Source organism: Telopea speciosissima, chromosome 10 (genome assembly GCF_018873765.1).
Source record: "Telopea speciosissima isolate NSW1024214 ecotype Mountain lineage chromosome 10, Tspe_v1, whole genome shotgun sequence".
Lineage (NCBI taxonomy): Eukaryota > Viridiplantae > Streptophyta > Magnoliopsida > Proteales > Proteaceae > Telopea > Telopea speciosissima.
In genome coordinates this window covers 27,807,096-27,879,184 of record NC_057925.1, presented here as the reverse complement: position 1 = coordinate 27,879,184, position 72,089 = coordinate 27,807,096, and the positions used below count along the sequence as shown (strand labels likewise).

The window sequence follows — 72,089 nt, the reverse complement described above, 5'->3', positions numbered from 1 at the left end:
ATCGATGTCTTAATAGACTTGTTTCGTATTGCGGTATTATAACCCCGAAACTGAACTGAACCACATCGATAACCGATTGAAACCGGCTCAGAACCCAGACCGAAGCCAAACCAATCTACCCCGATACCAAACTGATAACAACCCAAAGCCCATTTATAAAAATCAAAACAAATTTATCCTTAGGTTTTTTATAACTACGTATGTTAAATCTAGGGGTATCAATCGAGCGGTTCAGGCCGGTTGAGTCGTTTCGGCATGGGAATGGTGAATCCTAAACCAATATGGAAATTTCGATTTCGGGTTGTTGTAACGGTTTGTTATCGGGGTCGACTTCGGTTTAACATACGTATTTATACAAAAACTATAAAAAACAATTTGATTTTTCAATGGGTTACGGGTTTTTATCGGTTCCTTAACTGGGTAGATCGATTAGGTCTCGGTTTCGGTCCAGGTTTTTTAGCCGATTTTGGGGTTTTTCTGCTTCTGGTATGGATCAGTTTGGTTTCAAGGTTGTAATACCGCATTTCGAAAACCTAGCCAATAAGACAACGGTTCGGACCGGTTTACCCGGTTCGGTTGACACCCCTGGGTAAACCGATCCAAAACGGGCCAAAACCGACCCCGATTACAAATCGATACGAGAAAGCAATACAACCCGAACCCAAATAGAAACAAGCCGAAATCGAACATTCCTTATTGTGTTGGTTTCAAATTCACCATTCCCACACCTAAACCGGCTCGACCCGTACCGACCAATCAACACACGTAGGTTGGCCAATACACATCGTACCGGATCGAGTTGATTCGATATAGTTTTACCGGTTCAACAAGCACAAAACCAAAGGCCTAACCCTAGACCCTGTCTAGATCTAACTAATACGATTTGGTTTGATTTAATTACACACCTACTCCAGCGAATAGGATTAAAATTGAATAAAACAATTCTCTTTTTTTTAAAAAAAAAAAAAGATAAAAGAAAATATTTATATTTCTGACTAGGATTTTAGAGAAAATAAACCATATTTTAATATTTGGGGTTTATTATTTATTTCTTTGCTTATTTCGTGCAAAAATTGCTAAATAGATGAGTTTATTTAAAAAACAAAGAAAAAAAGAGAAAAATAATGCACCTGGTGGGAATCGAACACACAGTACCAAGGCCTAATTGATAATCATGATCAATTGAGCTAAAGGAGCTTTCATATTAATTTTTTCGATATTTATCATCTTAAATAAAAGATTATTTTTTGGGAAAAAAAAATAAACATAAATATTTGCACCTGGTGGGAGTTGAACCCACAATACCAAGGCCTAATTCATCTCGCTGATAAATTTAGAGCTATAGGCACTTCGATAACTATACTATGTGCAAAAAATATAAAATAAACCTTAATAAAATGCTTAGCTGATTAAAAATTACAGTATATAAACACGTTTGGGGGTCAAAATTAACGACGACACCAAAGCACCAAACCCCTGAACCAAACCGGTTCGAACTAATAATATTTTGTTCTACTTATTTATACCGATTTGGCCAATACATTTTCATACCGGTTTGGTCTGATTTGACTCGGTTTTACCATTTTGGGCTAATCACAAAATCTCAACTCCCGAACGAACCGGCATGGACTAATAAGCTTTGGTTTGCCCCGTTTACACTGGGTTGGCTTAGGGGTGTCAAAAATTGAGACCAAACCATATAAACCGGCTCGACTAGAAATTGCCCGGACCGAGCCACATCGATGTCTTATTAGACATGTTTCAGATTGCGGTATTATAACCTTGAAACTAAACCGAAGCACACCGAAAATTGACTGAAACCGGCTCAAAACCCGGACCGAAGCCAAACTGATCTACCCCGATACCAAACCGATAACAACCCGAAACCCATTTATAAAAATCAAAATAAATTTGTCCTTAGTTTTTTTATAACTATGTATGTTAAATCTAGGGGTATCAATCGAGCGGTTCGGGCCGGTTGAGTCGGTTTTGGCGTGGGAATGGTGAATCCTAAACCAATATGGAAATTTCGATTTCGGGTTCTTGTAACGGTTTGTTATCGGGGTCGAATTCGGTTTAACATACTTAATTATACTAAAACTATAAAAAACAATTTGATTTTTCAATGGGTTACGGGTTTTTATCGGTTCCTTAACTGGGTAGATCAATTAGGTTTCGGTTACGGTCCGGGTTTTTTAGCCGGTTTTGGATTTTTTCGCCGGTATGGATCAGTTTGGTTTCGAGGTTGTAATACCGCATTTCAAAAACCTAGCCAATAAGACAACGGTTCGGACCGGTTTACCCGGTTCGGTTGACACCCCTTGGTAAATCGATCCCAAACGGGCCAAAATTGACCCCGATTACAAATTGATAGGAGAAAGCGATACAACCCGAACCCAAATAGAAACGAGCCGAAACCGAACTTTCCTTATTGTGTTGGTTTCGGATTCACCATTCCCACACCTAAACCGGCTCGACCCGTACCGACCAATCAACACACCTAGGTTGGCCAATACACATCGTACCGGATCAAGTTGATTCGATATAGTTTTACCGGTTCAATAAGCACAAAACCAAAGGCCTAACCACGCAGCAGTTTCATCATATGCTTCAATTTCAAAATCAATTTTGGAAGATGTGCACTATATCTGAGTTAAAGGTCACATCATAAGAAATGTATACCTTTGAGCCAGTTTTACGTTAAAAAAAAAAAAAAAAAAAATCAAATCAATTGGAGATCAGTTGAAGGAGATATGGAGGTTTGTATGGATCGGACAGACGTCGGTCAATGTTAAAGGTTGTGTTGCTATTGGGTTCTGTCAAAGACCAAGGAAAATCTGGGTTTGTTTTTCAACATTGTGGCGCATTTTTTATGCCTATTTTCATATGCTTCAAGAATCAACTCAATCTGAGTCTGATCGAAATTAGGAGTATGTATTATTCTTGATTGTTAATGGTGCGCAATGTGACCAGAATACTTTATTTACACATAAAACAACCTGCATTGCGATTTTCGAGGTGTTCCTCATGACCTAGGTTGAAGCTAAAAACTTGAAAGTTGTATAGATTCAAGTCTTCTTTCCAATGGTGTCGGAATCAAGTCATTCTGACTCTATATGAGTGAGATATTGTCGTTTTGCCGACATCGTACAGAGGATGGACAAACTGCAGCCGGTTCAACTGGGTCCATTTTGAGTTGTGATTTTGGGCACTATATAATCAACCCTTGAGTCTTAAAATCGTGGAAGAACACCCAAAAACGAAAGTGACAAAGCCCTAAAAGAGAAGAGAAGAAGATAAAGGGAAGAGAGAAGATAGGGTTCTTGCTTAAATCCATTCTACCTACCATTCTTGTGTGAGTTATTACTCCATTTTAGGCTAGAAGACTGATGGTTAGGAATGTGTGTAAACCTAGAGGGGTTTTGCAAAGGAAGAGAAGACAAAAGAAAGAAAAAGAAGTCCCACAAATAAAAGCTTACTTGAAGATTCAAGTTACTCACATCAATGAGTTAGTCAAAGATTCCAGTAGTCATTGAAGTTGTGGTTGGTGATTTAGAGTTTTCTAGGTACCAGGAATGGAAACAGAGCAAGGGTTTCTACTCTAAGACTTGTTTCACTTTTATTCTCTCTATATGTGCTAAACCTAGGTTGATGTATTGTTGAATACATGGACTAGTTTGTGCCTGCATTGTAAGGCAAATATTTATAAGCCCAAATTTATCTGTTGTACTAAAGTTTTAGTGGGTGTTGAACACAGGGATTGTAGCTACCTAAAGTGAGGTGTTGTAGCGCCCTCCTAGTTTTATCCTGGACAAATTAGGGGTAGGTGCTCCTGGATCGTTGTAGCAGTCAAGAGAGTAGTGTATTCAGCATATATGAAGCACATTTGAGGCATTGTTCTATGGATGTAGTAGGCAAGTGCCAAACCATGCAAATATCTTATGTAATGGGTTGGCTCTATGGATTATATGTGTGGATATATGGAGTCCATTTGCTGCAGCATGGGTGTGCACACCGAGTAGACATTGCCATAGGATTGTGTGTACCTGTGGTTGAGAAGCAATGTGTGTACCTGAATTTGTGAGGTCTAAGGAAACGAGTTTTTGAAAATCACTGATTCACCCCCTCTCAGTGATCGCTTTTGTTTAATACCTCTCTACTTCAATTAGCAATAAACCTCACCCAAAACCCCCTCTCAGTGATCGCTTTTGTTTAATACCTCTCTACTTCAATTAGTAATAAACCTCACCCAAAACCATTGGATTTTGATTGAGTTATAGATTATAGACAATATGATATCAATGGTTGAAAATAGTAGAAAACATCTTCCACAACTCAAATTGAGTGTGAATCGATCTTTGGCAAGGTCTTCTTGTTCTATACAATGTGATAAGGTATCCAGGGGTAGTGTGCACACTCCCTTAATGATTAGAGGTAATTGAAACGAGGTTAGGACTTAAGAGTCCACACCTGGCAATCTTACTTGTAGCATGAAACTCAGGAGTTGACATCCAATGGCCTCAGATTAGCACTAGATAGGCTCCAGTCGATGTTGACTGAGTGTTTGCCGATGGCTAGTCGACGTTGATGGGACCCTATTGAGTGTCAACTAGCTTTTATTGCATGCAAACATGGTTCTAAGTATCGGTATCGTATTGTTCCTATACATACCGGTTTTGCTAGTCATCGATATCGATACTGTATCGGTAGTATGGTACGGACAAGGGGTAAAATGGTCAAAAAACTCATTTTTTTAGAAAATTCAGAGGTAATTTTGTCCAATATAACCAATTCAGGCCAATACCATATTGGTATTGTATCGGTTTTGCGGGTTGCCGATATCCGTTCCGATACCGTGCACTAAAACCATGCATGCAAACCCCAATCTATAGAACACCTCTATGTGTGTTTTGTCGCTCTCAACCTAGGTCCACCAGGTTGGTCAATCTAATTTACATAAAAATGATTATTTTAACAACATAAAATAAGGGTTATTGACTAACCAACTCGGCTCAAACCCAGTAAAACCTTGACAAGGGCATCTTTGACCGTTGATGTTAAATGTTAAAAAAAAAAACAAAAAGGATGTTGATCTCTATGCCGCAACGTAGGTTGCGTCCAGGCACATGGTGCACGCAATGACCATCTTGCCCCCTGCACAAGCTGTCCATGTGCCTGGGCGTAGTCTGTGCTACAGCACAAAGAACATTCTCCCAAAAAAAAAAGGTTCCTAAGTGAAGTCTGAGGAGTGGGAGATCCTAAAACTACTTCACAAACCACGTCCATGGGGATGGATTGGTCATCACTATCCATATCTTCTAAGGTGAGAAAATGAGATGTCTACAGGTGGTGACATGTGTCCATCATGCCACTGCATGTTGACCACGTGTCCATCATGGTTACCGTCTTTTTATCAACTGGATTGATCGATCCATATCAGATCATTCCACGCCTGATCTGGAACGAAGGAATTGGGTCGATCTGTTTTTTTAATCCTTGAATTATATCCCTTGCTTTTTATTGTCTCTTTAAAACTGGAACCATTGGTTCTGCACTGTAGTATTGTTTCTCGAATGTACTGAGCCAGTTCATTGAGCCATGAACCATTGGTTTTCACTATCAACATTTCCCCAAAAATCCCATCCCATAACCCCAAGGTTATGGGATTCAAAGATCGAATCATTATGATCCCAATCAGCCTGAATCAATCTAAAGAATCATAGAATCGGCCCCTCAGATTTGAAAACCCAATGATCCGATGAGAAAAGCCCTAGACTCAGTCGGATCAGAACGTCCATAATCGGGATTGGTCATGGCCAATTCTGATCCAAATCGACAGATGCGATTTATCCTATTTTTAAAAAGTGTCATACTCCCATAAATTCTAATAAAGGGCTGATGTTCTCCGTGCCACAGTGGAGCCTGTGTCTAGACACATGGGCTGGGTATTCCTGCCATTTAGGGGGCAAGATGGTCATTTTGCCCACCCCCATGTGTCTGGGTGCAGCCTACGCCCCCGTGAATATTTGGCCTTTCATAAAATAAAAAAAAAATGGAAAAAGATTTGCGTGTGGGAGTGTGGTCGTTAGGGATGTAAGCGGATCGGATTCGGATCGGATACGGATCGGATGTGATCGGGCGGATATTCCCTGGCGAATACGGATACCTCTAAGCGGATTCGGATGCGGATCGGATTGGATTTTCGACCATCCGTTTACATATCGCCTTGTGTAACCGGACCTTCCTCCCCTAGCGGATACAATTCTCTCTCAATCCATATCTCTTAGATCATGATTCTCTTTTCATCATATTCTAGAACTTGTTTAATCTTCAAAAACCCTAAAAATCATTATTTACTTAATTTTTATTATTAAGTATTCGGATTTTTTGACGATTTTAATCGGAGTATTCGGATTATTTTCGGATATCTCTAAGCGAATACGGATGCCCTAGCGAATACGGATGCGAATTCGGATTCGGATTTCGGTTATCCATTTACATCCCTAGATGACGTACCCACACTCTCATGCAGAAAACTGCTTCCCAAAAAAAATATAATAATAAAATAAAAAATTCCTGAAATTGAATTTTCAGTTGAGTTTTTATGTTCTCTGGTTTCGATCACTATTAAATGAATTGCTCGAATGGAAGTCTCCACTGAAGAGAGAGAGAGAAATAGAGAGGGAATCATGTTCTTGTTATGAGGTGGGGGGAGAGCAGCCATGGCCAGGCAAAGCCTCCTTCTTGTCGATAATTTCTACAACAATATTCTGAATCAACTCAATACAAACACATCCTCTCTATCACAAGCCCAACGAGCTCATGCCAACATCCTCAAAACAGGGCTTTCCAACAATACCCATCTCAACACCAAGCTTCTCTCTTTCTACGCTCACCACCTCTGCTTTTCCGACGCAGCTCTCGTCCTTGATTCAATCCCTGAACCGGATGTCTTTTCCTTCTCCACTCTCATATCTGTTTGTGCCAAATTCGATCGCTTCAATTACGCTATTCGTGTCCTCCGCCGAATGCTCTCCCATGGCCTCCTGCCCGATAATTTCGTCCTCCCTAGTATGCTAAAGGCCTGCGCGGGCCTATTGTCTCTTCGGATAGGGCAGCAAGTCCACAGCCTTGCATCTGTTACTGGGTTTGCTTCAGACTACTTCGTACAATCTTCCTTGGTTCACATGTATATTAAATGTGGTGAGGTGAAAGATGCTTATAAAGTGTTTGATAGAATGACACATAGAAACGTGGTTAGTTGGAGTGCTATCATTGCTGGTTATGCTCGACTAGGATACATAAATGAGGCAAAGGAACTATTCAATGAGATGAGGTGTTCAGGTGTGGAACCCAGTCCTGTATCATGGAATGGTTTGATCTCGGGTCTTCACCATAGTGGTTTATCCTCTGAATCGGTTGTGGTTCTGCAGGAGATGCATTTGCAAGGGTTTAAGCCCGACGGGACTAGCATTTCTAGTGTTCTTTCTGCAGTGGGGGACTTGAAAGAACAGGATGTTGGGGTTCAGATCCATGGCTACGTGATCAAGCAGGGTCTTGGGTCGGACAAGTGTGTGGTTAGTGCACTTCTCGATATGTATGGCAAGTGTGGGTGCACCTTAGAGATGATGCTGGCATTCGACGAGGTGGCTCAAATGGACTTGGGTTCATGCAATGCCCTGGTTGCTGGGCTTGCTCGGAATGGTCATGTTGAAGATGCATTGAGAGTGTTTAGGCAATTTGAAGACCAAGGGATAGAACTGAATGTTGTATCTTGGACATCGGTAATTTCATGTTGCACTCAAAATGGGAAGGATATTGAAGCTTTGAAGCTCTTCAGAGAGATGCAGGTTGCAGGAGTGGAGCCCAATTCTGTCACAATCCCATGCTTGCTTCCAGCCTGTGCCAATATTGCAGCCTTAATGCATGGGAAGGCAGCTCACTGCTTCTCCCTCAGGCAGGGAATTTCCGATGATGTGTATGTGGGCAGCGCGTTGATTGATATGTATGCAAAGTGTGGGAAAATTGGAGATGCTCAGCATTGGTTCGATATGATGCGTACTACAAATTTGGTCTGTTGGAATGCAATTGTGGGTGGATATTCTATGCATGGAAAGGCTAAAGAGGCTATCAAGTTATTCCATTTAATGCAGAGGAGTGGACAGAAGCCTGATGTTATCAGCTTTACATGTGTCCTATCTGCTTGCAGCCAGAATGGCCTTATAGAAGAGGGGCGGTACTTCTTCAATAGCATGACTACAGAGCATGGAATTGAAGCTAGAATGGAGCACTATGCTTGCATGGTTAATCTCCTTAGCCGTGTTGGAAGGCTTGCAGATGCTTATGCCATGATTAAAGAAATGCCTTCCGAGCCAGATGCTTGTGTTTGGGGAGCATTGCTCAGTTCTTGCAGAGTATATGGCAATGTCAGCTTAGGGGAAGCTGCAGCTGACAAGCTCTTCAAGTTGGAACCAAGCAATCCTGGGAACTATGTTCTTCTCTCTAATATTTATGCTGCCCAGGGCATGTGGAGTGAGGTAGATAGAGTGAGAGATATGATGAAAAGAATGGGGTTGAGGAAGAACCCTGGTTGCAGTTGGATTGAGGTCAAGAACATGGTGCACACACTTATGGCGGGGGACAAATCACATCCTCAAATGAATCAAATTATTGAGAGACTGGGAAGAGTGAGCATGGAGATGAAGAAATTAGGTTACCTTCCGAATACTGAATTCGTGCTTCAAGATGTTGAGGAACAGGACAAGGAGCAGATATTATGTGGGCATAGCGAAAAGTTGGCTGTAGTGTTGGGGCTTCTGAACACTCATGCAGGCTCCCCACTTCGAGTAATCAAGAACCTTCGAATTTGTGGTGATTGCCATGTTGTGATAAAATTTATATCCAGCTTCGAGGGGAGAGAAATATTTGTCCGAGACACCAACCGTTTTCATCATTTCAAAGATGGTGTGTGTTCTTGTGGGGACTACTGGTAGGCAGTCTTTATATACTAGTAGGGTGGCCATATCCTTCATGAAAAAATTAGCAGTGTTTGTTGAGGAGATCGACATGGAAAATGACTACTGCCACAGACCCATTACTCAATGATGGTGTGGCAACTGGTTCAGTGGAATTGTAAACCCTGAACAGAAGTCTTTACAGTAGGGGAATTTATAGCCATAACGCAGGGATCAGGCAGTGGTTGGTGGCTACATCGAGCACCTAGGACTATCATGGAGATCTTCTGTACAGAATGCTGGGCTGAAGCAGGTCGAACAAATTGAACTTAGGGTAAACATTAAGGGCTACAACCAAGGTTATGAAAATTGGAATTGGGAATCGAATCAGTCAGGGCAGTACCGATATCAATCCGAATAGGCTGGAATCTGATCAGAATTGGACAGCATCGATCATGGTCGATTTAACCGATTCGAATCCGATTTTTTAAAAATTTACTACAAGCCTGTCATTTACAGTCACAGCTTTTGGTTGTTTATCCTGGGAGCACCACCAGACCAGTATCTCTTAACATTTCCTGACAAGTTTATCATTATGAAGCCATAAATCTACAGTGGTGCAGGTCTGCATGAATCCCAGATCCATCTATGCCCAGTCGAGTCATGCAACAAATAGTTGAGAACAACATGTCTGGTGGCAAATGGAAGGCAACATATTGAGAAATGGTAATCTGTCGCTTGGTGTAGAAGGAGATTAGAATGACAAAAACCTGGTTCTTCTCCGAGAATGGGTTGAAAAAGATTTGAAACTTTCAATCGATTTAGAGGTGAAGAAACCTGCCAGCATGACCATTCTGGGAGTTCTTAATGGTAACAGTGTCTTGTACTGGACAGTTGAAAGTTACAAAACCCCTGTATCAGATATCTCTAACAACAATAGAGGAAAGGACGCAATTAATTCATTTAAGAAGGGAAGCAATCAGTTAAGGCAATATATTTCAGTTTATTCATTCAACCCATGTATGGTGATAATTTGTTTATAATCTTTTAATACTTCTTGTATGAAAATCAACAATTATGCGTATTGCAAAACCAATAAGAAGAATTACAAAAGAAATGAGTACACTGAGTTTGAATGATCAATAACCTTGCCACCTATTAACACACGTGATCTCCAAGCAGCTCATTTACAGTAGGAAACTAAATATATTGGATCTGTCTTGTATAGAAACCATACACATGTGATATTGGTTCACATGGAACCCATATTACATGTGATATCAGTTCATACTCAATCTCTCCTTTCCTAGTTATTGAGATAGACTAGAATTCTCAATCTTGTATTGCATACACTTACTCTCATTGGAGAGATAATCTTGAGGAAAAACCATTCATTGACATGGTATCAGAGCCTAGAAGCTCCACTGAGCAAAGCCCTTTTCTCTTTTTTTTTCTGTTTTTGTTTATGCTCCCACGAGCAATCGATCATGGGTGAACCCAATTCCTCTCTACTACCTATTACAACCACCTCCATCATCCCCTCTATTTCCACTCCACTGACCATCCCCTTGGTGCAACATTTTTTATCAATCAGGCACTTTGGATCCAACTTCTTAATCTGGAGAAAGCAACTTATCCCCTTTTTAAAGGGTCAAGGTCTATTTGGTTTCCTCGATGGCTCACATCCCCGGCCCACCAATCCTATTGCTGCCGCTGCCTGGCAAAACAGGATGCACAATTAGTTATTCTTCTAGTTTCTTCACTTACTAAAGATTTGGTTCTTCTCTTCTCTTGGACAAGGACACCAGTCATAAATGCTGAACCACTCTCCATGAAGCTTACAGTTCTACCTCCTCCACCCGCCTTATGTCTCATAATCTAGACTTACAGCATCTTCGCCGAAAAATTGATGAGTCGATCACTTCTCTTCTCCGCCATGCAAAAACTATCTCTGATGAACTAGCCGCCTCTGGTAATGCTCTCAAGTCCACCGAGTTTAAACTCCATGTTCTTCGGGCTCTCTATGATGATTTACAGAGCGTTGTCTCCAGCATTCTCAATCATCCCACTCCTCTGTCTTATACTGAACTTCATGGACTCTTGCTTAGTCATGAAAGTATCCACGCCTTCCGAAAATTAACAGTCGCTGATGTTACTGCTCCTTCCTCCACTCCCTCTACCAATACCTTTCAGTATTCCCCTCCTCCTCTAGTAAACCTGGTTCCTCTCCTGGTCGTGGTTCATCTAGGGGTTGTGGGGGGCGTGGCAAAGTTGGGCATGGACGTGGTGGTCGCTTTGGTCAAGCTGGTGGTCGTGGTTATCAATGGTGCTCAATTTGCAACCACAACAACCATTCTACTGCTAACTACTTATTTTGCCCCCAAACCCCCTATTCTAATTACCCTGTACCTCTCCCTAATGCAAAATTTTCCTTTGCCCCTTACCCTACCCCTACCTCACCCTACCCAACTCACAACCCTCCACTTCTACCTACCTCGTATCCCTCTAATGCCCTCACCTAGTACCCTGATGCAGGTGCTTCCCACCATGTCACCCCTAACATTCATTCATTGTCCTCTTATGATGAATACATTAGTCCAGACCAGGTTCATGTAGGCAACATTAGGAATTGTTGATCTCCCACATTGGTAGTGGTTCTATTCTCTCCCCTTCCTCTTCTCTTTCGTTCAAGTTATCTAATATTTTACATGTTCCAACTATCTCCAAAAATTTACTTTCTGTACAAAAATTTGCAAAGGATAATAATGTGTTTTTTAAATTCCATCCTTTTTTCTTGTGAAGGATCAGGTCACCAAGTCCATATTGCTATCCGGTCCGAGCAAGGGAGGGCTCTACACTCTTCGTTCTAGTTCTTCCAGCGCCACTCCATTCATTAACATAGCCGAGCACACCACTCCTGATGGCTGGCACTATCATTTGGGTCACCCACATGAATGCCTGCTTCGTCACATGTTGAAGGTCAATAGTCTATCGTTCCCGTCGGCACGCTTGCATCCAATTTGTCTGTCGTGTTAGTTAGGTAAATCTAGTACGTTGTGTTTATCTAGGTCTCATGTTCACAGTCAGTGTTCGTTGAATCGTGTTTACAGAGTAAAGTTGGGGGTCCTTCTGCTACTCCCTCTGTGTCTGGACACCGATAACATAATTTTCATTGATGATCACAGCAAATTTATTTGGTTTTACCCATTAACACGTAAATCTAATGTGTTTCCTACTTTTCATCAATTTCAAGTGATGGTTGAACACTTTTTTTTTGCAAAAAATAAAATGTCTTCAAACTGATTGGGGAGGAAAGTACCGCACCCTTCATCTTGTGGCCGCTCCTCATACCCATGAGCAACAAGGAGCAGTAGAACGTTGTCATCGCCATATTACTAAAACCGGTCTCACCCTTTTTGTTCATAGGTCTGTCCCAATGTCTTATTGGCATTATGCTTTTGAAATGGACGTTTTTCTTATCAATTGAATGCCCTCCATGGGGTCTGGTGGTTTTTCTCCTTTTCAAATTGTTTACAACAAACCCCCTTATTACACTTTTCTACAGTTTTTTGGGTGTCTTTGTTACCCCTTGCTTCGTCCTTATAATTGTCATAAGATGGATTACCGGTCTCAACCGTGTGTGATTCTTGGCTACAGTCCCTCCCATTCTACCTAACGTTGTCTGAATCTTAAATCTAATCGCCTCTATATTACTAAGCACGTTCACTTTGACAAGTCTTCATTCCCCTTTCTCACTCCATCAATTTTGGGTCCCCCCACCGTCGGCTTCCCCTTCATCCTCCCCTTGGGCCGTTGCCTCCTTATGGCCACCCTACTCACCCCCGCTCGAGTGAGTTCCCCCTCTCCATCTATAGTCTTGCCCTCCTCACGGTTATCCACTTCACTAGTCTCCATGAATCCCTTTGCGGCACCCCTTACCAGCCTCACTAGCATCACCTCTTCTCCTCCAATTTGAACCAAAACATTGCATGACCTCTACAAGGCCGCTTCCACTATCATACCCGACCCTCCCAACCTGTCACCTCAAAACAACCCTACTGCCCCCTCACCACGATCTTCCTTACTTCCCCTCTGGCCAGCCCTACTGACCAACACACGGGCATTGCCCCTGCACACCGACCTCATCCCATGGTTCTCCGCCCGTGCACCAAGCCACCTACGGCTCTTATACTTGCATTGCTACTAAACTTACTTGCTTCTCGTAGGCATCCAAGCATTCAGAATGGCACGCTGCGATGGATGAAGAATTTAATGCCCTAGTTCACAATGGTACATGGTCTCTTGTTCCACGTTCCTCCTCCATGAAGAATTTAGTTGGGTGCAAATGGGTATGCAGGATTAAACGGAAGGCCATAGGTCTCTTGAGTGATACAAAGCTCGCCTTGTTGCAAAAGGCTACCATTAGCAGCATGGCCTTGACTATAACTGAACCTTCAGTCCTGCCACTAAACCTGCTGCAATTAGGTCTGTTCTCACTATTGTTGTTTCTCAAGGCTGGTCGGTCTGCCAACTCGACGTTCATAATGTCTTTCTTCATGGCATCTTGGCTAAAGAGGTCTATATGTCTCAACCACTAGGATTTGAGAATCAGACACACCCTGATTATGTCTGTAGCCTACACAAGTCTTTGTATGGCTTAAAGCAAGCACCCCATGCCTGGTTCTCTTGCCTCTCTTAGTATCTCCTCATCTCGGATTTCATTGCAAGCAAGATGGATCCATCTTTGTTTATTCTCAGGGGTGGCTCTCATATTCTTTATGTCTTAATATACATTGACGACATCTTGGTCACTGATGAACACATTTATGTGTGAAATTATCCTAATTAATTCTGCATTTTATCTGCTTAGAATGGAGCTACCTTGGGTATTTTCTGTCTTTTTCAGGGTACAGGGGTATTTTTGGCATATGGGAATAATTAGAGAAAAAGTGCATTTTCAGAGACTAAATTGAGAAAACCAGGTTGGAGGAGTTCAGTGCTACATAGGCACCAGGCTACCGCTACCCATGGATCGACTCATAGGTTATCAAGGGCGAGATGGGAAGACGTTTCACTGAAGACCCAGGGCATAACTATAATTTTAGAAAATTAGGGCATCTTCAGAAGATATCCGACCTTGGATTCATATCGTCCAAAAAATTAATTGGAGCAACTTTAATTCTCGGACTGGATCCACCCGAGGCCAAGAAAGAGATATATTCTCAAAAGAGAATAATTCATAATCTACATTAAACTCTCTCTCTCCTCTCTAATGTATCTCTCTCATATAGGACGGTTTCATGTATCTCTCCAACTTCAATTTTCTCTCCTTCTCCCTCTCAAATCCTTAATGGGTCCTACCATTCCTAATTATATTTCATTTGTCTCTCCCTCCTCTTATATCTATTCTATCCAAATCCCTCACGGATTCGAGATATCCATCATTCGTTCTATCTCTCGTGCTTTCCTTTCTTTTTCTTTCTTTTTCTCGGATAGATATATAAACCCAAGGATAGATTGCCATGGAGGGGATCCCATTCGATTCTATAGCCATTAGCCGTGCCCTCTTCTCTTCTTCTTCTTCTTATTTCATCTTTCTTCTTTTGTTTCTTTTTTGTTTTATTTTTGGATCTTGGGTTTGGCAAGAAGGAGAAGAGGAAGATCACCGTTCCAGCTTCATGGATCATCATCACCATTGCTGTCCTTTGTCGCCTTCCACCATGATTGGCTAAGTTCTTTCTATCTTTAGGTGTAGATGAACTAATGGTGTTTGTTATTTAAAATTCTGGTTTGTATGCTTGAATGCTTGATGTTGAGACCCCATCTCTGTTTGGATGATTTTAATCGATGTATTTAGTTGAAAAATTCTGTTTCTGTGATTCATTATTTTCATTCAAGTAATGGTATTTTGTTCTTATGTGGTTGTACCGATGATGGATTATAGCTGAACGAACTAAGCGTGCCAAGCCCTATAAGCGAAGGACGATAGTACTCGTCAAGATAGTCCATACCTAGGAGGAACCCTACACTCTGTGGTATTATTAGGCCTGTGATTATAATAAACAGAAGCATGCAACTGAATTGAATAGCAACCCATTGGGGTTTCGAACCCTAAAGATAGTCTTCTCTCGTATTTGCACAGCGTTGTTAGTTTAGATTTGTTTCTTTTATTTTTAGTTTAAAATTCAGATTTATTACAATTTAATTTTCATCACTTTCACCTAATCATCTTAGTAATTTAGCCTTCTAGTTCCCCGTAGATTGACCCCTTACTTGCTACTTGCTAGATTAGTTTAGGGTTTTATTTTTTATCGGTTAATGACACGATCAAATTTTCGCTACGTTGCCGGGGAATTGAAGTACAATTGCTAGGATTGATTGAGTTGTTTTGTGTTACTTTGTTTAATTTTAATTTTATAATTGCAGAATTTTTATTTTTATTTATAATCTCTTTATTAGGTTAATTTTAGTATACCTAACATTCTCTTTGTTTGTGCAGGAAGCCGAGTAGATTGAGTAGGACAAGCTGTCCGTTTGGTTTACTTTTAATTCCTAGACTTTATGTAATTAGGGTTATTTTACGTAATTTTTTTATTTTATTCCAGTGTTAGATTGGGTGTTTAGGTTTAACTTTAATTCCCCCAATCACTTAAGCTCAGATGTGTAACCGTTCATCGGGGGTAGCACGTGGAATTACGCAACATCCAACACCAGGTAAGTATTTTCGTTACTTTTAAATTAGTTATTTTTTTTTTCTTTTTAGTTCTGATTTTTATTTTTATTAATTATTTTTATTAGTTATCACGTTTTAAATTACTAGTTTTAATTTTTGTTTAATTAGCACGTTCAACCTGTGTTGTGCTTTATGCATGGTCGACGTTCTTTGCACCCCAACCTGACTGCCCTTGACTTCGAAATAGAGCGATCTACACCTAAGGATAAGGATAGGATAATAATAAAAACATGGGTGACGAAAACCAGCCAAGAAGGCCACTAAGCGAGTACTTCACTCCAACTGCCTATACCCCTGCATCTTGTATTCAGCTGCCTGCCATTCAGGCCGCTCAATATGAGATCAAGTCTAGCATCATACAGATGTTACCATCCTATTATGGACTTGCTAATGAGGAGCCTTACAAGCATCTTGATGAGTTCTTAGAGGTGTGCTCTACAGTTAAAATCCAAAACCTCTCTGAAGATGCCCTAAAGTTACTCCTATTCCCATTCTCTTTAAAGGACAAAGCCAAACACTGGCTTCATTCCCTAGATTCGGTTCGGATTTCTACATGGGCGGGGATGCAGCAGGAATTCTTAAAAAAAGTTTTCCCCATTGGCCGGACTAATAGCCTTGAAAGAGCCATTACTAGTTTCTCCCAATTAGAGGGCGAACAATTTCATGAAGCGTGGGAGAGACTCGATGAATTACTTAGGAAGTGCCCCCACCACGCTGTCCCGAAATGGCAGTTAGTTCAATGCTTTTATGATGGCCTCCATGACCTATAGGCAGATGATGGACTCCTCTTGTGGTGGAACATTTATGCACAAGAATGAGACGGAAGCATCGGATGTTTTTGAAACCCTTAGTGAGAATTCCCAACATCATGCTTCAGCCTCTCGGACTGAGATTCCACACATAGGGCAACCAAAGAAAGGAGGTCTCTATGAGATCAATCCAACTGTAGAGATGACTGCTAAGGTTGATATGCTGTCCAAGAAATTGGACTATCTGATGTCTGTAGGACAGCATTCTATGTTCCCTTTCCCAATGAGTTTCTCTCCTCCTAATCAGACTGAAGCCTATGCCTTATGTGCTAGCCCTAGTCATTATGTGACAGATTGTCCTTCGGTTGCACAATACCCTGAATTTGTTCAGGAACAGGTACAAGTGGCTCAAGGTTTCCCTAAATCGGGTAATGATCCTTTTTCCAATATCTATAACCCGGGATGGCGAAACCACCCTAACTTTTGATGGAGAAACTCAGTACCTAATAACCCTCCAAACCCACCATATAGGCCACCATTTAATGTTCAATCTAATGCTTATAGGGGTGGACAACCACCATATCCTCAACCCCAACAGAATCAATCCTTTGAGGAAAAGGTGCTAAAAGCATTAAGTGGACTCGAGCAGAACACACAGCTGCTACACTCACATACTCAGTCCATTAATAAGCTAGAGAACCAACTGAGCCAAATAGCTGATGCTATAAGCAGGAGGGATGCTGGCCAATTGCCAAGTCAGTCAATAGGTAACCCAAACAATCAAATGGGTCTAGGGAAAGAACAAGTCCAATCAGTCACAGTCCTAAGGAGCGGAAAAAGGGTGGAAAAACCTGATACACCCTTAGCCACTAATGAGACATTGCCTACTAAGTCTCAAAGCCAGGGAGAGGCTGAGTAAACCCTAGAGAATTCTGGTAGTGGTGTAGACACATATGATTCCATTATTGAAACACCACCTGTGAAACCCACTCATCAGTTCCCAAGGAAGGGGCTACACATTCCTATTGTGGAGGGACCATCACCTGATTCTTACATTCCAAAGGTCCCTTTTCCCCAAGTCCTTCAGCCACCATCTTACCTCCTTCAGGGTAAACAGGGTGAAAAGACGCAAGAGATGATCGACTTGTTCCAACAAGTTCGCATCAATCTCCCCCTCTTGGATGCTATCAAGCAAGTTCCTGCTTACGCTAAGTTTTTAAAAGACCTCTGCACCCAAAAGTGTAAGTTGAGAACTCAAATCCCTAAGACCGTCCATTTGACTGAACATGTTAGTTCAGTAATTTCCAGCCGCCTACCCCCTAAGCTTAAGGACCTAGGTGCGCCTCTTATTTCTTGCATTATTGGAGATCTCTCCATAAGTAGGGCACTACTTGATTTAGGGGCTAGTGTGAATATTTTGCCTAGTTTAGTCTATGAAAGATTTGGTTTGAGAGATTTGAAACCCACTGAGGTCATCCTTTAGTTGGTTGATCGTTCAATCAAAACACCTCGTGGGTTGTTCGAAGATGTTTTAGTGAAGGTGGAAGAATTGTACTTTCCTGTGGACTTCCTTGTCTTAGATATGGATACAGCCACCACAACTAAGCTTCCCCCTATCATTTTAGGGTGCCCCTTCTTAGCTACTGCAAATGCTTACATAAATTGTAGATCAAGTGCCATGGACTTCTCTTTTGGGAATAAGAAGCTTTGGCTCAACATCTTCAATGCATCCTTAGGTTCCATTCGAGAGGAAGAGTGTTTTGCATTGGATTTATTAGATGAAATTGTGGCTGATCACACTTCTCATGTGCTTATTGATGACGCTTGGCAGCACTCTGTGATGCTTGGAGATGAGTCTGAGGCATACACTGAAGAGGTGCATACTTTGCTAGATTCCTCACCCACTTTAGAACAACCACCTTGGACAGTTAGGTTTGAGCCACTCCCCCCATTGGTTCCATCTCCCCAACCTTCTTCTAAACTGACTCCTTGGTATGATTTGATCCTTGAACCTCTGTGAGTCAGTCTGTCGTCTGGCTGAAGACGTTAAACTTAGCGCTTTTGGGAGGCAACCCACTATTTTTTCTTTAGTACTTTTGTTTTGTGTTTGTTTGTTTTTGTTTTTTTTTAGGTAGCTGCTACTGATTGTTGGATGCACTATTCTGCCATGTATTGCAAATTTCTGGTACACTCCTTCCCTTATCCCTATTTTTATTCTTCTGCATGCATTGAGGACACTGCATACTTTCAGTGTGGGGGTATTTGTGGGTGTGAGACCGATTGACAGATTTTTATTTTTTGGCTTTTGGAAAGTTACATGTCTCTCTGTTACTTTGATGCGAAACATAGGAGAAAGAGACTTAGGAACCCTAATCTGAAGTAATGAAAACCCTGTTAAGAGGATAGTAGCTGGTATATATCCTAAGGTGGGTTTTGACTCAGACAATAAGAGCCCCATCTTGTCGAAGGGACAGACCACTTGGCTGTCTTGTGTTTCTTTGAGCTTTTGGTAAGGAACTGAGACCAAGTTTAGTTTTGGCGTGACATAAAATAAAAAATAAAAATAAAAACAATAAAATAAAAAAAATAAAAACAAATCATCATGAGAGTTTAGTTCTGTTGCTTCAACTTAGTAACCGGGGCATCTAAGTCACAAGCCCGGAGTCTCGCGTAAAATGGTTGGAGTGACCAGTTAGGTTAGCATCACTAGTATTCTTGAATCCAGTTCGGGCTTGTAGCCTTTTTGGTTTGTGTGAGTAAGCCCGAGGAATGTTTCACACTCAATCCCCTAAAGCCATCTGGCTTGGGAGTGGTTGGCTTAAAACTCATTACATGAGCCTTCTAGAAAGCTTAAAAACCCAGAACATTGCATGGATCTGAGAATCACATAATTAAAAAATTAAAAAAAAAAAAAAAAAGAAGAATAAATAAAAGTAAGAGTTGAATTCCTTGGAGCTAGATAGGGCACTCTGCCTTAGGAAGCGAGGTGATTTGATCGACACTCCTTGGGGTGAAACCTCTGAAAATGAACTCTAGCATCACTATCCTTGTGGATATATATAAGAAACAAAGCTACCAAGTAGCTCGTGTGTCTTGTGTAGTGACCATGCATGGCATTTGAGGAACAGTAGTGGAGTAACAAATGGAGTTCATTGTTAAAAAAAAAAAAATAAATAAATAAATAAATGTCATTGCCTTGGTACAATTGTATGGTAAAAAATGCTCTGAAGCCTAAAGTCCTTGGTGCCCTTGATGTCATGAATGGCCTTACCTTAAGTAAGGTGGTGTTTGGCAGATATGGAGAGACTCCCTAATTAGGATGTATACCTGTTGCTAAAATCAATATTGGGTAATAAGAGCTCAAGTGTGGGGGTACCTTTGTCTTCTTGATCTTAAATAGAGCATCTTAGTTTTGGGTTCGGTGTGTGCTTCTTACCCATTGTCAAAATTTAAATTTACATTCATGAATTTTGTGTGTATATTCCTTGCAAACACTAACGAGACAAAACTCATCCACTAGGGGTTTAAAGGCTTGTTGCACATGCTAAGTGCAACCGTAATTCCTACGAAAGTGAGTTAGGTTTTTTTTGTTTTTTTTATTTTCTTTTTGCTCGAGGACTAGCAAAATCTAAGTGTGGGGGTATTTGATGAACACATTTATGTGTGAAATTATCCCATTTAATTCTGCATTTTATCTGCTAAGAATGGAGCTACCTTGGGTATTTTCTGTCTTTTTTAGGGTACAGGGGTATTTTCGACATATGGGAATAATTGGAGAAAAAATATATTTTCAAAGACTAAATTGAGAAAACCAGGTTGGAGGAATTCAGTGCTACATAGGCACCAGGCTACCCATGGATCGACTCATAGGTTATCAAGGGCGAGATGGGAAGACGTTTCACTGAAGACCTAGGGGCATAACTGTAATTTCAGAAAATTAGGGCATCTTCAGAAGATATCCGACCTTGGGTTCATATCGTCCAAAAAATTAATTGGAGCAACTTTAATTCTCGTACTGGATCCACCCGAGGCCAGGAAAGAGAGATATTCTCAAAAAGAGAATAATTCATAATCTACATTAAACTCTCTCTCTCCTCTCTAATATATCTCTCTCATTTAGTGCGGTTTAATCTATCTCTCCAGCTTCAATTTTCTCTCCTCCCTCTCAAATCCTTAATGGGTCCTACCATTCCTAATTATATTTCACTTCTCTCTCCCTCCTCTTATATCTATTCTATCCAAATCCCTCACGGATTCGGGATATCCATCATTCTTTCTATCTCTCGTGCTTTCCTTTCTTTTTCTTTCTTTGTCTTTCTTTTTCTCGGATAGATATATAAACCCACGGTTAGATTGCCATGGAGGGTATCCCATTCGATTCTATAGCCAATAGTCGTGCCCTCTTCTCTTCTTCTTCTTCTTATTTCATCTTTCTTCATTTGTTTCTTTTTTTTTTTATTTTTAGATCTTGGGTTTGGCAAGAAGGAGAGGAGGAAGATCACCGTTCCAATTTCATGGATCATCATCACCATTGCTGTCCTTTGTCACCTTCCCCCATGATTAGCTAAGTTCTTTCTATCTTTAGGTGTAGATGAACTAATGATGTTTGTTATTTAAAATTTTGGTTTGTATGCTTGATTGCTTGATGTTGAGACCCCATCCCTGTTTGGATGATTTTAATCAATGTATTTAGTTGAAAATTTCTGTTTCTGTGATTCATTATTTTCATTCAAGCAATGGTATTTTGTTCTTATGTGGTTGTACCGATGATGGATTATAGCTGAACGAACTAAGCGTGCCAAGCCCTATAAACGAAGGACGATAGTACTCGTCAAGATAGTCCATACCTAGGAGGAACCCTACACTCTGTGGTATTATTAGGCCTGTGGTTATAATAAACCGAAGCATGCAACTGAATGGAATAGCAACCCATTGGGGATTCGAACCCTAAAGATAGTCTTCTCCCGTATTTGCACAGCGTTGTTAGTTTAGATTTGTTTATTTTGTTTTTAGTTTAAAATTCAGATTTATTACAATTTAATTTTCATCACTTTCACCTAATCATCTTAGTAATTTAGCCTTCCAGTTCCCCGTAGATCGACCCCTTACTTGCTACTTGCTAGATTAGTTTAGGGTTTTATTTTTTACCGGTTAACGACACGATCAAATTTTGGCGCCGTTGCCGGGGAAGTGAAGCACGGTTGCTAGGATTGATTGAGTTGTTTTGTGTTACTTTGTTTTAATTTTATAATTGCAGAATTTTTATTTTTATTTATAATCTCTTTATTAGGTTAATTTTAGTATACCTAACATTCTCTTTGTTTGTGCAGGAAGCCGAGTAGATTGAGTAGGACAGCTGTCCGTTTGGGGAAGCTGAGTAGATTGAGTAGGACAGCTGTCCGTTTGGTTTACTTTTAATTCCTAGACTTTATGTAATTAGGGTTATTTTATGTAATTTTTTTATTTTATTTCAGCGTTAGATTGGGTGTTTAGGTTTAACTTTAATTCCCCCAACCACTTAAGCTCATATGTGTAACCGTTCATTGGGGGTAGCACGTGGAATTGCGCAACCGCCAACACCACGTAAGTATTTTCGTTAGTTTTAAATTAGTTATTTTTTTTTCTTTTTAGTTATGATTTTTATTTTTATTAATTATTTTTATTAGTTATCACGTTTTAAATTACTAGTTTTAATTTTTGTTTAATTAGCACGTTCAACCTGTGTTATGCTTTATGCATGGTCGACATTCTTTGCACCCCAACCTGACTGCCCTTGACTTCAAAATAGAGCGATCTGTACCTAAGGATAAGGATAAGGATAATAATAATAACATGGGTGACGAAAACCAGCCAAGAAGGCCACTAAGTGAGTACTTCACTCCAACTGCCTATACCCCTGCATCTTGTATTCAGCTGCCTGCCATTCAGGCCGCTCAATATGAGATCAAGTCTAGCATCATACAGATGTTACCATCCTATTAGGGACTTGCTAATGAGGAGCCTTACAAGCATCTTGATGAGTTCTTAGAGGTGTGCTCTACAGTTAAAATCCAAAACCTCTCTGAAGATGCCCTAAAGTTACTCCTATTCCCATTCTCTTTAAAGGACAAAGCCAAACACTGGCTTCATTCCCTAGATTCGGTTAGGATTTCTACATAGGCGGGGATACAACAGGAATTCTTAAAAAAAGTTTTCCCCATTGGCTGGACTAATAGCCTTAGAAGAGCCATTACTAGTTTCTCCCAATTAGAGGGCGAACAATTTCATGAAGCGTGGGAGAGACTCAAGGAATTACTTAGGAAGTGCCCCCACCACGCTGTTCCGAAATGGCAGTTAGTCCAGTGCTTTTATGATGGCCTCCATGACCTATAGGCAGATGGTGGACTCCTCTTGTGGTGGAGCATTTGTGCACAAGAATGAGACAGAAGCATGGGATCTTTTTGAAACCCTTAGTGAGAATTCCCAACATCATGCTTCGGCCTCTCGGACTGAGATTCCACACATAGGGCAACCAAAGAAAGGCGGTCTCTATGAGATCAATCCAACTGTAGAGATGACTGCTAAGGTTGATATGCTATCCAAGAAGTTGGACTATCTGATGTCTGTAGGATAGCATTCTATGTTCCCTTTCCCAATGAGTTTCTCTCCTCCTAATCAGACTAAAGCCTGTGCCTTATGAGCTAGCCCTAGTCATTATGTGACAGACTGTCCTTCGGTTGCACAATAACCTGAATTTGTTCAGGAACAGGTACAAGTGGCTCAAGGTTTTCCTAAACCGGGTAATGATCCTTTTTCCAATACCTATAACCCGGGATGGCAAAACCACCCTAACTTTTCATGGAGAAACTCAGTACCTAATAACCCTCCAAACCCACCATATAGGCCACCATTTAATATTCAATCTAATGCTTATAGGGGTGGACAACCACCATATCCTCAACCCCAACAGAATTAATCCTTTGAGGAAAAGGTGCTAAAAGCATTAAGTGGACTCAAGCAGAACACACAGCTGCTACACTCACATACTCAGTCCATTAATAAGGTAGAGAACCAACTGGGTCAACTAGCTGATGCTATAAGCAGGAGGGAGACTGGCCAATTGCCAAGTCAGTCAATAGGTAACCCAAACAATCAAATGGGTCTAGGGAAAGAACAAGTCCAATCAGTCACAGTCCTAAGGAGCGGAAAAAGGGTGGAAAAACCTGATACACCCTTAGCCACTAATGAGACATTGCCTACTAAGTCTCAAAGTCAGGGAGAGGCTGAGTCAACCCTAGAGAATTCTGGTAGTGGTGTAGACACACATGATTCCATTATTGAAACACCACCTGTGAAACCCACTCATCAGTTCCCAAGGAAGGGGCTGCACATTCCTATTGTGGAGGGACCATCACCTGATTCTTACATTCCAAAGGTCCCATTTCCCCAAGTCCTTCAGGCACCATCTTACCTCCTTCAGGGTAAACAGGGTGAAAAGATGCAAGAGATGATCGACTTGTTCCAACAAGTTCGCATCAATCTCCCCCTCTTGGATGCTATCAAGCAAGTTCCTGCTTACGCTAAGTTTTTAAAAGACCTCTACACCCAAAAGCGTAAGTTGAGAACTCAAATCCCTAAGACCGTCCATTTGACTGAACAAGTTAGTTCGATAATTTTCAGCCGCCTACCCCCTAAGCTTAAGGACCTAGGTGCGCCTCTTATTTCTTGCATTATTGGAGATCTCTCCATAAGTATGGCACTACTTGATTTAGGGGCTAGTGTGAATATTTTGCCTACTTCAGTCTATGAAAGATTTGGTTTGAGAGATTTGAAACCCACTGAGGTCATCCTTTAGTTGGCTGATCGTTCAATCAAAACACCTCGTGGGTTGTTAGAAGATGTTTTTGTGAAGGTGGAAGAATTATACTTTCTTGTGGACTTCCTTGTCTTAGATATGGATACAGCCACCACAGCTAAGCTTCCCCCTATCATTTTAGGGCACCTCTTCTTAGCTACTGCAAATACTTGCATAAATTGTAGATCAGCTGCCATGGACATCTCTTTTGGGAATAAGAAGCTTTGGCTCAACATCTTCAATGCATCCTTAGGTTCCATTCGAGAGGAAGAGTGTTTTGCATTGGATTTATTAGATGAAGTTATGGCTGATCACACTTCTCATGTGCTTATTGATGACCCTTGGCAGCACTCTGTGATGCTTGGAGATGAGTCTGAGGCATACACTGAAGAGGTGCATACTTTGCTAGATTCCTCATCCACTTTAGAACAAACACCTTGGACAGTTAGGTTTGAGCCGCTCCCCCCATTGGTTCCATCTCCCCAACCTTCTTCTAAACTGACTCCTTGGTATGATTTGATCCTTGACCCTCCGTGAGTCAGTCTGTCGTCTGGCTGAAGACGTTAAACTTAGCGCTTTTGGGAGGCAACCCACTATTTTTTCTTTAGTACTTTTGTTTTGTGTTTGTTTGTTTTTGTTTTTTTTTAGGTAGTTGCTACTGATTGTTGGATGCATTATTCTGCCATGTATTGCAAATTTCTGGTACACTCCTTCCCTTATCCCTGTTTTTATTCTTCTACATGCATTGAGGACACTGCATACTTTCAGTGTGGGGGTATTTGGGGGTGTGAGACCAATTGACAGATTTTTATTTTTTGGCTTTTGGTAAGTTACATGTCTCTCTGTTACTTTGATGCGAAACGCGGGAGAAAGAGACGTAGGAACCCTAATCTGAAGTAATGAAAACCCTGTTGAGAGGATAGTAGCTGGTATATATCCTAAGGTGGGTTTTGACTCAGACAATAAGAGCCCCATCTTGTCGAAAGGACAGACCATTTGGCTGTCTTGTGTTTCTTTGAGCTTTTGGTAAGGAACTGAGACCAAGTTTAGTTTTGGCGTGACATAAAATAAAAAATAATAAATAAATAAAAAAAAAGAAAAAAAAAACAAATCATCATGAGAGTTTAGTTCTGTTGCTTCAACTTAGTTACCGGGGCATCTAGGTCACTAGCCCGGTGTCTCGCGTAAAACGGTTGGAGTGACCAGTTAGGTTAGCATTACTAGTATTCTTGAATCCAGCTCGGGCTTGTAGCCTTTTTGGTTCATGTGAGTAAGCCCGAGGAGTGTTTCACACTCAATCCCCTAAAGCCATCAAGCTTGGGAGTGGTTGGCTTAAAGTTCATTACATAAACCTTCTAGAAAGCTTAAAAACCCAGAACATTGCACAGATCTAAGAATCACGTAATTAAAAAATAAAAAAAATAAAAAAAGAAGAATAAATAAAAGTAAGAGTTGAATTTCTTGGAGCTAGATAGGGCACTCCGCCTTAGGAAGCGAGGTGACTTGATTGACACTCATTGGGATGAAACCTCTGAAAAGGAACTCTAGCATCACTATCCTTGTGGATATATGTCAGAAACAAAGCTGCCAAGTAGCTAGGGTGTCTTGTGTAGTGACCCTGCATGGCATTTGAGGAACAGTAGTGGAGTAACAAATGGAGTTCATTGTTAAAAAATAAATAAATAAATAAATGTCATTGCCTTGGTACAATTGTATGGTAAAAAATGCTCTGAAGCCTAAAGTCCTTGGTGCCCTTGACGTCATGAATGGTCTTACCTTAAGTAAGGTGGTGTTTGGCAGATATGGAGAGACTCCCTAATTAGGATGTGTGCCTGTTGCTAGAATCAATATTGGGTAATAAGAGCTCAAGTGTGGGGGTACCTTTATCTTCTTGATCTTAAGTAGAGCATCTTAGTTTCGGATTCGGTGTGTGCTTCTTACCCATTGTCAAAATTTAAATTTGCATTCATGAATTTTGTGTGTATATTCCTTGCAAATACTCACGAGACAAAACTCGTCCACTAGGGGTAACGTAGGGGTTTAAAGGCTTGTTGCATATGCTAAGTGCAACCGTGATTCCTACGAAAGTGAGTTAGATTTTTTTTGTTTTTTTTATTTTTTTTTTTTGCTCGAGGACTAGCAAAATCTAAGTGTGGGGGTATTTGATGAACACATTTATGTGTGAAATTATCCCATTTAATTCTGCATTTTATCTGCTTAGAATGGAGATACCTTGGGTATTTTCTGTCTTTTTCAGGGTACAGGGGTATTTTTGGCATATGGGAATAATTGGAGAAAAATGCATTTTCAGAGACTAAATTGAGAAAACCTGGGTGGAGGAGTTCAGTGCTACATAGGCACCGGGCTACCCATGGATCAACTCATAGGTTATCAAGGGCGAGATGGGAAGACGTTTCACTGAAGACCCATGGGCATAACTGTAATTTTAGAAAATTAGGGCATCTTCAGAAGATATCCGACCTTGGGTTCATATCGTCCGAAAAATTAATTGGAGCAACTTTAATTCTTGGACTGGATCCACCCGAGGCCAGGAAAGAGAGATATTCTCAAAAAGAGAATAATTCATAATCTACATTAAACTCTCTCTCTCCTCTGTAATATATCTCTCTCATTTAGTACGGTTTAATCTATCTCTCCAACTTCAATTTTCTCTCCTCCCTCTCAAATCCTTAATGGGTCCTACCATTCCTTATTATATTTCGCTTCTCTCTCCCTCCTCTTAAATCTATTCTATCCAAATCCCTCACGGATTCGGGATATTCATCATTCTTTCTATCTCTCGTGCTTTCCTTTTTTTTTCTTTCTTTGTCTTTCTTTTTCTCGGATAGATATATAAACCCACGGACAGATTGCCATGGAGGGGATCCCATTCAATTCTGTAGCCATTAGTCGTGCCCTCTTCTCTTCTTCTTCTTCTTATTTCATTTTTCTTCTTTTGTTTCTTTTCTGTTTTATTTTTGGATCTTGGGTTTGGCAAGAAGGAGAGGAGGAAGATCACCGTTCTAGCTTCATGGATCATCATCACCATTGCTGTCCTTTGTCGCCTTCCACCATGATTGGCTAAGTTCTTTCTATCTTTAGGTATAGATGAACTAATGGTGTTTGTTATTTAAAATTCTGGTTTGTATGGTTGATTGCTTGATGTTGAGACCCCATCCCTATTTGGATGATTTTAATCGATGTATTTAGTTGGAAAATTATATTTCTGTGATTCATTATTTTCATTCAAGCAATGGTATTTTGTTCTTTTGTGGTTGTACCGACGATGGATTATAGCTGAACGAAATAAGCGAGCCAAGCCTTATAAGCGAAGGACGATAGTACTCGTCAAGATAGTCCATGCCTAAGAGGAACCCTACACTCTATGGTATTATTAGGCCTGTGGTTATAATAAACCGAAGCATGCAACTGAATTGAATAGCAACCCATTGGGGATTCGAACCCTAAAGATAGTCTTCTCCCGTATTTGCACAGTGTTGTTAGTTTGGATTTGTTTCTTTTGTTTTTAGTTTAAAATTCAGATTTATTGCAATTTAATTTTCTTCACTTTCACCTAATCATCTTAGTAATTTAGCCTTCCAGTTCCCCGTAGATCGACCCATTACTTGCTACTTGCTAGATTAGTTTAGGGTTTTATTTTTGACCGGTTAACGACACGATCAATCACCAGTAGCGACCCTAAATAGGTTTAATTGCTTCTTAGTCAGCTTACGGCTGAATGCTTTATCAAAGATTTGGGTGAACTTCACTTTTTTCTTGGTGTTGAGGTTGTTCGTCATTCGAATGGTATCTTATTATCTCAAGCTCGATACATCAAGGATTTACTTACTAAGGCTGATATGATTGATTGCAAGCTAGTTCAGACTCCTATGTCCACTTCCTTATCCGGCACTAATTCAGGGGGGTGCGCCATATACGGATCCAACTCAATACCGCTATATTGTTGGGGCTCTCCAATATGTTACTGTAATGTTGCCTAACATTTCCTTTGTCATTAATAAAGTTTGCCAATTTATGCAATCTCCTACAACTGATCACTAAGTCATGGTCAAATGTATCCTTCGGTATCTTCAGGCCACCATTGATCATGGGTTACACATTGGCCGATCCACTTCCTAAACCCTGTAGGTCTTCTCTGATGCGGATTGGGCTGGTAGTGGTCATGATAGGGTTTCCACCAATGGCTACGCAATTTTCTTAGGTCCTAATCTTATTTCATGGTCGTCTAGAAAGCAAAAGACCGTTGCACGGTCCTCAATCGAATCCGAGTATAAGGCTCTTGCCGATGCCTCAGCTGAGCTTATATGGTTGGAATCCTTATTTCAAGAGCTTGGTCATTTGCTCCATGGCCCACCTATTCTGTGGTGTGACAATATTGGGGCCACCTATCTCTCTGTCAACCCTGTTTTCTATGCCCGCACTAAGCACGTGAAAATTGATTTTCACTTTGTTCGTGAATGCTTCTACACAAGATCAACTTGCCAATATTTTCACCAAGCCATTGGGCACTTCACGATTCAAGTTTCTAAGAGACAAGGTGAAGATTTGGTGTCCCGATTCTCCATCTTGAGGAGGTGTATTAACACACATGATCTCTAAGCAGCTCATCTACATTAGGAAACCAAATATATTGGATCTCTCTTGTATAGAAACCATATCACATGTGATATTAGTTCACAGTCAATCTCTCCTTTCCTAGTTATTGAGATAGACTAGGATTCTCACTCATGTATTACATATATACTTACTCTCAATGGAGAGATAATCTTAAGGAAAAACCATTCATTGACACCACCATATTTTTTTTAAATATATTGTAATATGGGTACATGGGTGTATTTGTCCATTAGGGTTTAGTTGGTTTTGCCCTAAGGGTATATTTTGTAAGTTGCATTTCATATGGTTTATTATAAATAAAGAGGGCTTGTGTCTCATTGACATAAGTTCAATTCCCTAAATCCATTATGGTATCAAAGCAGAGGATCGACATTAGGAGCCGAACCCTAATGAAACCCTAAACTCACTGTCACCTCTCTCTCTCTCATGCACCTCCACCTTCTCTTTCTCTCAGTTTCAACGCCACTAGCCACCGCCTCTCTCTCTCTCTCTCTCTCTCTCTCTCTCTCTCTCTCTCTCTCTCTCTCTATTCCACCTCTAGCCGCTGCTAGTCACCACCGCCTCCTCCTCTCTCTCGATTTTACCGCCAGCCACCATCGCAACTTTCTTTCACCGCCACCGCTACCGCCTTGCCCTCTTTTCTCTTTTTCCCTTGGTGGTGATTTCTTTCCCACCAAGGGATCTTTCCATTATTATGATCTAAATCTCCATCTAAAGTTTTTTTAGATATCTTCATGTGGTAGGATCTCTTCCTTTATTACCCACATCTCTGTGAACAGCATCTATGTCAAACATGTCAATTTCATCTACTGGACAGGAAAGAGTAGTCCTACAGCGTGAGCGTGACTTTCCTTCCTTCCCTATGAGCTCCATCAAACTCAATGGGAGTAACTACCTGATGTGGTCTCAGTCTTGTTTTCTTGTGGGTTCTCGTGGTCTATCTAGCCACCTTACAGGGGATTCTGTCAAGCCTGATACTACTAGTCCTGCTCAAATTAAATGGGATACTGACAACTACCTTATTATGCCATACCTCTTCAACTCTATGGATCCTACCTTTGCACACGGATATCTTCTCCTTAACATTGCTGCAAAAATTTGGAAGGCTACAAAGGAAACTTATTCCTAGGTTGGTAATGATACGTAGTATTATGAACTCTGGAAGCAAATCCATACATGCAACAAAAAGATTTATCTTTGTCCCAGTATGACTCTGCTATGCGAGGTCTGTGTCAGACATTAGATTTTTATGGGAGAATTTCTGCTACTTGTGATACAGATACAGTTGCGTTCAGTAAGTGGGAAGATAACCTTCATGTTTATGACTTTCTTGTTGGTCTAAATATGGAGTTTGATCAAATTATGTCTCATGTCTTTAATCGGCATCTTTTTCCTACTCTTGAGCAAGCTTATGTTATGGTGCAATCTGAGGATAGTTGTTGTACTGCTATGGGCCATTCTGTGCCCATGGAATGCTCAACCCTTTACACTGGTGCAGGCACTCCATCTCATGGGAACTCTTCCCATGGGAATGTTACTCGTGGTAATGATAATTTTGTCCTTAAGAAAGCTCATGTGAAGTGTGATTTTTGTGGGAAGGAACGCCATACCAAAGACATATGCTAGAAGTTACATGGGCATCCTCCACTTTCTCGCAATCGTGGGCAGGTTTGTCCCATTGGTGTTGATGCGCATCATTTTATCACTGATGATAACTCCTACAGACGCTCCTCTCTTTTCTGATGTGTTGCTCCACTTGCGTCTCCTGATGTCCCAACTCGAGACTTCATCTTCCTCAATGCCACTGTCATGCTGCTTCTACCACCACCATGCCACTATCCTCTGATTCTTCTCCTTCCACTTTAGGTATTTCTTTTGGTGGCCATTGTGTCTTAGTCGATTCCGTTCCTTAGATAATCGACTTAGGTGTCACCGATCATATGACTACATCCCACTCTCATTTTTTTTCAATATTATCCTTTGTAAGGTAATAGTCAAGTTCATGTAGCCGGTGGATCCCTTTCCTCTATTTTCGGAAAGAGGTCTATCAAGTGTTTCTCCGCTTATCTCTTTCTTCTGTTTTCCATGTCCCTAATTTTTATATTAACTTATTTTTTATTAGTAGTCTAACAAGGGATTTAAATTGCAAATGGACGGTTTTTCCATCTCATTGTATTTTTCAGGACTTGGAAATAAGACATATGATTGAAAATGGTAAAATGGATGGTGATCTATACTTGCTTGAGAGCTCTCCATCAACTTTAACAAATGTTGCATCTCTTCTTGGTCCGTCTACATTTGCGTTATCAGAGTTACACAGATGGCATCATCGTTTGGGTCATCCCCCTTTAGGAACTTTATCTAGGATTTTTCCTGATTTAATGAAATCCTATAGTTTCTTTTGTGATGCTTGCACTTTTACAAAGCAGACTAGAGTTGTTTACCCTATTTCAGATAATAGAACTTGCTCAATATAGGTCATAATAGCCTGATTCCAAATCCTAAGTATCAAGGACTCACGGGCTACAATGATTATGACAAATGTTTTCTTAGAAAAGCACTATAGGGTACTCAAAATTGCTCATGTAGTTAGTGCTCGAATTCTGGAAAATAAAATCAAAACAAAAAAGAAGGATGTATATAGAATCGTTATGGACTGAAACTCAACTCTTCTAGGACGTGTTTGCAACTCCAAGGGTCTTGTAACTCTTTTAGGATGCAAAGAGGATAGGGAAAGTTCCTACTCTTCAGGAATGAGTTAAACTCTTCAAGGTTCTTAAGAGATTAACTCAACTTGGTTTAAAGAGATGTCAAAGGCAATTTCATTCAAAATTATCAAAATTCACGACTAGAATATAAGAAGTTGATGGCCTTTTATAAGCATTACATTGGTTGAAAAGGATAATTTTACCCTTACAATCAAAGGGTTGAGAATATAAGCTTAATCCCCAAGAAAGAAGACTCTAGAAATATAAATAAATGAAAGACACTTCCAAGGTCTTGATGCAAGTTCCAATCTCTCAATGCAAACTTCAATGCCTTGATGTAGTTACCCAAGAAATGTAGGGGAGAAGGTGGAGTGCATGGAAAATGAAAATGGCACAATGGAGATCAAGAGGGAAAGGAAACCAAGGCTGCCTAGTCATCATGCACTAAAGAAGCTCTCAAGGCATTGTAAAGATTCTCCACTGACAAGGCTTTTATTAATTAGACTGGATTTTTGGAACTGGTTGGGACCGGTCATGTATGGATTAGTTCTTAGTATTAACTAGGCCCCGGGCCTTGTTGACTTAATGGGCTTGGGCCTGCATCAACTCTGAACTGAACTAATCACGGGTTAGGGTTCATGTCAAGTTGCGGTCCGAGGATGGTGTTAGGTACCTCGGTCCACCGGGTGAAAATAATGCTTCCATCCTAGGTTGATAAATTATGTAAGGGCCAATTATGTTTATGCACATAAGAAAACACCCAAAATAAGGAGGGGGATGGAATTACATACATTTCTCATGCTACATGGTTAGTATATTGAATGTAAAGCATGCATAGTATATTATCAAGAAAAATCAGGTAAACATGCTAAATAAGTCAAGTAATCATGTTGAAAATTACATAATTTCCATTGGACATACCATCATATTCATCATGCAAACCACGAAGATAATAATTATCTAACATCTAGGCATGATAAACATTAAACATGATAGACAACGCCATATGATCATAATACGAATAATTAATCAAAGAAAATTTGTTTTCAAAATGACTAAAATACTCTTCCTATCCTTATTCGTTAATGGGGGTGGAGAATGATCCTACACCTAGAGATGGCAATAAAAGGATGATTGGAACAACACTAAATTACTTGAAAACGACAGGGGAAAAGTCTAAAAAGGGATTTAATTCATGAAAAACAAGGCTAGAAATTTAAAAAAAGGAAAAGATGGAACAAGTCCTATATGAAGAGAAAATTAAAGAGAAGACTAGAAAAATTCTTAAATAGATCTTAAGAAAACCATGATAGAGGGCTAAGATACTAAGCAAAATCATGGTATGAAGTATCAACATAAATATGATTGAAGAAATATGATTGTGCACATCACCGTTGCCCCACTGAGGGCAACAATAGCGTGTGTCCAATAGAAAAGTGATAAAGAGCTCAATACTCAATTAAATTGAACGAAACCAAAGCCGGAAAGAAGAACACTCACTTGTTTACAAATTTGATGAAGAAGGTGAATTGGTTAAAGTGGCTTAGACTCAGGTTTCGGAGTGCTCAAGATGGAACTCGCACCGCAGTGCAGCAAAACAAGCTCCCAAAAGTGCCCCAATATGCAATAATTCTTCATAAATATGTGGACTCCTCCCAAAAAGTGAGAAGGGTCTAGTATTTATAGCCTTGAGGACTCAGTTTTGGTCCAAAGCAATGTTAGGGAAAATGACCCTACACTCTATACCCTCCGAGCATCTTTATGATGATGTTTTGATGATAACAAATAAGACTTGGACTAATGCTTGTGTTCTAAGTGTTTTTAGAGTCAAAGCATAGCACCAAGTGAGGGGGAGCATATACAAGTAAACAAAAATCACTCTGAAAGAAGATTGGAGTTTGGAAGTCAAAGTCAAACATATGTTGAAGAAATTGTGAAGAAAAGACCTTGTTTAAAGACCTTTTTAAATTTAGACATATGTAATCATGTAATTTTTTTCTTTGAGTCACATTCGATGTAATGCACACACACACACATGCATCCATCTAGAATGACATTAGGAGGCTATTTGACCCCCTAACCATGTGACCAAATGGGTTTGAAAATACCCAAAACAATCCCTAAGGAAATTGGACTGGAACTACACTGTATTTGCCTAATCAGGCACACCGGTTCCCAATCCGGCATACCGGATCAGTGGTGAATATCAGGAAATAAGACACAACAATTCTGTTAAGCATGCTGGATGAGGATCCAGCATACCGGATTCCAAAGTACTGCTGAGTGCCCTGATCTGGTATACCGGATCCCAATCCAGCATACTGGATCAATGCTGGACTGTTAAAATATAATCGTTATTCCCCTGTTCCTTAAAGAAGTTAGGTAATCTGGCATACCGGATTCCCATCCAGCATACTGGATTATTTATAGACTGTGGAATCCGATTGTTAATTGGATTCCTTATTGGTTCTAGGCTCCTTGCCTATAAATATCCTCTTGTTTTGTGTTCTAAACACAACAATTAGCCATAATCAAGAGCTCTAAAAGATCAATTACTTCCTAGTGAGATTATACACTCAAGATCAAAGAGGATCAAAGAAGTTCAATCTCACTCTTGCTCCCTTCATACACATTTGCATTCAAGCTCCCTTAGATTGAAAGGTAGCACCTATTCTACTAAGGTTTGAGGTAATCTTAAACTTCTTAGTATTTTATTTTACTTTGTTTAAAGTTGTTGTTGAGTCCTCTTACTCGGAATCAAGAGAAGGAGTCCTCTTGCTCATTAACTCAAGAGTAACTTTTGAGTCCTCTTGCTCGTTTCTTAAGAGTAGTTGTATGTGTCCTCTTGCTCACTCAAGATTTGAAATAGTGAAATTCTCTCTAAGGTGAGAGGAGTAGACGTAGGCACATATTGGCCGAATCACTATAAATTGCTTGTGTCTCTTTGCATTGCTTATCTTTACTCTTCTCTATCTTTATTGTTGTTTTTAATTCCGCATAGTTCTTTTATTTTTCGAACATACACCTATTCACCCCCCTCTAGGTGAATTTACATTTGGTATCAGAGCGGGAGTTCAAGACCATGATTTTCTCAATCCTACTAAGAGTTAAAGACCATGGGAACTTCTGCTAACCGTAATTTCGAAGGTTATAACATTATCCGACCTCCCTTCTTTGAAGGTGAAGGATTCTCCTATTAGAAGAATCGCTTCAAAAACTTCGTGTGTACCAATAACTTTGACGCATGGAAAATTATAGAGAATGGACCTAATACCATAGATAAACCCAAAGAAGAATGGACCCCAGCTGAGAAAGCCAAGATGCAACTCAACTATGTTGTTATAAGTTATCTCCAATGTGCATTAGGAGAAAATGAGTATAATAGGACATGCATGTGTGACTCCGCTAAGGAGATGTTTGATAAGCTTATAGTGACCTCTGAAGGTACCTTTGAAGTTAAGCAATCTAAGATTGACATGTCAGCGAATGAGTATGAATTATTTAAAATGAAAAATAATGAAGATATATATGCCATGTTTACTCGATTTACTAGCATCGTGAACAAGTTGATAGGATTAGGTAAAGTCTACTCCAATGGTGAGAACGTTCGAAAGATTCTAACATTCCTCTCAAAGAAATGGAGACCCAAGACTACAGCCATAAGAGAATCAAAAGACATTGATAAGCTAAACCTAGATGAGTTGTTGGGATCACTCCAAACACATGAGATAGAGCTAAAGCAAAATACCAAGGAAGACGAGCCTAAGGAACCTAAGAAGAAGGTTGTCGTATTCAAAACCTATGACATCAGCAACGATGATGAAGAACTTTCGGATGATGAAATTGCTTATTTGTCAAAGAAATTCTCAAGATTTTTGAAGAAGAAAGGGAAACCTTCATTCAACAGAAGAAGATTCTCAAAAGACCAAAAAGGTAAAAATGTTTCCAAGGATAATTCTGACTCTTCTTCAAAAGAAATTGTATGTTATAAATGTAGAAAACCTGGACATTTTAGAGGAGATTGTCCTAAAATGAAGAAATATAAGAAGACCTATAAAACTGAACACACCTTCGATTCAAGTGATGAAGAAGAAGATGATGAAGAATCACAAGAAGAAGAGGAACAAACAAATCTTACTCTAATGGCTACTGAAGAAGAAGAAACTCAAAATGAGGTAATTCCTACTTCTCCTTCTAAAGATAAAGACTATTTAGAATTGGAAGAGGCTTTTAAAGATTTACATCAAAGTAGCATAGAATTGGCTACTACTAAGAAAAATCTCCTAAAGGAGATAAACACCCTCAAAGACCAAAACACATCTCTAACTTCTCAAGTAAATATCTTGGAAGAAGAAAAAGAGAAATTGTGTAAAGCCTTAGAGTCCTTCACAAATGGTAAAAATACCATTGATATTTTACTTGAAAATATCTCCAAAGCACCATTCAACAAGGAAGGAGTAGGCTATGATGTGAACAAGAGTTCAAATCAAACCAATGAGGCAAGTTCAAGTAAAGTAACAAGTAAGAAAATGAAGAAGAAGTTTTGCAATTATTGTAAAAAGAAAGGACATTTGATTGAGGAATGCTATGCTAGAAAGTAAACTCCTCAAGTAAGCAAATCAAATTCCAAAGGGAAGACTCAAAGTCCAAACATCCCTAAAATTGTTGTATGCAACAATTACAACAAAAAGGGATACACTGTTTGGGAATGCTATCATATGAAACAATCCTTTTGCCCTCCTAGAAGACCCTTCAATGGCCAAACTCCTAAAAGATCCTTCAATGGCCAAACTCCTAAAAGATCCTTCAATGGCCAAAATAGGAGAAATCCACCAAAGGTGCAAAGACCACCCTATAACCAAGGCTCATTTAGAATGTCTCAAAATCAAAGACCTTGGAACCCTCAATCATACACAAATTCGTATGAAAATCAAAAGACAAGTGGTCACCAAATGGTGTGGAGACCAAGAAGAATATATAATACTAACAATGATGGCCCCAACACTCAACGGGGACCAAAATTTTATTAAGCACTCTGGTTTTGTAGGTACATCTAAGCAGAAATGAATGGCAAATTGATAGTGGTTGCTCAAAGCATATGACATTCAACCCAAGGCTATTTTAAGAACTCAAGAAGCAAAAAGGTGGATGGGTGTCTTTTGGAGACAACAGCAAAGGAAGAATCATTGAAAATGGATCATTAAAGTTTAGAGATACAGTAATCTCTAATGTTAGCTTAGTTAAAAATTTAAAGTATAACTTGCTTAGTGTAAGTCAACTTTGTAACAATGGCTATTTTGTTAATTTTAATGCCTTCAAATGTGAAATTAAAGATTCTAATGATAATATGATTCATGAAGGTCCTCGGGAAAATAATGATTATATTTGTACTTTTAATATGAACTCTCATGATGCTTGTCTCATATCTATGTTTGATGATGCAACCTTGTGGTATAGAAAATTGGGACATATTAATCCTAAGATTATTAAATCCCTCTCTTCTAAGAACCTTGTGAGAAACTTACCTAAGTTGAATTTTGATAAGCATCACACTTGTGGAGCTTGTCAAAGAAGTAAACTTACCAAAGCTTCTCATAAGACCATTAATTCTGTTGCCACTTCTAGACCTCTACAATTACTTCACTTAGACTTATTTGGATCCATACAAACCACTAGCTTGGGAGGAAAGAAATATACTTTCGTTATTGTAGATGACTATTCCTGTTTCAGTTGGACCCTTTTCCTCAAGCATAAGAATGAAGTATACGAGAAGTTTGTAGCTCTTTGCAAGAGAATACAAAATCAAAAGGGTTACATGATCACTTCCATAAAAAGTGACAATGGTGGTGAATTTGATAATATAGAAGAATTTGGTGAGTTTTGTCAAAAACAGGGTATAATACATAATTTCTCAACCCCTAGAACAACATAATCAAATGGTGTAGTTGAAAGAAAGAATAGAACTATTCAAGAAACGGCTAGGACAATACTTAATGAGTATTCCTTGCTTAAGTATTTTTGGGCTGAAGCTGTTCACATAGCTTGCTATGTGTTAAACCGAATTTTGATAAGGCCTATTCTATTAAAGACTCACTATGAATTGTTTCATAACAAATTTCCTAAAGTAGATTTTTTCGAAGTTTTTGGTTGTGTTTGTTTCATTCTTAATACTAAGGATAACTTAAGAAAGTTTAAAGAAAATGTTGATGATGGTATATTCCTAGGCTACTCCACAAATAGTAGAGCATATAGAGTGTTTAATAAAAGAACAATAGTTATGGAAGAGTCTATGAATGTTAGATTCGATGAATCTATGGCAAAAGAGAAATATAAAGACCTAGAAGATGATGATGGAGATGAAGTACTTGAGATTAGGAAGAAAATTGAAAAAGTTACTCTAGATGAACCTAATGATCAAGTACATCAACGTCCTAAAAAAATCAAAACTGTTAAAGGCCATCCCCTTGACCTTGTCATTGGAAACCTAGATAGAGGTGTACAAACTAGGAGTAAAATCCAAAAAGTTTGTTCCAACGTTGCCTTTATATCTACCATCGAACCCAAGAATATTAAAGAAACTCTTTTGGATAGTGATTGGATAATCGCTATGCAAGAAGAACTTAACCAATTTGAAAGGAATCAAATTTGGGACCTAGTGCCAAAACCATCCAACGCCAAGATTATTGGGACTAGATGGGTATTTAGGAATAAACTTGATGAAGATGGTAATATCATTAGAAACAAAGCTAGGCTAGTTGCTCAAGGATATAACCAACAGGAAGGAATTGACTTTGATGAATCATATGCACCTGTAGCTAGACTTGAGTCAATTAGAATGTTGCTTGCGTTTGTCTGTCATAAGAATTTCAGGTTGCACCAAATGGACGTCAAAAGCGCATTCTTGAATGGTTACATCAATGAAGAAGTCTATGTTTCTCAACCGCCTGATTTTGAAGACTCAAAGCTCCCTGACTATGTATATAAGCTGAAAAAGGCCCTATATGGCTTAAAACAGGTCCCAAGAGCATGGTACGACAGATTGAGCAAGTTTCTAATTGATACTGGTTTTTCAATGGGTAAGATAGACACATGATAAGGATGATGTGATCATAGTTCAAATTTATGTAGACGACATTATCTTTGGATCTACAAATGAATCTTTTTGTCATGATTTTAGCAAATGCATGAGTAATGAATTCGAGATGAGTCTCATGGGTGAACTGAACTTCTTTTTAGGTTTACAAATTAAACAAACCCCTAATGGGATCTTCATTAGTCAAACAAAGTACCTTAAAGAATTATTGAAAAAGTTTGACATCAATGGACAAAAGTCATTCAGTACTCCAATGAGTATATCTGTAACTTTGTCCAAAGATGAACATGGAATCCTTGTTGACCCAACTAAGTATAGAGGCATGATAGGTTGCTTACTCGACCTAACGGCTAGTACATCAGACATCACGTTTAGTGTCTGTGCTTGTGCTAGGTTCCAAGCCAAACCTATGCAATCCCATTTGAGTACTGTAAAGAGAATCTTTAAGTACTTGAAAGAAACACCAAGCATTGGACTTTGGTACCCTATGGATAATGACTTTGACCTTGTTAGCTTCTCTGACGTTGATTTTGCCGGGTGTCATGTTGATCGTAAGAGTACAAGTGGAACTTGTCACTTCTTAGGATCTTGTTTGGTGTCGTGGTTTAGTAAAAAGCAAAATTCAATTGCTCTCTCTACCACTGAGGCTGAATACATTGTAGCCGGATGGTGTTGTACACAAGTGCTTTGGATGAGGCAAACCCTCTAGGACTATGGAGTAAAGTTTGACACCTCCTCAATCCAATGTGATAACACAAGTGCCATTAGCAAGAATCCGATTTTACACTCTCGAGCTAAGCATATTGATGTTCATCATCACTATCTACGTGATACAGCTCAAAGAGGTGAAATCCGACTTGACTACATTGAGACCGAGAAGCAACTCGTAGACATCTTCACAAAACCCTTGAGTGAAGAAAGGTTCTGCTCTCTTAGAAGAGTTCTTGGCTTATGTGACCCTTTTGAATAAAATTGAAAATGGTTTTCAAAACTTAATTTGACTTGAAATTACTGTTTTTTTACTGTTTCTGCTTGAAATGGTATACCAGATCCTCAAACGGTATACCGGATCAGCTGTTTCTGGCAGTTTCTAGCCGTTACTGCTTGAAACGGTATCATGGAACTTGAACTTGGACAAAAATGGATTCAAGATGATGTGGCATCCCTCCGTGATGATGTGACGATCGGCTTTAACAACATGTACCTGCGCCAAGACAAGATTCTTAACTCTATTCAAACTCTTGCTCTCAATCTTGGACATCTTTCTCTTGATAGACCGATAGCAACTCCACAAGGAGTTCCACCGACCTTCGTCGGTGCATCAAGTTCTATTCCGCCTCTTCCACCCTTTGATCCTTCTACTTGATATGTTTTACCCCTCTTTTTCTGATAATGACAAAGGGGGAGAAGAATTTGAAAGTTTGAAAGTTGTAGTAATGAATGTTTATGTTTTATGGTCTTATTATAATAAACTTGCTTGGCTTAAAAGAATTGTTATTATGAATTGTTATCTATTGCATACATTATTGCTCTTCATTATTTATCCTTTGTGTCCTATTTGTCATCATAAAAAAAAGGGGAAGATTGTTAGGAAAAATGACCCTACACCCTCTACCCTCTAAGTCATCTTTATGATGATGTTTTGATGATAACAAATAAGACTTGGACTAATGCTTGTGTTCTAAGTGTTTTTAGAGTCAAAGCATAGCACCAAGTGAGGGGGAGCATATACAAGTGTACAAAAATCAATCTGAAAGAAGATTGGAGTTTGGAAGTCAAAGTCAACCATGTGTTGAAGAAATTGTGAAGAAAAGACCTTGTTTAAAGACCTTTTTAAATTTAGACATATGTAATCATGTAACTTTTATTCTTTGAGTCACATTCGATGTAATAGATACACACACGCATGCATCTATCTAGAATGACATTAGGAGGCTATTTGACCCCCTAACCATGTGACCAAATGGGTTTGAAATACCCAAAACAATCCCTAAGGAAATTGGACTGGAACTACACTGTATTTGCCTAATCAGGCACACCGGTTCCCAATCCGGCATACCGGATCAGTGGTGAATATAAGGAAATAAGACACAACAGCTCTGTAAAGCATGCTGGATGAGGATCCAGCATACCGGATTCCAGAGTACTGCTGAGTGCCTTGATCCGGTATACCGGATCCCAATCCAGCATACCGGATCAATGTTGGACTGTTAAAATATGATCGCTATTCCCCTGTTCCTTAAAGAAGTTAGGTAATCCGGCATACCGGATTCCCATCTAGCATACTGGATTATTTATAGACTGTGGAATCCGATTATTAATTGGATTCCTTATTGGTTTTAGGCTCCTTGCCTATAAATACCCTCTTGTTTTGTGTTCTAAACACAACAATTATCTACAATCAAGAGCTCTAAAAGATCAATTACTCCCTAGTGAGATTATACACTCAAGATCAAAGAGGATCAAAGAAGTTCAATCGCACTCTTGCTCCCTTCATACACATTTGCATTCAAGCTCCCATAGATTGAAAGGTAGCACCTATTTTACTAAGGTTTGAGGTAATCTTAAACTTCTTAGTATTTTATTTTACTTTGTTTAAAGTTGTTGTTGAGTCCTCTTGCTCGGAATCAAGAGAAGGAGTCCTCTTGCTTATTAACTCAAGAGTAGCTTTTGAGTCCTCTTGCTCGTTTCTCAAGAGTAGTTATACGAGTCCTCTTGCTCACTCAAGATTCAAAATAGTGAAATTATCTCTAAGGTAAAAGGAGTGGACGTAGGCACATATTGGCCGAACCACTATAAATTGCTTGTGTCGCTTTGCATTGCTTGTCTTTACTCTTCTCTATCTTTATTGTTGTTTTTAATTCCGCATAGTTCTTTTATTTTTCGAACATACACCTAATCACCCCCCCTCTAGGTGAATTTACAAGCAAGCCTTCTTGACTTCCATTCTTATGGGATTTTATTCATCTATGAGAATGGATCAAATATGGAAAGAAATTACCACCTTGCACAAAGGAAAGGTTTTGATTTGATCTTTGGGGTTCTAGGGTATTCTAAGATGTTTCTAGGGTCTTAAATCTATCTAGGTGAGGACCAAGATTGACAAATATGAAGTGGAGACGGTTCTCACACTCAAAAGGAAACAATTCCTACAAAGTCATTGGACTGACACTAGATGTGCACTGGCTGACGTGAGGTGCAAATTTGCCTGACATTGGCTAGGCTTCCAGTGGAGTTCACAACTCAAAAATGTGAAGGAACAAATAAGAGTTGTTTTCGATAAAATACCAACTGAGGGTGTTATTTGGACCAAAATGCAAGTAAGAGAAAACCCCAGCTCGCAAGCCCTAGCTCCCAGATTTCTCCCATGATCAATATGCTACAATGTGAATCAAATCTCAAGCCTCAACTCCCAGATTTCAGGTATATATATATATATATATATACTTGTGTGTGTGTGTGTGTGTGTGTGTGTGTGTCTTCCTCGATTGTTTCCTCTCTAACTTACGCTTAGTCTCACAATGAGTTATTGTAGACATCTCATTTTATCATCCCAAGAGTGAGTCCGAACAATGATGAATTGGAATCCTTTCAAAATGTGAAAATGATCTTTTATTTATATGCTAAAATGTTCTTTAGCTCAAGGCACTCTTCAAAGCTTTCATGATGATTTAGGAGGTTTTAAAATTGATAAATCAATTTTCAAAATAACGATTAAAGGCTTTGTCACACTAAGAATAAACCAAGACCAACCCCAAAAACTCAAAACCAATCTTGGCAAAGGTTCTGACCTGAACCGAATCTTATCCAAAATCTAGATTTGGCCGATCTTTATTCTAACAGAAGATGTATTCTTTTGAGGATTTTTGTGCTGAGTCGTTACACGAGAACAGTTCCCGCAGAACGAAAGAACACAAAAACTGTTCCCCATATGTTACCAACAAGACAATCGGTTAGATGTTTTGTTTGTTTTTTTTCTCTCGGAGGCCTGGGAGGGCCGAGGGGTAAGAGATAAGATAAAGATCCTCTCCAATTCTTTAATCTGACAATTCCTGACAATTCCACCTTCCTTATGTGACACCTGGCACAAACAGATCTAATGGTAAAAAACGATTTGCACCATTTCATGAAACTCTACCCGGTTTGGCAACCGGATCCTCTCAACCCGAGGAAGTAAACCCAAAAAACGCAGAAAAAAGGACACACTCTCAAATCACAGATCTCTCGGTTCATCTTCTTTCTTTCTTCCCACCATTGGAGAGCTGCAGAGGTTGCACCAGATCTACTTCTCCGAGATGGGTATTGGCTTTCGAGGAATTTGGTGAACCTTCTTTATTTCTTCCTCTATTTCTTTGAGTTTCTGTTGTGATATGTCAATGGATTTCTGTTCTGCTAAGTTGACTTCTTTATAATCATAGCTCTTCGTCTCTGCCTCAATCTATAAATCATCCTCTTCATCTTCTCCTTCCACCTCTCCATCAGCATCAAATCCATCATTTTGCATCCATAATCTTCGAGAAGAATTAAAGCCAACAGACACATCAAGTTCCTTACAGTATTCATCAGAAACTCTAGTTTCCTTACAGCGGTTTTTAATCTCTTTATCTGGTCTCTGTCTAGTGGCTATTCGATTCAAATAAGTAAAGGTTCGGTGACAGATCCAGTACCATGTAAGCAAAGGGAAGGGTATAGATATCGTGAATCCACCATGAGAGTACCTTCGAGGTCCAGCGAAGATGCAGCAGTTGCTGGTTTCAAAGATGCGGATACCCTCTTCCGGACGAAACCGATCTCCGAAATCCGCAATGTGGAGAAGGCCACAAAGAAGGAGATCGAAGAGAAGAAAGAAGAGCTTCGACAACTCGTTGGTAATAGATACCGAGATCTCATCGATTCTGCAGATTCCATTGTTCAGATGAAATCGTCCTGCGAATCTATCTCTGTCAACATTACAACGATCGATAATGGAATCCGTTCACTCTCGGCTGCCTCCATTGCTGGATCTCCCAAATTAACTCCTGATCCTTCAAGGCTTCGGATCTACGGGGTCGCCAGTCGTGTGAAGTACCTTGTCGACACGCCGGAGAATATCTGGGGTTGCCTTGACGAGTCAATGTTTGTGGAGGCTGCGAATAGGTATCTCAGGGCCAGAGAGGTTCATGAACTGTTAGTTAGCAGACGTCCCGACAAGGATTTCTTATCCAATTTTCCTCTGCTTCAACACCAGTGGCAAATTGTTGAGAGCTTCAAGGGCCAGATTTCGCAGAGGAGTCGGGAGAAATTAATGGATCGGGGGCTTGGCACTGTATCCTATGTGGACGCGCTGGCTGCCGTCGCCGTCATTGATGAGCTGGATCCCAAGCAGGTTTTGAGTTTGTTTTTGGATTCAAGGAGGTCTTGGATATCTCAGAAACTATTTACTTGTGGATCTGGACCTTGTGACTATAGTTATGTTATTTCGGTCTACTGTGATGTATTGAGGATCATTCAGCTTAGTCTTGGACAAGTTGGAGAATTATTTCTGCAGGTCTTGAATGACATGCCTTTCTTTTACAAGACTATACTGAGTACCCCACCAAGTTCGCAACTTTTCGGGGGAATCCCGAATCCTGAGGATGAGGTTAGGTTATGGAAACAATTCAGAGAGAGATTAGAGGCTGCTATGGTTATGCTTGACAGGGATTTCATTGCTCAAACTTGTTCCAATTGGTTGAAGAATTGTGGTGAAGAGATTGTTAGGATGATAAATGGAAGGTATTTGATTGATATAATCGTGAGCGGCAAAGAGCTTGCATCGGCCGAGATGGACATTCGAGAGACTTTGGATAGTCCGGAAGCATTGGAGGGGAGTTTAGAATGGCTGAGGAGTGTTTTTGGTTCCGAGATTGAGTCACCTTGGAAGAGTATCTGGGAGCTTCTTATAGGAAATGATGAAAACCTCTGGGATGGGATTTTTGAGGATGCTTTTGTTCGGAGGATGGAAAGGATTATTGACTTAGGTTTTGAGGATTTGAGCAGAGTTATCAATGTGAGTGATTCAATTAGGGCAATTGTGGCAAGTAATGGAAACCAGATTGATTTCCAGGCATACTTGAACAGACCTTCCACAGGTGGTGGAGTATGGTTCTCAGAGCCAAAAGTTAAAAAGACGGGCCTGGGATTTGACTTCAAGGCCATGAAGGAAGAGTATGATTTCCAAAGTTACTTAAATAACTATCTTGGACCTGAAGTTAGCCGAATTAGAGATGCCGTTGACAGTAGATGCCAGAGTGTTTTGGAAGACCTGCTGTGCTTCTTAGAGTCTCCTAAGGCAACTACGAGATTGAAGGAACTAGCACCATATTTACAAAATAAGTGTCATGGAAGTGTATTGAGCATACTAAAGGGACTTGAAAATGAGCTCGAATACTTGTCTACTGCTCTGGACAATGACCAAAAGGAGAAAGACATTGAGCCTCCTGCCATAGTTGTTGAGAGATCTCTGTTCATTGGACGACTCTTATTTGCATTGCAAAATCACTCAAGTTGCGTACCACTAATATTGGGTTCTCCAAGTTTATGGATGAAAGATACTGCAGCTGTGGTGTTTGATAAGTTACCGTCAAAGCTGAGGCACACCAGTTTGTCCCTTGATTCTCCTATTCGTGGCTACAGCAGAAGACAAATGCTTGATAGCCCGAGAAGACAAACTTCGTTGGTAGCTTCAGCCTTGTTTGGAATGAATGATAATTACAGTCCAAGACTTGAAGAACTTAGCAGGGTTTCACAAGATCTTTGCATTAGGGCTCACAGCTTCTGGATATCTTGGGTATCCGATGAGCTTTCTGTTATTCTATCCAGGGATCTTAAAAGAGATGATGCATTATCTGCAATGACATCCTTGAGAGTAAGTGGCTTGTGCTCTAAACCCTTAACCTTGTTGTTTTTGAAGTTTCCTTTCCAAGTTTATTGTCTTGTATCCACTGACTTCGTTGGTTTGTTATGCATTTATTCATTCACCTTGGATGAGATCTTCATTGGCTTGTTATGCATTTATTCATTCACCTTTGATGAGGTTAAAGTAAATTGAGTAACACAGTAAACATAAGCATATAGATGTTTATTCTTGTCTTTGCAGAAAGATCTACTTTCTCTTCTGTAGTTGAACTCCTTATATTCTACATCAATTTAATTAAAGTAATTAGGTCTGTTATCATATTTTTTGTTAAGATCAATGACCGTGTTTGCATAAATAGTTTAGAATAGGGCGTATTGTGGTGCAAGTCCCACTTTTGCAGGGTCCCGGCAGAGATGGACTGGAGTTGGTCCTAACCTTCAGAATTTGTTGTCCAATGTGAACATTCTTAAAATTGAGGCCTTGTGTTCACACTGGGCACTCATAACTCGTCATGCAATCTAATCTTCTCATTTTCTTTATAGCCAGATTTTTATTTTCTGTGCATAGTTGTCAAGGTGACTAGGAGACCCAAGGCGTTGGAGGGGTGCCTAGGTGTGCATTAAAGATATAGGTAATATAGTAATGATAATCTTGTATAATTATGGTTATATTTAACGTAGAAATCATATCAGTGCAATATGATATAATAATATAATTATGCTAGTAATGGCCTAATATGAGAAAACCAACATATAATAAACAAAGCATAGGATATAATATCAGCATATTCATTAAAAAACAAAGCAATAAATATAATTAACATAAACTTGTGAAGTGTCACCAAGGTGTGTTGTTACCTTGGACCCAAGAAAGAGCCCGTACGCCTTGACAACTATGTTTCTATGTCAAAAGCATTTGAGTACGTTACATCTTATTCTATATAGAAGATTTTTCTAATTCTCTTTTGATGAGTTTGAATGACTACTCAAGTAACTTTTCCCTGGCAAACAAATGAAATCCGTTTAGTTTAAAACTTTAGATTGTGATAATGCCAATGGAGAGAGGCTTCAACCTGCCAATTTTGGCTGACATGATCTTTTCTTGGAATAATAAAACCTTGAACCTTCTGGCATGGTTGTACTACAATTTTTGAATGGGATGCTCTTGCATCATGATCTGATTTGATGACTGCAATGAAAATATGTATGTCAAAGAAGGGGTGTAGAATTACTTATAGACTTGAAAATGCTCTTAATAAACAAAATTTTATCTTGACAAAGCTATGCAATTTGAAATTTGCAGACATCTAGATATGACCTTTCAAACAAAGAAATTGATCTACTGACAAATGAATAACACTTGCATTATAAGTTTTTCTTACTTATGGCTTTATTTTTAAGAGTCCTAGACTGTTTGGACTCATGGATAATGATGCCATAGTGGTGATGTTTTACTGTTACTTGAGAAACTAGTCGATATGTCATTAAGTTTGTTGCCATGTCCATAAAAGGCAGTGTGTTAGAAGGAAATGTTGATCCTGTTGTATATTGAGAGCCATATTTCTGCACTTCTCTCTTCCGTCTGATAGGAGTATTAAAAGCTAATGAATAAAGTTCTCCTTAGAATAAAGAATTCCTTGTTTTTGATAAATAAGATAACAATCATGTTGAATGTAAAATGAAGAGGCTGACCCCAGATATAAATTACAGCATATATGTGATCTGTATGAGTATAATAGATAACCTTTGCTCTCTCCTTCAGCATTTTCTCAGTCATAATGAAATGATCTCCGGATGGATAACCCTAATGGTAAAGTTTGGCTCTTATCCTAGATATAGTTGTTTTGATTATCAAAAAAAAAATAAAAAGGGATATATAATGATTTCTGTTCTGTTCTTTCATATCCAGTATGTTTATCTTGAGCTGATTGATTTGTCAACAGTGTCTGGTGTTTTAGTGCCTCTGTGATATCTGCCTGTTGAATAGTTTCTAATATGATTTGATGCTTTTATTTAACTTACATGATTTTTATTTGTATATTTCTTCACAAGAACATTTATTTCAATTGTCTTGTTAATTTTTCTGCAAGGGCTGGGAAGAAATTGTGGTAAAGCAAGATCATGCTAATGAGGACCAGCCCGAGATGAAAATATCACTTCCTTCCATGCAGTCTCTCTATGTCATCTCTTTTCTTTTTCAAGCATGTGAAGAAATTCATCGAGTTGGAGGTCATGTTGTTGACAAGCTAATGCTTCAAAAATTTGCTTTGAGACTTTTGGAAAAGGTAAACATCTCTTCTTATCTCAAAAAATGTCCAGTATAGCTCTCTAAAGTCATTATATCCGCACGCAATTTTGGTAGAGAACTATACCTATTTCCAGCATATTCTTGTTGTATTAGATTTTTATTTTCCATTAGCAACATACTAGGTCTCTGGATAGTGGATATGTATGCCGCTGTAACTCAAAAATGTTTCCTGGTGATTCATTTGCTGTCTTGTATATATATTTACCATGATGTGTGTTTTTTTTTTGGTAGGTGGTTGATGTGTATGAGGACTTTCTTTCAACTTTAAAGTCTCACAGGCCTCAGGTGTCAGAGAAAGGAGTTCTGCAGATGCTGTTGGACTTAAGATTTACTGCTGATATTTTATGTTCGGGTGATCTCAACATGAATAAGGAGTTATCAAAAACTTCAAAATCAAAGATTCCTATGAGACAGAAGCTGGATGCAAACCAGCCAAACTCTGTTATTAGAGAACGTGTCATGGGCTTGATTAATTCTCTCTCTCAAATGCTGGATCCAATAGATTGGCTTACGTGAGTTTTATTAAATATAATCCTTTGGATCCTATAAATACATTATCGTCATCTTCTTCTTTTTCTTATATAATGCACTAGAAGTAGACTCTCTCTCAAAAACTTCAAAGTTTAAGATTCCTTTGAGACAAACGCTAGATGCAAACCAACCAAACTCCATTATTAGAGAATGTGTCATGGGCTTGATTAATTCTCTCTCAAATGCTAGATCCACTAGATTGGTGATGTAGATAAAATACAATTGGGCTTATTTTAATGGAAATAAGCTTTAGTTTGGATTATTATATATGTGTTGTGCCTTAATGCCGTTGATCCAATGTGTTTTCACTTTAATGGGCCACTTTAATGAGCCTATAATATGGGTGGATGCTAGGCCTACGAAATTAGTTTTATTTAATTGTTATTAAGTGTTTTAGTTAGGCTGGATTGGGATTCTATAAGTCCAGTCTTGTTTTGAGTCAGTTTCCTTCATTATTTTAGTATCCTAGGAAGTTTATGTTACCTTATTAGTTAAGGATTGGTTTAGTTCTTTCCGTTATAGTGTTTTGAGTTTTCTATATAAGTTTGCAAGAGGATCCAGCTTTATACATGAATTGTATTAATGAATGAAGATGGCTTTTACTGTTCTTTTGTGTGAGACTCAGAATCTGGTTGTGGGATTCAACTATTCTATTGATGAGACTACAATACTGCTGGTGGGATTCCAGCAGCGCTAGGTGAGAAGCCTGGTCATATCCTCATTTTCTATTCTTCTTCTTCTCTTCTCTAATCCATCGATTCCAAGTATGTAACATAACTTCTTTCATTCGTATCTTTTAGTTGCTGAACCTGTTACTAGTTAACGGTCTGAAATTGCTATTCTCTTATTTGAATTTCCAGTAATGTTCTGGTTCTGATCTTTGCATAAAACCCAGTTTTCCTTCAAGTTTTTTGATTTCCTATTCTAACAAGGAATTCCTCAGAACTCAAATTTTAACGATTGGAATTCAAATCTGAATTCATATTAGACTTTCGATTTCTGTTCTAAAGTTCTGCTGCTATTTTGAACTTAAAAATCCAATTTTTACATTGATTTCCAGAAACCCTTCTCTCATTAGGATTTTCTGAATTCTTACAGTTTCGTGGCTGATCTTTCAGATCTGATTGTTGTTTGCTGTTAAAGTTTCAAGCCACTGTTTATTCATCAGATCAGTTCATAATTATTGTTGTCTGAAGTTTCCTGACTATATTGGTTTGGATTGCTAATTTGAATTCTGTTTCTAGGATCCTACCCCCAGTAGGACTATTCTAAAACTTAAGATCTGTCCATCAGATTTGGTCCAGAATTTGGGAAGTTATTCTTCTTCATTATTCTGACCTTGAGCTAGAATATTACCCGATTTTGATTCTTGGCTTAATTATTATTCTGTTTCTTCTGAAATCTGGTTTCAAAACCCGTCACTGCGATTCTAGTTAAATCTAAGTTTCTGAAGCCTAATCCTTGAGGCTTCTAGAAACCCATCAATTAGTATAGAGCTACGGCTAACAATAAATTAAGTCCCTCTGAAGTGGATTCTTGTAAATAAATGTATGAGATGGTGAAACAACTGAATAATAGATGTGATCCCTAATTCAGCGAATGGACAGCACATTAAAATCACCTTCCACTTTACAAGCTGGTCTCAATTCTGCACCTCCAAAGGAAGAGAACCGAGCATCCATCAAAGGAGGAGCCTGAAATCAAGGTTAAAGTTGAAGTGATTCCGACAACTGGCGATGACAAGGTTGATTTTGAGAAGGAAGAACAACCGTTAGAAATTGTGGAAGTCTATGACAGCGTGATCACAAGACAAAATTGAAGCTGCAGTGGAAGATGAGGGAGTGATCGAGAACAACTGTAAGCCCCAACCGTTGTTCTTACTGTTGGAGAATTTGTCGAGTTCGAGATTCCACCGTGCTATTTCGAAGAAGGGTTCCCAGGGTTGAAGACTTCATTCTTAGCTACTGTGAGTTGGTAGAGTATTATTATGGACTGCTGAAGTTTGATATGCATCACACATTGATCCCTTGATTTTACAAAACTTGAGGTCAAGCTTCGTTCTCAAATATAAGACAGGTAATAAAAATACCGTGGCTGATGCTTAAACTGGAAGATGTTCACCTTATATACTTTTTCAGCTCATGCCATGAGTATTAACCATATCAAGACTGAGTACCCTACGGACATGACTTCTCTGTTATATATCAGAAATTACAGTAAGGAGACCGAAACAACAACAGAAAACTAAGCCTTATCCGAACTTAATGGGGTCGGCTACATGGATCCAATCAAACAAAGTAGGTAGAAACTGTGAAATGAAAGAGAAGAATGGGAAATGAGATGAGAAGTGAAAAAATGGAAAATGGAAAATGACAAATGAACAAAGGAAATTACAAGAAAGTGAAAGAGGGAGGTACAGCCTAGCAAAGTGATCCTAGGTATTCATTCCATGGTGGTTTCTTTTCATGGGTACTCGATTGTACATCCCTCCATCTTTACGATGGCATCTCATGCGGAAGTTGCACGTGGAGGATTGGGGAGTACCTTTTGGATGTGATAAAACCCTCCTCTAGGTGACTGACCACTACTATTGACCATATCTTGATGTTAAGCATGTAATCAATCAGTGTGGTGTTGGTCAACTCATAAAAGGAACGAAGCAGAATACTGGTTCATATTCTTCGTTGTTTGTTCCTCACACACCATGGATTCACATCAGCATGGATTTTGTGCTTAGCCTACTCACTATTCAGGAAGATCACGATTCTATATTCATGGTAGTTGACAAGTTTTACAAGATGGCACACCTCATTCCTATTGGAGAACCTTTGATGTCACATAACAACACTCTTTTTCAGAGATGATGTTCGTTTACATGGTTTCCAGAGTCGAATGTTTTGGATTTAAATGTTTAATTTATGAGCTATTTCTGGTAGACATTGTGGTTGAAGATAAATACAAAGTTGCAATTCTCTACAGCCTCTCATCCACAGATAGACAGTCAGATAGAGGTTGTCAACCAAAGCTTGGGTAATCTCTTAAGCTGTCTTATGAGGGATTATGAGAAGACCTGGCTATCCATACTTGATATAGCCTAGTTTTCTTATAAGTTATAACAGCTCGGTTTATCACAGCATGGGTCATACTTTATTCGAGATCATACTGGGAAATCAACCTAAGTGGCTGATTGAGTAGTTCCCCTCCCTTCTCATGCAAGAGTTAGTATTGAGGCCGACGAGTTTATCTGGCATATTACTGAGGTACACAATGATGTACGCAGATGCATTGCTCTTAATAATGACACATACAAGGCTACGGCTGTTCGTCATCATTGTTATGTTGAGTTCATAACCGAAGATATGGTAATGGTATAAATAACTCCGGAAAGGTTTGAAACTGGCACCAACAAAAAGTTGGATCCGTGGAAGATGGTCCTTACAAAGTACTAAAGAAGATTGGCCCTCTTGCTTATGTTCTAGAACTGCCACCAGATATGATCATCAGTAATGTCTTCAACATGGCATATTTGACTCTTTATGTGGTCACCATTCAGATGAGGGCGATATAGAGCATTCTATTCGGTTACCCCAATTTAATATTCCACTCAAGTACAAGATTGAAGATGTTGTCGATGATAGATACACTATGGTACGAAATGGCGGTGGCTTATGCTTTTCTCGTCAAATGGAAGGGGCGGCCGAGGATTGATTGCAGTTGGATCCATGCCGACAATTTCAAGCGACTCAACCGAGACCTCTACTTGCAGTACATGTCACTTTTACATTCATTGAGGACGAATGCTTTCTAGCCGGGGAGAGTTGATGCCAGGGGAATTCATAACATACTTCCATAAGAACAATAAAATGGGCCTTAGATGCCTTAGTGGCCTTAATTATGTTCTGCCAGCTTGGGTCCACCAGCCCACATCGTAAGCTAGTTATTGAAGTTGTTTTTAGTTCTTTTTCTTATCTATACTGGTAATTAAAAGACATTAGAACTCCCCCATGATGGAGAGTTCCCTTTTCCCATACTTTGGCGTACCAAGGAACACCCAAGAGGTTCCTTCGACCTGGCCTTGAGGCTGATCTGAGCGTCTATTTTTCTGTGACAAATTCTCCTAAATTCTGGTTTTTCAAGTTTAGATTTTACTATTTGGGTTGTTGTGTTCAATTTGACCATTGAACCATTGCAGTACCTTGGGGTTTTATTATCCTGACATCATCCCACCATTGACCAGACTCTGAGCCTTATCCATAAAAGGTTGACTTTGACTTTATTAGTCAATCTAATTTCTGGTGTAGGGTTTTCTTGAGATCTTGTTACAGGGGCGTGTAATTCTGAACCTGGGGTTCATCCTATCTACCCCCCACCAATTGGCTTACGTGAGTTCTATTAAATATAACCTTGTGGATCCTATTGAGTACATTGTCATTATCATCATCTTCTTCTTTCTCTTATATAATGCAGCAGAAGTACTCTCTTTTGAGATTTTATAGAAAGAATTGTTACTTATCAAAGGAGGGGGGGGGGGGGATCGTTACAAATACCATTAGCTAAGGACAAAATTTAGTTTTGGGGAGTGGAACTGATGGTTGGGTCCTACGGGCATTGGACCTTTTATTTTTGGGTTTATTAATCTAATGTGCCTCTTTTATAAGCCCAAAAGTTAGGATTTAGGGGGGTATACACCTACACGGGATTAAGTATATAAAAAAGATTGTGTGGGTCCCATGTGCCATTAAGTAATGTTAATTTAGTCTAGAAATAGTCCTTTTAGTTAAGTATTTTGTGTCTTAATGTTTAGGTCAGTTTCCCTTTTGCAACATCCTTTTTGGAATAGTTTCTATTTTCAATTTTCTAGAAGATTTAGGTTAGATAGGGTCCATAATGAGTTACTATTTGGATTGTTTCTATTTTGTTAAAGGACTGCTAAATCAAATTTTAGAAACTCCAAAATTTCTGAAAACTTGATAATTTCAGATTCCTTGATCCTGAAGTTTAGGAATGTATTTAATTTATGAGTTGTGTTAAGAATAGAAATTTGAGGGGTTAGTTAATCTATAAATTAGTGGTTTGATATTCTATGGAATGGGCTGATTTGATAATGGAATGAGTTAAGGTTTAGTTCTATTTTGAAGCGGTAGTTGGTGCCTCTCCTTTCTCTCTCCCTTCATTTTCTTCTAAAAGTACTGTTCACGGTTACTTTTCATCACAGCCTCGTAACAGCCCCATATCTTCTCTTATTTTCTCTTACGCCCACTAGTTAATCCTGGCCTTCAATACATTTAGCAGACATCCTAGTTGATAACTGTTATTTTTGAAAAAAAATAGACATTCTTCGCAAGTTCATTTGATTGGATTGATTCCAACTATCTGATCTGTCTTATTGTGTCATCTGTGACCTATCCATGAGTGGGCATATGTTTAAAGTCATTTTCTCTGATTAATTTAGTAATAATCCACCAAGCAGTTATTCACCCCCCCCCCCCAAACAAAAAAAAAAAATCCACCAATTGGTGGAGCCACCTCCAAATGGGTATGCTTGAGGGTAGGAAGACTGGAACCATTCCCATTGTGTCTCTATTAATAATTGTTCTAACCTTTGCATTGGTGAATTTTAATCTCATCTCATTTAGTACGTCCTTAGTTTCTGAACTGCACATGCTGCAGGTATGAGCCATACCTTTGGGAGAATGTGAAGCGGTCTTACCTGAGACATGCTGTCCTTTTTGGGTTCTTTGTACAACTTAATCGGGTGTATACTGGTACAATGCAGAAGTCTTCCTCCACCGAGTCAAACATAATGAGATGTTCTACAGTTCCACGCTTCAAATACCTTCCAATCAGGTTAGTGTCTTGTTCATTGAGATATACATATGCACTTGGTATTGGATTTGTTGTTACATATTTACTCTTTCAAACATTGCCTATTCTTTTTTTTTTTTCCTCTTTTTTGCCTTTAATTGAGTGCCAAAATTCTGTCTCACTGTGCTGAATCATGCAAGAATTCAAATGAACCCCTCAAGCTCCTGAAGTGCAATGCTTTGTTTTTGCTCTCTATTCTTGTTTTCAGTTTTCGCTAGGGTAGAGTTGTTTGATAGTATTGGTGATTCTTTGCTCCTCCACTAGGAGTTCTTTTCTCTTCTCAATATCTCTTCCTGCTTCTTATTCACATTTCAAAGATATTGGCTGCCTTTCTTTTCTGTTTCCTAGACTTTCTAATCTATCATTTGCTGGATAATCTTTTCTTTGCTTTTGGCAATGGATATTCTGCACCTGCTTTCATCTATTTTTTGGTATTATAATTTTCTTTTCTAATTTCTTGATATCTCCTGATGCTACCGTTATTTGATAGTGATTTTTTCAGCCATGTTGGCTGGACTGGTTCTTGATGCTTATCAGTTTGGCATCTTTGTCTTCTAGATTCTGAGCTATCTTTTGATATTTATGTCTTCCTAATCCTTAGATATTCATGATGCTCAATGGTTTCTAATTGTCTCTGTTTTCCTCATGATGGTTGTTCAGCGCACCAGCACTGTCTTCAAGAGGAATATCGAAATCATCTCTTCCAATGACCTCTGTTGATGTTGCTTCTCGAAGTTCTTGGAAGACAATTTCGAGTGGAGAACTCTCTCCAAAGCTTGATTTTGATGATAACTCGAGTTTTGGGGTTGCTACACCATTTTTGAAATCTTTCATGCAGGTAAAAGGCCTAACTTTTTTTTTTGAAAATTTTCCACCCTTAGTGCAGTTTTGTCTTCTTTTTTTAATAAATTAAGTTATTTTTGTGTGAGTGGATTCTTTCCATGGCCATGGAAATAGCCTCTACTAGTGGGTCTTGCTTTTGTGCCATGAGGCAGCTCAATTGGCACTGAGCTGATTTTGGCATTCTTGTCTTCTCTGTGTATACTCATATTTTAGATTTTAGTGCCTCTATTAGTGGGTGTTTGTTTTGTGCTATGAGGCAGCAGCTCAATTTCAGTGCCTCTAGTAGTGGTTGTTGGTTTTGTCCACATATGTGTAGCCTCGTGGTTTAGGTTTAGCCCAAATGGTAATGCCACATGGAGGAACAAAGCTTTGAGAAGCTGGAAAATGTCCATAATTTTGACTTCAATTGGATAGGTGAAAATATAAGAGGAAGCTCACTGTATGGGGAGCCATATGTTGATATGTGCTATGAAATTTGATACAAGGCCAATCCAACGACTAACCTACATGTTCATTGATTAGAACTGTCAAATCAGCCATTGACGTGGCAGAAAATGTGTTAAGGCCTGTGGGGTTAATTATATTATTCCCCCCCCCCTCCCTTTTGATAATATTTTGAATTCAGAAATTTTAAAACTTGCATCATTGGGTAGCGGAAATGATCTAGGAAGTTTAAACTTTTGGCTTAGTGTTAATTGATGATATGCTAATTCTAGGAGAATTATGTAGTCAATTTTTATACATGTCATCTGAGTTGGAAGCTTAAGATGGCTCCTTTTTTTTAAAAAAAAAAAATTGTTTTACCTATTTTTAATGTGCCAAATTTCACTCCTGTAGACCTCTGCCACATGGGAGAAGGGGTCAATTTCTCACCTCATATTTTCTGATAGACACATACATGAAAGACCTAAGACATGAGTATGACATAGAGGCCAGATCCAACCACACCTCGCAAAAGATCACACATTTTCATTTTTTCCTCAACTAATTTTTTGAAAGAATTTTAAAGTTGTTATTTGTTGGTATAAGTTGGTACCTGGTTTGATGTAGATGAGGGTGCTACGCTAATCCACAATGGTGCTGTATCGCTTCTGTGGACTGGGCTGAACCCATTTGAAAGCCCAGACCAAGAACCGGGTCCAAATCTGATTTGAGTCTAGTAGGATATTTAGGCATTAAATTAGGTTGATATTGTAATATTTTATTTTATTTTATTCTGTTTGATTTTGGTTGGAAGTTGGATATGTTGATACAACTAGGATATAAGATTTGATTTTACTTCTATTTCAGTTTAGAGTTTAGTTAGGAAACTTTATTTTTTTTTGCTTTATATATGTAAGCAACCCAATGTAATAAACAGATTGAAGAATAAAAAGTTGAGTGTTGCCTACGTTGCTTGGGCAGCTTGGCTGTCGTCCCTTCCCCCCTCCACTGCGTTCTGAAATAACTTCTCTCAGGTATTATTCATTCTCTTGGATCAGTTCCTTTCTTCTCCTTATCCCTTCATTACTTCTCGTTTCCTTTATTCTCCTTTTCTTCCTTTTTAGTTCTTGTTAACCTACCCTATTCCAGCAACACCTACGATCAGTCACATTGGTTGTCGATGCCTCTCCTCCCTCTTCCTTTCAACCTAGGTTTTGGCTCGAAGGAAGTCCTTTCTTGTGTGACAAAACCCCTAAAATCTCGCTCCCAATAACCATACCTGTTGTGAGGTTCCAAGTGAGACTCAGATCCAAGGATCGGGATATTGTTTGGGACCTGGTTTCGGTCAGGCCCGAGACCAAGATTTGCCGGTTCTTGTTTCGAGGTTTCAACACTGGATTTCGACCCTGAGCCTCCCTGGGTTGAAACCCAGTGTTGAAACTTGGGTGTCAACCGTGAGTTTCGTTTTGGCCAGGCCTGAAACCGAGACTACTTGGAGATTTCGGCCAGTTTCAACTGAGATTTACCATGCTCAGATCTATCTGAAGTTTAGGCCAGATCTGAGGTCTCTCCAGTTCCTTTGTTGCTTTCCCTTTCCATTTGATATTTGTTGTCCTTGGGAGGGTTTGCAGTGGAGAATGATTGATGCAGGGCATAGCCTACCAGGCCCAGCCCAAGTTTATGAAACCAGCAGCTGGCCCATCAAAGAAGGCCCAGCCCGAGTTAATGACCAGCCCAGATCTGTCCAACCTGGATTGATTTCAATTCTGTCCCTCACAGCAAATTCGTGGACCCTTGGGATTGCCAAGTCTGGCCCCGCAAGTCAACAACAGTCTAGTGAATTTTCAATCCCAGCAGTGACTCCTCAGTTCCAACAAAGTGTCTTTTAATTGTACTAGTTTCCAGTTAACTGTCTTTTCATGTTCCTAGGCAGTTTTAAATGTTTTCTTCAATTATTTTTGTTTGTAGTTCCTATGTCTTGGGAACATTTTTCTATTTCTTGGTTATAGTTTCTATGTCTAGGATTTGTTTTCTATGTATGGGGAATTCCAAAGGGATTTTGGAATTCTAAGAGTCTCTTTAATGTTATTGTGCTGTAATCAAGATTTTCATCTCTATATAATGCAAGTCCTGGCTGCTCTCAAAAGCCAAACCCAGAATTTTGGAAACAAAAATCCTCTTGTGAGAAACAAGAGCTGTGAGATTCAGCAACCCAGGTGGGACTCCTATGGCTGGGCAACTAGTGGGACTCTAGTTTGCTAAATTTATCTTTTTTTGTTTATCATTTTCAACCTCAAGCTTCCATCAGCAAAGTTACAGCAGCACTTCTTGTTGCAGGTTAGCTTCAATCCAACCCCTTACAACTTCACCTTTCTGTAACTGTTCACGTACCCAGTCCCTGCAGCAGTCCTTAATCTGGTCATTACAGAACCAGGATTAATTTTAAGAACTTGTCACTGATATTCCATTAGAACCAGCAGCCAGCCACCCTAATCAACCCTAGCCTAATCAAACCAAGTTCAGATCAAAACTCTATTCTCTACCAGTTATCAATCTTGGCATGCTGGCCTTTTAGGTTTGCATCAATAATATTCTAAAATTCCAAACTAGTTGTTTCTCTAGGGAGGAAGTACCAGATCATATTGGCATACTGTTGGTAGAACCGTAGGTCAGAAAGAGAGAATAAAAGAATGGAATGGCTTGTTGTATTGATAGAAAAGCCCCTCTATTTATGATAGAGGGGAAGTTACAAATAGACTAAACTAGGCGATGTGGGATTAAAACCCACACAGCCAACATAAACGTAATACACTAAATAACATAAAAAAAAATACCCCAAAAGGACCAGAATACCGTGAGGGTATTCTGGAGTATATATTCTAACACTCCCCCTCAAGCGGGATTATATAAATATTAATGAAAGAAGATCCAGCTTGGACTAAAGAAAAAAGAACTCCATAACAATGCTAACACTCCCCCTCAAGTTGATGCATACAAGGTACTAATGCCCAACTTGAATAAAATGGGAAAAAAGTTTAGCAGAATCCAGCTTCAAGATGAATGCAGCTCCCAAATAAACCTTCAAAAACTTTGAAAAAAGTAGATCTTCGAAACTTGGGCAGATTTGATCAGCAAACCTAGATTGGAATGTCATCCAAAAAAGGCAGCTTTCACCAATCTTCTATTGCTGTCCAGTGATGAATCTCTGAATGATAATCTTGAAGATAAAGAACTAGGGTAGCGAGCAGATGAATCAAGCAACAGTAAAGATCAAGCAGCGTCAAAAAACAACCCAACTGTAGAACCTCATATAGGCCGCAATAACCAAACATCTTCAAAACTTTAAGACCAACCTCCCCCTCACGGCAAACTCAACCCAATAACAAAGTAAATACCCATTGGCAATGGTGAAACCTTTGACCTTCTATGTTTTGCACCAAGTGTTCCTGCAAGTTCTGCTTTCTGCAATGGCTACAGGTATACTGTATATAATCCCCCCTCACGTGTAGTGCACGTGGACATAAGAGAGATGATGTAAGAGATAGGGCAAAACATAATATTCCAGAATTTTCTAAGAGCTACCAAGGGTAATGGAAAAATAAGAAATGGCAAAGAAGAGAATACTATGAACTTCCAAGGTGGTTATGGGTTATGCCAAAGGTATGTTTTGGGAGGTGGTGAAGGGAAAAGAGCAGTGGCATAATGAAGTACGGAGTAAATAATGCAACCTTAAAATTTCCAACCATCTTCAAACGATCAAACAAACACTTTTGATGGAAACTCCTGCAGGGGAAAAACTCCTAACTTCAATATTTAAATCTGATACAGATCTAATTTGAAGTAAGGAAATGCTCCATTCTTCAAGGCTTGATCAATCTTCAAGCATGGAGGAACAAGTGTGCAAAAAACTCCAATGTAAAAACTCCCACATGCTAAACAGTACTAACGAAGATATCTGGACAACAATGGATGTAAGAAGCTTCAACAAAAATTGGATCAGATCTGAATTAGTGAACAATGCTAGGATTCAAGCTCCAAGGTGAGTCAGATATGAACCAGAAAAGCTTCACATAACTGAATAGGTTCGTAGTTGCAACCAATAACCGTGGAACACACTGTTGTAGTCCCAAATAAGCTGATCTCCAGGGTAGCAGATTCGAGTCTTCAATAATGAAAGAAATTCGATCTCCAATTGTAGGAAATTCAGTCTCAATAACAGGACAGCAGTATTCCACATAAAGGCAGCAGTAACATATCAACCAGTCATGCTTACAGAAGCCAATCAATAAAACCAGCAAATATAAGAGAAATAACCTGACAGATCCATAGGGAGTTGAAGCAGCCAGCCATAGAGGAACAAGAAAAAACAAGTTGATAATTGGAGAAACCGAGCCATAAGAATGAACTGGATTTTTTCCAAAAAGAACTGATGAATGATGCTGAAATATGGGCTGAATACTCCTCTGATGGTTATAAAACTCTCCTAAAAAAATCAGCAATAGTGGACTGCCCTAACCCTTAGATCGATAATAGTCAGGGTTTTGTAAAAACCCTGAAAGTGAAGATTGATTGTAGGGAAGGGGACTTCAACAAAGTGATGATGACTTGTCAAAGGTGATGTCTTCTGGTAATAGATGTTGACCACCACTGCTGGAATGGATCTCCAATTCGAATAACCAATCTCCTTGGTAATTGAAACTTGATCTTCACGTGGGAGAAACACCAAAAAATTGCAGAAAATAGGGTAGCAGCTATCATGTGCAATAGACCTTCTTCAAGCCAGGAATAGTTGAAGTAGAATGTCCTTCTTGATGGTAGAAACACCTCCACGGAACTCCAATAGCAGTAATCAACCCTAACCCTAAAATCGATATGTGGCAGGGTTTTGTAAAACCGTGAAAAGGAGGATCGATTGGGGTTAGGGGTCTTCAAACTCTTGGAAAGAGGCAAATACTTAGGTCGAGTAATCCTTGTAGGTGGAGTAATCATCCCTCCAAAAGGCAGCAAAGACTAAAACCTGTAACCCTAATTTCGATTTGAGTCAGGGTTTTAACAGGCAACCAAAAATAGCAGGGTGCAAACTGAGCCATCAGAAAGTGTCCAAACTGAAGTCGATTAAGGCTTGTAGTAGTAGCGAATTATCCCTGAAAAATTAGCTGCATCTGACAAGGGAAGCCCCAAAATCGATTGGAGTCAGGGTTTTGAAAAAAACCCTGAAAAGGTGAGATCGATTTGGGTATGGAGGCTGGAATACTTAATAAAAGATGGAGAGAAGGAAAAAAGGGAAGTAAGGCTATGGAATAGGGTAGAAGAGGGCTGGAAGAGGCTGCATAGGATGCTCCAAAAATTCTGGACAGCTCCAATATTGCAGGTATGGCTCCAGCAAATTTCGAACAGAATTTTTTAATAAAAAAGGTAGAAAGGAAGGGGGGGGCAGCAACTAAATCATCGATATTCTGTGTTTACCTCATTAGTGTTGCCCCTTTACAGGCTGAGAGGAAGAAGACCAGAAGAAGGAGAAAACCGAGAAAGAGAGAAGAAGGGAGAGATCGATGGAGAAGTAGGGAGACTTAGGGTTTTTTTTCCCTCTCTCTAACCTAGATCAGACCAGCCCTGATACCATGTTGGTAGAACCGTAGGTCAGAAAGAGAGAATAAAAGAATGGAATGGCTTGTTGTATTGATAGAAAAGCCCCTCTATTTATGATAGAGGGGAAGTTACAAATAGACTAAACTAGGCGATGTGGGACTAAAACCCACACAGCAAACATAAACTTAATACACTAAATAACATAAAAAAAAATACCCCAAAAGGTCCAGAATACCCTCACGGTATTCTGGAGTATATATTCTAACACTCCCCCTCAAGCTGGATTATATAAATATTAATGAAAGAAGATCCAGCTTGGACTAAAGAAAAAAGAACTCCATAACAATGCTAACACATACTCTCCCAAAAAAGAAAGAGCAGACCCCATTGAAGATGGGAGTGAGGTACAACAAGGTGCGCATTAGCATCCACCGCCCTTCTCACGGAGCCGTACGTGAACGTGTGTTGCATCTAATTGATTGCTCTTTCTTTCGATTGAGCGTTGATACCTGTGGACTCTCTCTCAGCTGGTGTGCGTCCATAGTTTAAAATCTCGCTATATCTCACCATTTCGGGCTGGTCGAGATATTCGAAATATATCGAAATTTCGCCGAAATATGGTATGTTTTTTTGCCATATTTCGGTACTCCACCTCAGTGGGTTTTTGGCCATATTAAGGCTTGATACTTCATGTACACCATTATTTAAGCTAAATAAACACAATTAAACCTTTATATTGCAAAAAAGTGAACTCAAAGTGGTGTTTTGGGTTTGCACCCTTGATTGACAGTATATGGTCGGACCCTAATGTATAGATAGTTAAATACACATTGCATAAGTATTCAAAGACATAATAACAAATTGAAACAAAGTAATGAATAAAAAATAAAGTCAAATGTAGCCTTTAGTTTAAACTTTAAACTAAAAAATGAGTCATTTCGGAATAGTGCAGCCCAACCCGCTTGTTTTGAATCTGCCAGAAAACTTCCATCACAAATAATTTTTAGGGAGTCAGATAGTAGGGAGATTAGCAACTCATTTTTGCAGAGATGTAAAGGGGTCGGGGTAGAGCTGATTTGAGGGAAACATGATGGTGAGAGATTTAGATCCTGAATCCACTTCTTAATATTATTTAATATTGCCAATGGGTTTGCAGGAGTATTGTTAATGCGGCATTTATTCCGTTCATTCCAGATGAAATAGCAGGTTGTTGCGAACAAGGATAGGAAAAATTTTGGTTCAAAATTAGGATAGGGTGGTGGTTGAGTCAGGAGAGATGTGCAGAGGTGGTAGATGGAGCAGCCCTTAAAATTCGGTTCTAAGTCTCAGTGGTCCAGCCAGCCAAATGTGTTTGGAAATGTTGCAGGAGAGAAAAAGGTGGCAATAAGATTCGGTGGAAGTGTTACCACACAGAGCACAGGTTGTATCTATGTGAAGAAATCTTGACAAGATAGATCTTGTCCCAAGGCCATTCAAAAGGAGTTTCCAGCAAAAGATCTTAAATTTAGGATGTATTTTTAAGGACCATAAGCTTTTCCAAATTTTTGGTGAAGGTGATGGACCAAGTAGAGGGTTGATATGGTAACGAGCTGCAATTTTTGTGGTAATGTTACCCTGTTTGCTTAGGGGACAGTATAGAAAGTCCGCATGAGGAGTGTTAGAGAGTGGAATGTTGGAGATTTGTGATGCCAGATTAGAGGGGAAGATGGAGGAAATGAGAGGTAAGTTCCATGACCTTCCACACATGATATCAGAGACGACTTGGTATGACTGTCTATTGATATTCGGGGCATCCAAATATGGGGGAGAGTGCCCCGGAATCCAATTACCATCCCAAAGAGGGATATCAGATCCAGGGCCAATTTTCCATCTGGATAAATTCCTGAGATGTGGCAAGATGTGACCAATGCTGTTCCATACCCATGAGCCCGCTTTAGGATTGAAAGACGGGTTCAAAATGGACTTACTGTGAAAGTACTTGGCTTTGAGAAGTTTATACCACAAACTATTGGGTCGAGTGAGGAGGCGCTAACCAAGTCGAATTAAAAGGGTTTCATTGTGGTTGGCAGAAAGTCTCAACCCCCCCCCGGTTTTGGGCTTGCAAATAGACTTCCATGAAATTAAAGCAAGTTTTTTCTCATCCACTCTCCAGCATTTAGAGCTAATGGAATCTAAGGTGGTGTGGATGGCTTTTGGAAGGAGGAAACAGGACATAGAGTAGGTGGGCATAGAGCAAATAACAAATTTGAGTAAAATTGTACGTCCAGCTTGTGATAGTAAGGAGGATTTCCAGTGACGAAATTTTCCTTTGGACTTTGGAGATTAGGCCAGCACAGTGGTTGCTCTTCCTTCTAGAAATGGATAAAGGGGTGCCAAGATAAATGGATTTTGAGGTCATCTCCTGCATCTTGAGTCTCTTACAAATCAGGGAGCAGGTCTTTGGTGGGGTGTTATTGCTGAAAAGAACCTTACTTTTATTCCAATTAATAGACAATCCAGATAGATTCTCAAAGAGTTGTATGATGGCCTGAATGGTATCAATGTCATCCATGGATGCACGACAGAAATCATGGTGTCATCCGCAAAGAGTTAATGGGTGATTTCAGGTGCATGTCTAGCAATGCGGATTCCCTTAAAAAGATTAAGGTCACGATAGGTGGCTAACAACCTGGAAAGACCTTCCATAGCAAGTATGAAGAGATGGGGGCTTAATGGGCATCCTTGTCTGATTCCTCTAGAAGGCTCAAAATAATCAAAAGCCCCACCATGCAGTTTGATAGAATAAGAGACTGAAGTTTGAGTTTGAGTTTTAAAATCTGGATCCTAATAGCTGTTGATAGGTACTGGTTGGTGAATTGTTTTGTTTTAAATATTCGAGTTTGAGTGGTTTTTGGGGCACTTTAGAAACCGGTGGCTGGTGTGTCAAGAGTCCCTTTCCTTCTCCTGGCTTGTGATATGTTATTTCTTAACAAAAAGAAAAAGAATCACCCAGAAACTCCCATTGATCTCTCAGGTTTGATCTATTTTTTCTGTGGTTAATCTTCAAGGTTCCTGTCGAATCTGACTTGTCTGATCATGCGAATAACTCAACCCAGAATTGAGACTGACCAGATAATTATTTTACTTGATATCGAATTCTTCATAAACTATCCAAGTCTGGTTTATCAAGTTGATCAGATAACCAGCTCTGATCTTATTTTGGATTCTGTTCTTTCTGACAATTTTTGATCTGACTTGCGTTACTGCAAGTTCCAAATTTGAGTTCTATTATATCTTATATTAGTTTCCTTTCACATTTTTCAAAATTTGCCGTGCACTAGAATCTAATCACTCCTTAATTGTGGTTCCAGTAAGTTATCTTGCTTCTAAATCCTGTTTTAGGATCTTAGAATGCTAGGGCCACATCAGAATACGTATCACATGAATTTCTGGTCTGGGTCTTGACTTGAGGTGTTACTCATTGGCTGGGTTTGGGTGGAGTGTGACCCTGGGCCAGGCTTCATTGTGCTCTCTCCGCTTGCTGGCTGGAAAGTACAAGAGCCCAACTTTCCAAGTATTAATGATTTTTCGTTAGTCTACAGCAGCACAAATTAGTATTGGAACCTGCCTAGAAAACAAAAGGGATTTTAATGAAACTTAACAAATAAATAAATAAATAAAATCATTGAATAATGAAATAGATTCCAAACCATGGTTGCCAAGGTGTTAGTGATGCGTAGGAATCCATGCGCCTTGGCGCTTCGGTGCCTTATTGGTGTGACCTTGTGTCCAGGCCCCATCCAACACCTTGGGTCGCCTTGACACCATGTCAACCATTCACCAGACAATGTAAAGGTGTCAACGACGCCTAAGAATCCATGCGCTTTGGCGCCTAGTTGACTTGTTGGTGTCACCTTGCGACCAGGCCCCATCCAACACCTTGGGTCGCCTTGACACTGTGTAAACCATGCGCCAGACAATGTAAAGGACTGCAGTTTTTGGTTTTTGAGAGGAACTAGCCTGGAAAAAAAAAAGAAGAATGTGATGAAAACTGTTTATGCATACAAAAGAAAAGGGGATAAGACATCCTCCCAACACAAAATTAGCAAGAAGTCAATCCCTGATGTGTGCCTTTCAATATCTCTAAACTCCTTTTGTGTAGAAGTTGAACCAATAATCCAGTGCCTGTGGACATATGCTCCATAAGACTGTACTTGAAGTTCTTCTCTTCCTTTATTTATGAATTCCTCATGTAATTGCATATGAAATCATAATCTATAGTAGTCCTTTGTGGCTAAAGAGGAATTTTTTTTTTGGGGGGTAGGGGTGGGGTGGGGTCGCTGGAGATGCTTCTATAAGAATTGAGGGCTGACCTGTATCACCTTTGAATATGCCTGTGAAGAAACTCCCGACTGCGTTGCTGTCTCATGATGCAAGAATAGACGGCTTTTGTTCTCTTGATCCCTCTAGCACATTGCAGATCATTTTCTAGCTTTTAATGATTCTTGTATAGGTTTCTGACCATGAGTGCTCTATCAAACCATGTGCTATAAAGCTAGCATGCCTGACACGTGGAGGCATAGGAACTTCCCATGTTTTACAAATGAGAGATGGTGTGTCACCATGACAAATATCTCAAGAACCAAAAACATATTTTGGAACTTTGGACTTGGTGGAGTTGTTATGCATACTGTGAAGTTAAACATCCGTTGATTCCCCCAAGTTGGAATGCTGAAAGCTGAACCCTACTTGATGTCAAAAAATGAGGTCATGATGGACACAAAAACCTTTAGGGATAAGGGAAGTGTTAAGGGAACCCTGGGTCAGTCATCTTGTGGACCCCCAGATTTGATCGGGCCTCACTGGAATATAATTATGTAGACTAGCTGATGTTTGGAAGGTATTATGCTAGAAAGTAGAAACAAGCATAAGAAGAGGGTTAGTTCACTTAACCAATTAGTGGACCAACCCCTTGGGCCATAGGGCCAACCAGCCTTGAGCTGGGCCAGCCCTTTCAAACCCAGGTCGTGGGGGGTATTTGGCTGGGAGTTGCTGGGTCTTTCAAACCCAGATTGTGGGGTGTATTATTGTCTATTGTTATTGTCATTCTTTGAGTACGAGTTGCTGGCCGATGGGTACTTATAGTGGGGACCACTTTACTTCAACTTTGACAAGGATTATTCCAGTGGGGCCCACAAGTAAGGAGAGCCAGCTACTGCACTTCTAGAAGACTATATTTAGTTTCTATTTTCCTAGTTACTAATTTTAGAACATTTTCAAGTTAGTTTCTAATTCCTTGTAACTTGAGAGGCAAGCTATTGTCCTCTATGCTTTTGTTAGGCTTTTAGAATCCACCCCCATGATTTTAATAAAGTTGATTTGAGATTGCTTTGTGCAAATTTGATTGTCCTATTGTGAGGATGAAGACCTGAGAGAGCCGAATTCCTTATCCCCTTTTCCTATCTTCTTCTATTTTCTTCTCTTGCCCTGCTCGATCTCCACTTGTATTGCTGCTGCCTGTGACTGCTACTAGTGCTGGAGTTCCCTTGAAGGCCTTGTTCGATCTATCAACTGAGATACAGAGCTGTTGCTGTTGCTTCAACTCAAAGAGGCCATAATCACTCCTGCGATTCCAGTTCTGCCCAGTTTTTGCAACAGATTTCAGGCTTGAATATCTCCACAGCCAGCCACTGAAATCAGTTGAGACTCGAAGAACGAAATCACATCATCAAGTGTTACACTCGATCCCTGGTTTGGGATTCTAGTTCTCTCTGGTTTGCGAGTTCTCCCCTAACCTTCTATTTTGGGATCTTCATATCTCAGCCCCTAGCCATCAGAATTGGCTGAAATTTGGAGTGTATATTCTCTTCACCACCATCTCCACTCGACTTGAGTTTGGAGACATTCTACAGGCTGGTTTGGTTTGAATTCTTAAACCTTCTAATTCTGATTTTGTTTCTAATTTTGTGTTGTGGGTATTCTTGGGGCTAGGTTAGTCTTACATTAATAAAGTTCCTTGAAAGAGGCTATGAAGTAGGGGAGGTGCATTGTAGGTAGGGAGGGGGGACTAGATAGGTGACCCACAGTCCTGGCATTGCTCATGGGAAAATGGCTTGGAGACACAATGATTCACTTATTTGATGCTTATTGCGGCACATGGCACTGTGCATGCTAGTTGTAATAATTTTTGGATGAAAACAATGTAAAACCTTGAAACTAATCTAGCACTAAGGAAAATATATGTATTCTCGTGGCAATTAGTTGTGATTTATGACAATTGGTACGACCTTTGCATTTTGTCACTACAATGAGGATTGATATTTTCCTGATTTCTTGGTTCAAGGAACATTAATGTCCAATTAGTAATATTACTCGTAATTGCAGGTTGGTTCTAGATTTGGGGAGAGCACATTGAAACTGAGTTCCATGCTTACTGATGGCCAAGTTGGCAGGCTGAAAGACAGATCAGCCGCTGCCATGTTGACATTTGGAGATATTATACCTGTCCAAGCTGCAGGCCTTCTTTCCTCCTTTACAGCCGGAAGATCTGACCCTTGATTATGGACATTCATATTCTCTCCTTTTTCAGTAGGCTTATCTCTGTAATTTACTGAAGATGGGACACGATGGTTATCTCCGTTGTCAGTTGGAAGAGGCAGATTTTGCAGCTCTCAACTGTTTTGAAGTTGATTGGGAAATGAGTCGATGACTTCCATTTTTTGAAATGGTTTTACATGTGGAGAGAGAAAGAAAAGGATATCAGACAAGTGAATGAATTGTCCTCCATTGGTTCTCTGGATTGAAGATTTCACAAGTCGGGGCAAGTATGGAAGTAAGTTGGGAACTCAGTTGTGAGAAGGCAAGAAAAACAAATTAATCCAGGAAACGAGGCATAAGCTCTCATGGACAGGTTTATTTAAAATCAGCTGAGAGCATCGTCATCAAAAAGTGGTGTCTGCAATATACAAGGTTAGCTCCACAACCCTGTACCTTTTCTCTTTCATATTTTCCCATTTCTTGTTCCCCTTCCTCTTATACATCTATACATGTTGATTATGTTCAACCTTTAGAAACTCCTATTAATCACATACCTCTCCATGTGAGGTTTAAAAACTGTGGTTGGATTGACAATGCAAGGAAAATGTAATTTTGAGCTTCCCTTGAATGATAACAGAATTTGTAAAATCTTTAGAACATGAGAAGGGCAATGATTTATATAAATTTCATTTGTTTACAATTTTCTGTTGCCTTTAGAGAGGGGTAGCAAAAAAAAATGTTTTTAAGGATTTCTGTGGATGCTTATTTTGGTCTGGAAGAATGGCTGCCCTACCCCAAAATGGGACTGAAATCTGGTAATAATCGAATTGGATAGGATAGAATACTGTCAAGTTAACTCGGTACCCTGGAATTTCCGTCACCTTGTGAGTCCTGCGTACCATTTTAATCCAGCCATGCATGTTTTATAACATCCACGGGTCAGGGAAATCAAAATCTTTTTGGGCTTTTAAGATATATTTGCAAGCTTTGGAATCCTGATCGTTTGTTCCTTATGAGACCATAGCATGACCTATCTATTTTTCCATCATACAATCATTTTTCAAAAGTTCAAATTCTTCTGAAATTATCCCACGCAAGGGACTAAGAGGAGGTATTTGGGTTATCTCAAGGAACAATATCCATTTTCATTTCTTGCTCTGAAGTGATCATATGATTCTGGGGAAGGTGTCATCCATCATCCATCCACAGTTCTGATTGGATCCTCATTGCTATCTATTCCCCCTCGCAAAATCTCTCAAAAACTGCTTCTTTGGAAAGACTTCTTTTCTCATTGTTGATCCCACTTTCTATAGGCCCCGTTTGTTTGTTGGAAAAAAAGGGGTGGAAAACTTGTGAGGGTGGATTCCACATATTGTGGGTTGGGTTGACAAGGAAATGAAAAGAAAAGAAATAATGGAATATGGATTTTGTAGTGGGGTGGGATTTAGTGGGAGAGAGAGGAAATGGAATGAGGTGGATTTCATGGGAAAAAAAGGAAATAGAAAGAGGAGAGAGATACACTCAAAAGTAACTCTTCCATGAATAGTGCCAAAGTCCTATTAATTTGGTAGGACTTGAAAGTGAATGGGGTGGGAAAAAGAGGGGTGTCACCTCATCAAACAAAAATAAAAGCATGTAATGAGATTGTTTGAAAGTTTCCCATCCAATGTATTCAAACACACACATCCTCGGTATTTTGTGGAGGAAATAGTACATTTTTTCCACATTTTTTTTCCTATCGCACTTTTATCTGGCAAACAAACAGGCCCTTAAGGATTTACCTATTTTACTGGTAGGTGATTTTAACCAAATTCCTCTCCATTATGAGGGGAAAAAAAAAAGGGGGGGGGGAAAGCTGGTTGATTTTACTGATGAGTGTTATTACGTGCTAAACAATATAATAAGGTTACGTTTGGTTCCACTCCCGCTCTGTGGGAGTTGATCTTAGGCATAATGGATATATCTTTATTCTGTTCCGATAGAATGAGAAATGATAGTTTGGTAAACCTATCATGGGATCAATTCTAGAACACAAAAAAGATCAGGAACAACATTTGGAAGGCCTTTTATAGAGTCAATTCGAGCATTCCACTTATTAATTGCGAAAATGCCATTATGTTTTTATGAAACTACTCAGTATTTCCAGAGATAACATTATGGCATACTTTTGTATATTCTTATCTTGATTCGTAATATATTTTGGTTTTTTGTCATTAAAAAAAAAAACATTATGGCATACGAAACTTCGCAGTATTCATAAAATTTCCATTATAAGAACTAACACTGTAGTGCTTGGTAGCATTAAGTCAAAATCCTTTCTAACATTTTCCCCAAATCAAACAATTTAAAAATGAATGAGAGAGAGAGAGATTCCAATCAATCCAACAAACCACAGTAACTCTAGCATCCACTATTATCCGCAGATTACAGAACATAATGCAACGATTATCTCTATCACACTGCAATCCAACAAACGAATTAAGTATGTCTATCACAGTTTCTTTGGAGTTTGGCTCATTCAAATTGATGAAAGCAGTGCAAAAAGAATGGAAAGTGGGTTTTGATTATCAAGCAGTTATAATTCATCAATTGATTTCAATTCTTAATGTACATCAAGTGGTTTTTTTTTCGTTCTTTTTAAATGAATGTAAATTTTTTTTTTCCAAGGAAAGCAAATGGTGTAGTTCATTCTTTTACTAGGAAGGCCTTGTCATAAGTGCATATGATGATTTGGTCTAATTTCCTTCCTTGGCTTCATTATTTGTGCGTAAATGAAGCCTTAACTACAACGCACTTTTATCATCAATACGGTTCTGATTTTCCATAATAAGAAAAAAAATTAGAATGGAAATAGAAATGAAAGAAAGCAATAACACCCAGCCAGGCAAACAATATTAAGAGAGTGAAAAGACGGCAATCCATATTACAATGTGTTTGAGCTTTGGAATGCGTTTCTACGTTTTCTCCTTCCCAACAAAGGATTTCTAAGCTCCAGTTCCAACGATTGAATAAGAAGACATCAGGGGGAGGGTAGAGGTATCGAGAGGGTGGGAGTGTTTTATTAGGATAAAATGAAGTACGAGTTGGGCTTCATTTTTTTTAAGTGATCCAGAATACAAGTAGCATCTTTAAAATGCTCCTTGATTCCTGATTCTTACTAAGATTTTGCACTAGTTCAATCCGTGGGAGCAAGAAATTGAACCGAACATTCCAAATAGCGTTCCACTTTCAAATTGATTCCGGAGAGCAATAACCAATAGAATCAAGAATTGGGAGTGTAACCAAACATAGCCTAATTGACCTTAACCTGGTAGATCTCAAATCGATTGCATATCCCTTCACATGGTCAAATAACCAGAAAAGGAGCAACAGGCATTAGAGAAAAACTGGATAGGGGTATTGGGCAATCTCCCAAGAAAACGATAAGATCATAATCCATTTATTCTGGACATTTCTCTCCCTTCCTGGATCATTTCCAACAAATTTCCATTATTTTGATTATAAACTTCACCTGAGCAAGTAATACATCTACAATCTCAATTTCAAAACCTCTTATTGCTGAGGTCTCGTGAAAAATATTGACAATTGTAGTTGAGAGAAGACCAAAATACTCGTTATTTCCATGTTATTGAAACCTATGCTAGATGTAAGAAAAATCACCGGATTGGCAAAAAAAAAAGAGGGAAATTTACACATACCAATCCTGAGGTTTGATGAAAGGAAAATTTTACCTCCCAGTTTTGAAAAATTCTGCGTATCCCACTGAGGTTTGCAAAGAGTAACAAATAAACCCATTCCGTCAGTTCATGACTAACAGTGTTAAAAATTAGAGATGAACTAACAAAATTACCCTTGTATGAAAAGAAAAAAAAAAAAAAAAAAAAAACCTCCAACTCATCTGCCCCAAATCAATTGGGGAAGATGAGTTGCAGGTCTTTTGTATCAATTCCTTTAATTGGGCTTTTACTGTTCTCTCCTCATCCGTCAATCCCATGTCAAATTCAATCACCTGATTTTCCATGTTTAAAGGTTCGGATTCCATGGATAATTATCTAATGTTTATTTTTCCTGTTATAATCCAAAATGAAATACAGGAAGATAAAGCATTATACAGGATTCACACCCAAAATAAGAACATAAATGACCGCTATCTTGATCTAGACACACAGCCATGAGCTCCACCGGATCTTCGCAAGCAAAACCTTTTAGAAGAGAGGCTTGAGGAGGAGGGGGGAAAAGATGCAAACTTTAGGGATTACACTTTAAGTAGTGTCTAGGGTTTCATCTGAGAGATTACAGAAGAGGTGAAATTGGCATTGCAATACTCCGAAGCGAAAAAAAATCTGAAGCTGTTAATAATCTCCAATTCTCCAAAACAAACTCTGAAAAAATCTAAACCTAATCTCTATTAATTAAAAAATCTTATAAT

General features: G+C 39.3%; 2 protein-coding genes and 1 non-coding gene across 3 annotated transcripts; 2 read left to right on the top strand and 1 right to left on the bottom strand.

The window, feature by feature from the left end:
* The first annotated feature begins 6,668 nt into the window (after nt 1-6,668).
* Nucleotides 6,669-9,124, top strand: LOC122641616 (pentatricopeptide repeat-containing protein At1g20230-like). Its single transcript, XM_043834902.1, has one exon. It carries the CDS (start codon nt 6,723-6,725, stop codon nt 8,991-8,993), a length of 2,271 nt encoding a protein of 756 aa, XP_043690837.1. The 5' UTR covers nt 6,669-6,722; the 3' UTR covers nt 8,994-9,124.
* A 13,525-nt stretch (nt 9,125-22,649) lies between these two features.
* Nucleotides 22,650-22,756, bottom strand: LOC122644399. The gene has a single exon (XR_006330330.1). It is a non-coding gene; the product is annotated as a small nucleolar RNA R71 (small nucleolar RNA).
* A 20,635-nt stretch (nt 22,757-43,391) lies between these two features.
* Nucleotides 43,392-67,790, top strand: LOC122642588 (conserved oligomeric Golgi complex subunit 1). The gene is made up of 6 exons (XM_043836098.1): nt 43,392-45,595; nt 47,676-47,870; nt 48,125-48,405; nt 54,095-54,271; nt 54,950-55,127; nt 67,508-67,790. Exons 1-6 carry the CDS (start codon nt 43,418-43,420, stop codon nt 67,679-67,681), a joined length of 3,183 nt encoding a protein of 1,060 aa, XP_043692033.1. The 5' UTR covers nt 43,392-43,417; the 3' UTR covers nt 67,682-67,790.
* Nucleotides 67,791-72,089: the final 4,299 nt, after the last annotated feature.

Bases quoted from the DNA above. Each gene is read 5' to 3' on its own strand.
- LOC122642588 (XM_043836098.1), top strand. From the start codon at position 43,418: ATGAGAGTACCTTCGAGGTCCAGCGAAGATGCAGCAGTTGCTGGTTTC. The intron at 47,871-48,124 runs GTAAACATCTCT...TTTTTTTGGTAG, and splicing joins CTTTGAGACTTTTGGAAAAG to GTGGTTGATGTGTATGAGGA. The intron at 55,128-67,507 runs GTAAAAGGCCTA...TCGTAATTGCAG, and splicing joins TTTTGAAATCTTTCATGCAG to GTTGGTTCTAGATTTGGGGA.
- LOC122641616 (XM_043834902.1), top strand. From the start codon at position 6,723: ATGGCCAGGCAAAGCCTCCTTCTTGTCGATAATTTCTACAACAATATT.